The 72,089-nt window shown below is 44.4% G+C and overlaps 3 protein-coding genes across 3 annotated transcripts in view; 2 read left to right on the forward strand and 1 right to left on the reverse strand.

Annotated features, from left to right (window-relative positions):
• Positions 1-4,186: 4,186 nt before the first annotated feature.
• LOC109895456 (cadherin-15-like) lies at positions 4,187-29,124 on the forward strand. The gene is made up of 14 exons (XM_020489151.2): positions 4,187-4,420; positions 22,919-23,083; positions 23,520-23,675; positions 24,061-24,205; positions 24,315-24,496; positions 24,669-24,797; positions 24,974-25,159; positions 25,582-25,826; positions 25,932-26,074; positions 26,172-26,405; positions 26,517-26,756; positions 26,840-26,985; positions 27,092-27,286; positions 27,399-29,124. The coding sequence occupies exons 1-14, from the start codon at positions 4,352-4,354 to the stop codon at positions 27,597-27,599; spliced, it is 2,436 nt and encodes an 811-aa protein (XP_020344740.2). The 5' UTR covers positions 4,187-4,351; the 3' UTR covers positions 27,600-29,124.
• LOC109895455 (paraplegin) lies at positions 28,856-35,123 on the reverse strand. Its single transcript, XM_020489150.2, has 17 exons — positions 34,398-35,123; positions 34,143-34,245; positions 33,965-34,057; positions 33,638-33,879; positions 33,081-33,220; positions 32,804-32,906; positions 32,590-32,715; positions 32,328-32,490; positions 32,042-32,215; positions 31,707-31,831; positions 31,510-31,612; positions 30,833-30,943; positions 30,600-30,715; positions 30,291-30,447; positions 30,054-30,217; positions 29,838-29,915; positions 28,856-29,679 (listed from the first exon to the last, which is right to left on the reverse strand). The coding sequence occupies exons 1-17, from the start codon at positions 34,611-34,613 to the stop codon at positions 29,455-29,457; spliced, it is 2,439 nt and encodes an 812-aa protein (XP_020344739.2). The 5' UTR covers positions 34,614-35,123; the 3' UTR covers positions 28,856-29,454.
• A 2,216-nt stretch (positions 35,124-37,339) lies between these two features.
• LOC109895279 (ankyrin repeat domain-containing protein 11-like) overlaps positions 37,340-72,089 on the forward strand; it is a 139,551-nt gene continuing 104,801 nt past the window's right edge. Inside the window, 2 exon segments of the mRNA XM_031830784.1 lie at positions 37,340-37,791; positions 67,852-67,931. The gene's annotated coding sequence lies outside the window, so the exon portion shown is untranslated.

Consider the following 72,089-nt stretch of genomic DNA (forward strand, 5'->3'; position numbering starts at 1 on the left):
GGTCTCCAGCGACGGTCCCTGTTACGGGGTCTCCAGAGGCGGTCCTCAGTCCGGGGTCTCCAGCGACGGTCCCCTATCCGGGGTCTCCAGCGACGGTCCCCAGTCCGGGGCTGACGGCGAGGATCCGCAGTCCAGAGCCTCCGCCGATGATTCACGGGTCAGTGATACAAGAGCGGACTTAGTGTAAAGAAGGGGGGCGGCGTCCAGAACCAGAGCCGCTACCGAGGTTAGATGCCCACCCAGACCCTCCCATATAGGTTTAGGTTTTCGGCCAGGAGTCCGCACCTTTGGGGGGGGGGGGGTATTGTCGCACCCAGACCTTAGTTATCTTTGTTTCATTTATTATTTTGGTTAGGTCAGGGTGTGACAAGGGTGGTTGGTTTAGTTTTTGTATTGTCAAGGTGTTTTTCCCCTGTCTAGGGTTTATGTATATCTATGGGGTTTTAGTATGTCTAGGTATATGTAGGTCTATGGTGGCCTGAATTGGTTCCCAATCAGAGACAGCTGTTTATCGTTGTCTCTGATTGAGGATCCTATTAGGTTGCCATTTTGTTTTTTGGGGTTATTGTCTATGTGTAGTTGCATGTCAGCACTCGTGTTATATACAGTGGGGTATAAAAGTATTTAGTCAGCAACCAATTGTGCAAGTTCTCCCACTTAAAAAGATGAGAGAGGCCTTTTCATCATAGGTACACTTCAACTATGACAGACAAAATAAGCAAAAAAAATCCAGAAAATCACATTGTAGGATTTTTTATGAATTTATTTGCAAATTATGGTGGAAAATAAGTATTTGGTCACCTACAAACAAGCAAGATTTCTGGCTCTCACAGACCTGTATCTTCTTCTTTAAGAGGCTCCTCTGTCCTCCACTCGTTACCTGTATTAATTAATGGCACCTGTTTGAACTTGTTATCAGTATAAAAGACACCTGTCCACATCCTCAAACAGTCACACTCCAAACTCCACTATGGCCAAGACCAAATAGCTGTCAAAGGACACCAGAAACAAAATTGTAGACCTGCACCAGGCTGGGAAGACGGAATCTGCAATAGGTAAGCAGCTTGGTTTGAAGAAATCAACTGTGGGAGCAATTATTAGGAAATGGAAGACATACAAGACCACTAATAATCTCCCTCGATCTGGGGCTCCACGCAAGATCTCACCCTGTGGGGTCAAAATGATCACAAGAACGGTGAGCAAAAATCCCAGAACCACACGGGGGGACCTAGTGAATGACCTGCAGAGAGCTGGGACCAAAGTAACAAAGCCTACCATCAGTAACACACTACGCCGCCAGACGTGTCCCACTGCTTAAGCCAGTACATGTCCAGGCCCGTCTGAAGTTAGCTAGAGAGCATTTGGATGATCCAGAAGAAGATTGGGAGAATGTCATATGGTCAGATGAAACCAAAATAAAACTTTTTGGTAAAAATGTTGTGTTTGGAGGACAAAGAATGCTGAGTTGCATACCAAAGAACACCATACCTACTGTGAAGCATGGGGGTGGAAACATCATGCTTTGGGGCTGTTTTTCTGCAAAGGGACCAGGACGACTGATCCGTGTAAAGGAAAGAATGAATGGGGCCATGTATCGTGAGATGTTGAGTGAAAACCTCCTTCCATCAGCAAGGGCATTGAAGATGAAACGTGGCTGGGTCTTTCAGCATGACAATGATCCCAAACACACCACCCGGGCAACGAAGGAGTGGCTTTGTAGTATTTCAAGGTCCTGGAGTGGCCGAGCCAGTCTCCAGATCTCAACCCCATAGAAAATCTTTGGAGGGAGTTGAAAGTCCGTGTTGCCCAGCAACAGCCCCAAAACATCACTGCTCTAGAGGAGATCTGCATGGAGGAATGGGCCAAAATACCAGCAGCAGTGTGTGAAAACCTTGTGAAGATTTACAGAAAACATTTGACCTCTGTCATTGCCAACAAAGGGTTTATAACAAAGTATTGAGATAAACTTTTGTTGTTGACCAAAAACTTATTTTCCACCATAATTTGCAAATAAATACATAAAAAATCTTACAATGTGTTTTTCTGGATTTTTTTCTCATTTTGTCTGTCATAGTTGAAGTGTACCTATGATGAAAATTACAGGCCTCTCTCATCTTTTTAAGTGGGAGAACTTGCACAATTGGTGGCTGACTAAATACTTTTTTGCCCCACTGTAGCGTCACGTTCGTTTTGTTATTTTGTTTAGTGTTCTTTGTTTATTAAAGAAGAATGTATTCATATCACGCTGTGCCTTGGTCTCATTAATACGACGAACGTGACAATTGGAACATTTTGAACGAACGACTGTCCATAGATACAGAACAAAAAGACTGAACGACCAGGTCGTGTCTCTAGCAACCAAACCGATAGAACGAATGACCAGCCGGCTTGGGTAGCAACCCTAGATTTGTGTCGGGACTTGAATAAATTCATCAAAATAACGTTTTGAACGTTATTTGAATATGTTGGTAACCCAAAGCTATAAATGTGATAATGCCCTCGAAGTTGGTGTTTGGAGGCCCTTGACAAACAATATATACTCCAAACACTGGCTTCTCGGGCATTATCACTTAATTATTCTGCTGTGACAGTTCTGTTGATATGGAAACTAGGTAGCTAGCGACACACACTCGACCAGTGACAGCATCTCAAGCCATGCATGTTTCAGTACAGTGTAGATTAGGCGCAGCCAACGGATGGGGTGGGGGTGGGGGTGGGGGGTTGCGAATTTGACAACGCCACAATGACTTGTGGGCAATGGGTTCAGAACAACAACGATAAAACTTTATACAAAATGACATCATCACCCAAAAGGACACTTGGCGAGTGGGAGGACAAGGGGGAATGTTCTGGGCACAGGTTGACTACTATCTGTGCAAGTGCCTGGTGTAAAGTCATAATGGTGTTTACTCGAAGCTACCCATTTTAACCTCAGACCCTAGAGAACACGCAGAGACAGGGGTGATGAACACTGAGAGTAGCGTGGAGAACCGTCTGGTTTTCAGATCCCACGCTGCTTCCTTGTTTTTCCCTCAGTCTCCACTCTCCTCACCTCTGGCCGCCTCATATCAATCAGCAGTCAGCGCAGAGGGTGAAAAACAGAGATCAGTAAGTGAGCAGCAATCTCTGAGGAGAAAAACAACAGTCTGGACTGGCTGAGAGGCCTAGCTCCACATCTCTACAAACTTAACAACAGTACCTCCTCCTCTCTGCTCTTTAAAGACTCCTCACAACAGCAGAGTCAGGCACCATTCAAGGATGCTTTTTGAGAGAATCAGCACATTGAAAGATTCCCCACTGCCTTAAAAGAAGTGCCATACTATAATGCACAGAGAGCAGTAGATCTTCTTCACCCGCTGTTTTGACATGGTGTTCCAAACAGCTGAAGATGAAAGGGTGTTGGGAAAATGGTCTGTATTTCTGAGGACCCAACATACACATAACAGAACTGCATGGGCAGTAAAGGTTCCATATGCACCCTTAGGACATTTAATTACCTCCAGCTGGGCAACAGGCTTGTGTCTGTGCCAGAGTTAGTGAAAAGCAGGTGACCTGTTCAGAAGAGTAAAGAGAGGAGCTTCACTAACTGAATTTAGGGAGTTCAGTCAGATGACGTAGTTTTGGACATGTGTTCTCTTTGCGACAGTGAATATTTCATTAGTACGTTGAGGGTGAGTGCAGTGTTGTGTGCGAGTGTGTACATACAGCAGAGGCTCCTCCTGGGCTGTGTGGTCCAGGATCAGGGACAGCAGGCAGGCAGGCCAGAGCAGTGACAGACTAAACACTGCTGCTGAGGACTGACCTTCACCAGGGCTCTCTCAACACAGTACAGCCACCAGATGCTCTTCCGTTCTCCTCTCCACACTCCTTTATTTCCCTATTTCTCTCCTTCCCTCACTATATCGTTCTATCTTTCTGTCTCTCTCCATCTCTCCTTTCCCCTCTGTCACACTCTTTACAATTTTCTTTCTCTCTGTCTCTCGCTCTCTCCCCTTCTATCTCAATATATCCATCTTTCTCTCTCGCTATCTCTCTCTCTCTCTCTGCATCCAGTGACCCCCTACTTCCCTGCCCATAGCTGGGGTGTGTCCCAGTTGGAGACTGAGGGCTAAGGGGTTAGAATTTCAGACTTCAGCCCTCCCATGCACCCCAGTGCACATGTGCTGTCACTCAATCGCCTCTGCACTCACTGCCCAGTGAGAGGGACACACAGGGGGTTTGGATTTTAGACATTTGGTTCCATTTTCCAGTACCGTGAGAAACACTGAGCTTCTCTTAAAACTAGTTTGAGAAAGAGGTGCCACCGTGGTCATTGGGTACAGTACGTGTTGGGGTTCATTGAGAAGATCGCATGCTGGCACAGGAGATGACATCAAGGGGGTTGGCAGTGCTGTGTGTGCTGGTGGCTGGCCTTGGTCAGGTAGGAAATATCATACTGTTCTAGTGTTACTCTATGGCATACACTTTTGTAAATCACATAGAATTGGAGCCATTTCAACTTCAGGATATAATATATATGCCATTTAGCAGAGACTTTCATCCAAAGCAGCTTGTATCCATGCATACATTTTACATATGGCTGGTCCTGGGAATTGAACCCACTACCCTGGCGTTACAAGCACCATGCTCTACCAACTGAGTTACAAATGTATACATTTGACATTTTCTCACAGTCTGCTTGTCAGACTTGAACTTGGATGTATATGTGTTATTTAAAGCAGTTTAAGCATGATTTAAGTGGAAATAGTTTTAGCTGTGTTTGTCCTGTATTTCCACAGTGTAGGAGTTAGGGCTGTGTTGGGACACATTTTGAACAGTTTATTTAGTAAATCTATACTTTATGGTTTAATTTGAATGAAATCCTTTGCTTAACATAACATAAACAGATGTTCATCAATAGAAGTGTGAAACATCATGTGAAGAGGTGAACGTGGATATTGGCTAATCTACACATTTCAGAACCATTGCAGATCAGATGATGACTCTTGTAAATGACTAATCTACACATTTCAGAACCGTTGCAGATCAGATGAATACTCTTGTAAATGACCAATCTAAACATTTCAGAACCGTTGCAGATCAGATGATGAATACTCTTGTAAATGACCAATCTAAACATTTCAGAACCGTTGCAGATCAGATGATGACTCTTGTAAATGACTAATCTAAACATTTCAGAACCGCTGCAGATCAGATGATGAATACTCTTGTAAAGGACCAACGAATACTGATGTTTTATACGCCAGGCAGAAATCGGGGATCGACTGTTAGCAGGCTTGTCATCAACACCATTTTAAGACGCATAATGGATGACACTGTAAACAGACATTTTACTAACATAACTTCAAAACTCATTCAGTCACTAGGGCTGTTTATACATGTCATGGAACCCAGGTTGGAGACTTAGACAATTGTCCCTCAGTAACCTCTTCTGTTGAATGGCCTGAAATCATTATGGATGTTGCAGGTTTGCAGCTAAATGAATTTCCAAAAGTATGGATAGAAAGACTTCAAACTATTTTTTAAGCAATGACTTTGAATTTATGATGGCAAAGTGTGTAGCCTACTATACAATACGTTTTTATGCTGACAACGTTCTGAAATGGGCAACTATCTGAGTCACATTCTCTTAATTAGTGTGTCTAATTTGAGAACCACATGGTAAACGACATCAGCTGTAGAAGATGGTTGTAATAGATCATTGAAACAGCCATGGGGAATGCCAGTTAGTCACAGTTTGCCACCGGCCCCGCGGCCATGTGTCTTACTGTGAGTTAGAGGAACCGGTACAGCTGAAGTCAGAAGTTTACATACACTTTGGTTGGAGTCATTAAAACACGTTTTTCAACCACTCCACAAATTTCTTGTTAACAAACTATAGTTTTGGCAAGTTGGTTAGGACATCTACTTTGTGCATGACACAAGTAATTTTTCCAACAATTGTTTACAGACAGTTTAATTCACTTATTATTATTATTATTCACTGCATCACAATTCCAGTGGGTCAGAAGTTCACATGCACTAAGTTGACTGTGCCTTTAAACAGCTAGGAAAATTATGTCATGGCTTTAGAAGCTTCTGATAGGCTAATTGACATCATTTGAGTCAATTGGAGGTGTACCTCTGGATGTGTTTCAAGGCCTACCTTCAAACTCAGTGTCTCTTTGCTTGACATTAGGAGAATCAAAAGAAAACAGCCAAGACTACTTATGTTACGAATCCCATTTGGCCCGACAGTCTAGGGGGGGATGGTAATGAGACCCGTAACATAACTCATGCAAATTATAATTGTGACAGTAAAAAGTAAAAGTGTGAACGAAATAACCAGGACAACTGAAATCTACCGTCAAACTCAAAGTTTATTTATAAACACACGGTAATGGGGGGGAGCAGGAAAAGGGGCGGAGCTGGACCCAAGGAAAGAAACAATAAATATACAAAAACACCCCTAAGCTAGACTAGCCTACTTTAACAACAGCTAACTAACTAACCAAAAATACAGTGGGTGGTCCGCCCAGTTCTAACTAGTGTATTTAACAAAGTTCACCTACGGGTAGTGTATGCCCATGGGCGACTTGTCTTGGTTTCCCCCTTTTCCCACCAGCAACAAACAAACACCATAACCAAAAACAATACTCACAGGTGATGACAAAGTGCTATGAGGTGCTCAAACAAAAGAGAGGTTAAGACATAAAGCGAGAGTGAAACACAGAGACCTACAGACATGGCATTTACAGAGAGATATTGAGCTAGCTCTAGAGAAAACAAATGATGGGGTTTTTAAACCATGGGGAAGGAACTGTGATAGGGTAGGAAATAGGAGGAGGTGTGTCTTCTGATTGATGCTTGATTGTTGACTGATTGGGGAGTGATGATTTTCACCTGTGAGGGGAGAAGGAGAGAAAAGAAACACACACACAGGATACACACACACACAGGATAACTGTATCCGTAACACTCCCACCCTTAAAAGAGCAACCCTAAGGGGGGGATTGCGACCACAGTATTAATGAATACTCACAACAACAACAAAGCAACAACCTTGCAAAACATACAACAATTATTACACACGAGACAAAGCATCCGCAAACACATTATCAGCGGTGTAGGTGCTCACAAAAGCGACTAACGTGGTCCAAAACATTCTCGTCTCCTGTACAGAACTCTTGGGACAAGAACTGTTCTTTAAGGACTTTCATTGGTCCTCTCACTGTATGACCAAACACTAGTTCAGCCGGGCTGAAACCTAGGGACTCATGCACAGTTTCACGAGCAGCAAACAAAACTAGAGGAACTCCCTCATGCCAATCTTTCTCAGATTCCAAACAATATTTACGTAGCATAGACTTCAGTGTCTGATGCCATCTTTCAAGCGCACCCTGAGACTCTGGGTGATAGGCGCTTGACACACGGTGTGTAATTGACAAGGATTTTAACATCTGCTTGAAGAGCTTGGATAGGAAATTGGTACCTTGATCGCTTTGTACCACCTTAGGTAACCCGAATGTCGTGAAGAATTTTATTAAGGCTTTACTCACTACCGGGGCTGTAATCCTTCTCAGAGGAATGGCCTCGGGGTATCTTGTAGCCATACACATTATCGTTAACAAAAACTGGTTACCCGATTTTGTCTTCGGTAACGGTCCGACACAATCAACCACCACATGCTCGAATGGTTCACCTATGACAGGTATGGGACAAAGAGGAGCGGGAGGAATAACCTGATTTGGTTTTCCTGTTATCTGACATGTGTGGCATGTCCGACAGAACTGAGCCACATCTTGTTTTAAACCCGGCCAAAAGAAATGTCGAAGGATCCGATCATAAGTTTTTGTGATTCCTAAATGACCAGACCACTGGTGATCATGAGCAAGGGATAACACATTTTGTCGAAAGGCTGTAGGAATCACTATTTGGTAAACAGCATTCCAATCTCCACCCGCGTCAACATGGGATTTCCATTTACGCATGAGGAGATTACCATCAATGAAGTAAGCCACGTTCTTCATCTTCACATCTTCCAATGAGGCAACACTAGAAAAACATTTAGCAAGCTTGTCGTCAACCTTTTGGTTAGCAATCAGCTGCTCACGAGTGACTGGTAACTGTATGGCATCAGCAATAAGTTCAACGTTCTTTGATTCTTTCCTGGGCTGTTTGTCAGAGGTGATCAGCTTCTCAGAGGTATCACACAATCCATCTTCTTGATCAACCTCTTTGAACAGAACAGTGTTCGATAAATCTATCACGTCACCCTCTTGTAGTGCCTGAGCACGCGTGACAGCACAAGCGGGGAACACATGTGGATAACTTTGTGCCAGCTCATTCGAGAGAGAGTGGTCACTTTTATCCAATACTTCCAATACGGGTACTACCTTTCCTCCGGCAATATCGTTACCCATTATAAAGGTCACACCTTTCACTGGCAACATAGGACGTACCCCCACTCTGAATATTCCACTGATTAACTCAGAGTGTACTTTCACAAAGTGCAATGGCACTGGGACAAAACCCATTTCAATACCCTGCACTAACACACTGGAACCACAGTATGTATCGTCAGATAAGGGCAACACATCAGACAATATAAACGACTGCGCCGCACCAGTATCTCGAAGGATTTTAACCGGTCGCTGAGACGCTTCGTCATTCGTTAGGGACACAAACCCCCCGAAAATTAATGGTTCATAACTGCGGTCGGGGACTGAGACTTTCAAACTACAGTTACCCTGAGGCACCTGTTTTGTTGCAGACCTCTTAACCGTACGAATTAGAGCAACACCTGTTGGTGGCTTGGCACGAAGAGGCATCCCTTGTTTGCATTTAAGCAGGAAGCAATCATTAATCATATGTCCTACTTTATGACAATAGAAACAGGGACGCTCTTTCTTCTGGCGTGCGTGATATACTACAGAATTTTTGGGGGTAAACCTCCACAAGTCTGGTTCATCCTTGGGAGCAATTTCCAAATGCCTGAAGATACCACGTTCATCTGTACAAACAATAGTATGCAAGTATAAACACTATGGGACCAGGCAGCCGTCATACCGCTCAGGAAGGAGACGCCTTCTGTCTCCTAGAGCTGAACGTACATTTGTGCGAAAAGTGCAAATCAATCCCAGAACAACAGCAAAGGACCTTGTGAAGATGCTGGAGTAAACAGGTACAAAAGTATCTATATCCACAGTAAAACGAGTCCTATATCGACATAACCTGAAAGACCGCTCAGCAAGGAAGAAGCCACTGCTCCAAAACCGCCATAAAAAGCCAGACCACGGTTTGCAACTGCACAAGGGGACAAAGATCGTACTTTTTGGAGAAATGTCCTCTGGTCTGATGAAACAAAAATAGAACTGTTTGTCCATAATGACCATCGTTATGTTTAGAGGAAAAAGGGGGAGGGTTGCAAGCCGAAGAACACCATTCCAACCATGAAGCACGGGGGTGGCAGCATCATGTTGTGAGGGTGCTTTGCTGCAGGAGAGACTGGTGCACTTCACAAATTAGATGGCATCGTGAGGCAGGAAAACGATGTGGATATATTGAAGCAACATCTGAAGACATCAGTCAGGAAGTTAAAGCTTGGTCGCAAATGGGTCTTCCAAATGGACAATGACCCCAAGCACACTTCCAAAGTTCTGGTAAAATGGCTTAAGGACAACAAAGTCAAGGTATTGGAGTGGCCATCATGCAGCCCTGACCTCAAGCCCATAGAACATATGTTGGCAGAACTGAAAAAGCATGAGCGAGCAAGGAGGCCTACAAACCTGACTCAGTTACACCAGCCCTGTCAGGAGGAATGGACCAAAATTCACCCAACTTATTGTGGGAAGCTTGTGGAAGGCTACTCGAAACATTTGACCCAAGTTAAACAGTTTAAAGGCAATGCTACCAAATACTAATTGAGTGTATGTGAACTTCTGACCCACTGGGAAGTGGTGAAAGAATGTGATGAAAGAAATAAAAGCTGAAATAAATCATTCTCTCTACTATTATTCTGATATTTACCATTCATCAAATAAAGTGGTGATCCTAACTGACCTAAGACAGGGCATTGTTACAAGGATTAAATGTCAGGAATTGTGAAAAACTGAGTTTAAATGTAGTTGGCTAAGGTGTATGTAAACATCCGACTTCAAATGTATGTGATGACGCAACCCATGGGGCTTAGCTTGCATCACAAAATGTGTAATCTGAAAGTAATACACTTTAAGTACAAACACATACCAAAGAACACGAATACCAGGACCACCAACAATAGACTATAGACCAATGCCCACTCTACACTTCAAGGCCCGTACATTCACATGCATGATTTGGATTATCCATAGACTTCCAGTAATCTATTTGTGAACGGACCGATATGAAAGACCTAAAACCACAGAACAAGATCCTTCAAACCTGTGATCCTAGTTACTCTGGTAACATACAGTATATCAGATAACTATTTTAGCTCTGTGTGTAAGTTTAACCTATGTGAGTTTGATGTGTTACAACTCAGTGAGTGGAAAGTGGCTGGTGAGGTTTCACGAACACCTACTACATAAGGTATACCCCTATGGGTGGAAGGTATACCCCTATGGGTGTGTTGCTTTTGAGAATATCCCTGGGAAAGAAAGAGGGTTGTAATGAACTGGCCTACCTACAGAGTGTGGGCTCTGTACATAGAGGTGGTCATGTTGGCCAGCAGCTGTTCCCAGATGCATACTTGATGCCATTTGTCCCGCTCAGTAATCCCCGTGCGGAAAGAGGAGTCGGCCACTCCCTAAACCATGAAATCAGGGACAAATCCGTCCATAAAGCAGCAGCCGGTGCTGAGTTCATGCTCATTGGAAGAAATCACTCAGTACAGATGCTCAGTGTCTGAATCACAGGCCTGTTCTGTCTGTGTGGATGCTTTCTGTTTTACACAGACTTGGGTTTCAGGAACAGGAAGGGCCCCAACTACAGGGGCAGACACAACATTAAAACCTCTCTGCCTGTGCACTGTTACCAGAGATTATCTTTCCAAATGACTCTTTCCCAATTATATTTCCTTGATTGCTGGCATCCACTCTCCTCACCTTTTTCTGAAAGATCTGAGTGGAGGGGCCTTGGATCTTCTCCTCCAATGTGAAGTGAGGAGAAAGGACACGAAAATGAAGGAAAGACGAATTGGGAAAGAGCCACTGTTGTAACGGGCTTTGGTTGTTACCTCCATTTTCACCAGCTGAGTTATTGACCAATTAGTGACCCTTCAAAGGATAGGGTCTCTCCATGTTGTTAGAAAACAGGTTCCATTTAGTCTTTGTGTTCATGTTCCATTCACAACACATGTGACAAACATTACATGGAAAGGAACAGGAAAATACCTTTTTGAAATGGGACACTTGTTATCCCATCTCATTCAGAGCACCTTATGCTTTGCATCAAAGGATGTTTTCTCTCTGACACAAAAGGTAATGTATTTTCTTTTGAATGAGATAAGGGAATAGCAGTGGCAGACAAGGCTGACGGAACAAAAACAGTAGTGTTAATGGGCACAGTAATGGTCTCTCCTTGGACTTCTATCATGACGCTCTGAAAGAGGACTGACCCTGGAGTGAATAAGGGGTAGAGGTGGGGGTGGTGGTGCTAGGGGTGGTGGGGGTGGTAGGGGTTGTGGTGGTGTTGGTGGTAGGGGGTGGTGATGGTGGTAGGGGTGGTGGTGGTGGTGGTCTTGGTGGTAGGGGTGGTGTTGGTGGTAGGGGTAGTGGTGTTGGTGGTAGTGGTGGTGGTAGTGGTGGTGGTAGGGGTGGTGGTAGTGTTGGTTGCAGTGATGGTGGTGGTGGTAGGGGAGGTGGTGGTAGTGGTAGTGGTATTGGTGGTAGGGGTGGTATTGGTGGTAGGGGTGGTGATAGTGTTGGTGGTAGTGATGGTGGTGGTGGTAGGGGTGGTGGTGTTGGTAGGGGTGGTGGGAGGGGTGGTGGTGGTGGTAGGGGGGTGGTAGGGGTGGTGTTGGTGGTAGGGGTGGTGGTAGTGTTGGTTGTAGTGATGGTGGTGGTAGGGGTGGTGGTGGTGGTAGGGGGGTGGTAGTAAGGGTTGTGGTGGTAGGTGTGGTGGTGGTAGGGGTGGTGGTATGGGTGGTGGTAGTGATGGTGGTAAGGGGTGGTGGGGGTGGTAGGGGGGGGGGGTGTTAATGATGGTGTTAGGGGTGGTAGGGGGGGTGGTGGTGGTGGTAAGGGTTGTGATAAGAGTGTTGGGGGTGGACCCTTCAAAGGATAGGGTCTCTTCATGTTGTTAGAAAACAGGTTCCATTTAGTCTTTGTGTTCATGTTCCATTCACAACACATGTGACAAACATTACATGGAAAGGAACAGGAAAATACCTTTTTGAAATGGGACACTTGTTATCCCATCTCATTCAGAGCACCTTATGCTTTGCATCAAAGGATGTTTTCTCTCTGACACAAAAGGTAATGTATTTTCTTTTGAATGAGATAAGGGAATAGCAGTGGCAGACAAGGCTGACGGAACAAAAACAGTAGTGTTAATGGGCACAGTAATGGTCTCTCCTTGGACTTCTATCATGACGCTCTGAAAGAGGACTGACCCTGGAGTGAATAAGGGGTAGAGGTGGGGGTGGTGCTGTTGGTGGTAGGGGTGGGTGGTGGTGGTGGTGGTGGTAGGGTTGGCGTTGGTATTAGGGGTGGTGGTGGTATTGGTGGTAGGTGTGGTGGTGGTGGTAAGGGTGGTGGTAGTGATGGTGGTGGTAGGGGTGGTGGTGGTATTCGTGGTAGGGGTGGTGGTGGTAAGGGTGGTAGTAGTGGTGGTGGTAGGGGTGGTGGTGGTAACGATGGTGGTGGTGGTGGTGGTGATGGTAGTAAGGGTGGCGGTGGTGGTGGTAAGCGTGGTAGTAGTAAGGGTGGTGGTATGGGTGGTGGTGGTGGGAAGGGTGGTAGTAGAGGTGGTGGTGGGTGGTGGTGGTAAGGGTGGTAGTAGGGGTGGTGTGGTGGTGGTAGGGGTGGTGGTAAGTGTGGTGGTAGGGGTGGGGAGACTCCTGAGCCTGAGCTGGGAGAGAGAAAGAAAGGTGACATGATGAGATGAGGAAGTGGTTTCGGTCCTGGTACAACCTCCCTCAGGCTTTAATACAATTCCATGCCAAATTAGCAAGCGCTGTTTTCACTCCCACACTCTGGGAGTGGAGTCCTAAGTAACTCTCATTGTCCCCATTAGGTCAGGTCTCTTGTGAAACTCTGGCTAGCACCCCCAAATACTAGAAGGCCCAAGCAGCCATAGCTGGGGGGAAGTGAGGTAGATAGCTGTTCATTGATGGAGGGGGACCATGGGGGGAACAGGGCCACCTGTCTGACCCTCCACCCCATGGCCAGAGGGATTGTCAGGCATGCTGCCTGCATTCATTCCCTCTCCCCTCCTGCTCATGCTGTGGCACTCTGGCTGGCTCACATAGATAGACTGTACCTCCACTCAGCTTGCACATGGCGGACTCAGGGGTATATTTTATATTCTATTTTAGAGAGGCACATCTCTAAAGCTATGACTTATTATTAATTGTAAAAGCCCTTATGTTTCTGTCTAGATATGTAACAGTGAATATGTGTATATTGCACTGACTATGACCTGCTGCGGTAAATGGAGTGAATTAAGCAAGTGTTTTATCACATAACAGCTACCACTGTAAAACTAAAATACACATTTCAAACAGAGTTACTACTCTCATGACATACATCATACAGTTGGTGCAAGCTTGTAATAGCTCTGAAGATATAAACTCTCACTCTATGGAAGGGCATCAGTCATGCTCCCCCTCCATGTCCCACCCATGGTGGGTGGATGGGTGGGTGTGAGAGAGAGACTGAGCACCCTTGACTCAACAGCATGAATTTGAATAATTTAATCCTTGGATACTATAGTAGACAACAGCATAATGTTCTATTTGCCAAGCTTCAGTAAATAACTGTCCACTCCATGGGACAGATGTTGGTCTCTTAGCAGCTAAGCTTCATTCACAAAATGATTGGCACACTTTCAAAGCTATTTTTATACACAACTGTTTGAGAGAGTTGCCAGGGGTCCTTGCTGCTGGCACTATCCATGAAAGTGTGACAGTCTTGCTTCAGCTCCTCAGTGTGGGGTCAGTCTGAGCAGTATTTTCGTCACAGCAGCCGACTTTTACGTTGAAATGTTGCCCCAAACCTTTTGACTGTAAACGTTATCTAAACACTGCGAACAAGATCCTGGATGCTTTGATTGTGAAATACACACTGATTTTGAAATACAATTTATTTAGGTACTCCGCATAGTTAGTATATCAAGCTTTGTGTTGAATGTTTATGTGTATAATATATATATATATATATATATATATATATATATATATATATATTTATTTATATATATGGGTATGTGTATGTATGTACTGTATATACACAACCATTCAAAAGTTTAGGGTCACTTAGATATTTCCTTGTTGTTGAAAGAAAAACACATTTTTTGTCCATTAAAATAACATCAAATTTATCAGAAATACAGTGTAGACATTGTTCATGTTGTAAATTACTGTTGTAGCTGGAAACGGCTGATTTTTTATGGAATATTTACATAGGTGTACAGATGCCCATTATCAGCAACCATCACTAGAAGGCCAGCACCACGGAGCCTCTTCAATGTTGATGTTGAGACTGGTGTTTTGTGGGTACTATTTAATGAAGCTGCCAGTTTAGGACTTGTGAGGCGTCTGTTTCTCAAACTAAACACTCTAATGTACTTGTCCTCTTGCTCAGTTGTGCACCGGGGCCTCCTACTTCTCTTTCTATTCTGGTTAGAGCCAGTTTGCACAGTTCTGTGAAAGGATTAGTACACAGCGTTACATGAGATCTTCGGTTTCTTGGCAATGTCTCGCATGGAATAGACTTCGTTTCTGAGAACAAGAATAGACTGACGAGTTTCAGAAGAAAGTTATTTGTTTCTAGCCATTTTGAGCCTGTAATCGAACCCACAATTGCTGATGCTCCAGATACTCAACTAGACTAAAGAAGGCCAGTTTTATTGCTTCTTTAATCAGAACACCAGTTTTTAGCTGTGCTAACATAAAAGGGTTTTCGAATTATCAATAAGCATTTTAAAATGATAAACTTGGATTAGCTAACACAACGTGCCATTGGAACACAGGAGTGATGGTTGCTGATAATGGGCCTCTGTACGCCGTTATTTCGTATTATATTTCGTAGAAAACCAGCCGTTTAAAGCTACAATACTCATTTACAACATCGACACTGTATTTTGGATCAATTCTATGTTATTTTAATGGACAAAAAATCTGCTTGTCTTTCAAAAACAAGGACATTTCTAAGTGACCGCAAACTTTTGAACGGTAGTGTATATCGATATATAAAGTTGAAGTAAGAAGTTTACATACACTTAGGTTGGAGTCATTAAAACTTGTTTTTCAACCCTCCACAAATTTCTTGTTAACAAACTATAGTTTTGGCCAGTCGGTTGGGACATCTACTTTGTGCACGACACAAGTAATTTTTTCCAACAATTGTTTAGACAGATTATTTCACGTATAACTCACTGTATCACAATTCCAGTGGGTCAGAAGTTGACATACACTAAGTTGACTGTGCTTTTAACAGCTTGTAAAATTCCAGAAAACGATGTCATGGCTTTAGAAGCTTCTGATAGTCTAATTGACATCATTTGAGTCAATTGGAGGTGGTCCTGTGGATGTATTTCAAGGCCTACCTTCAAACTCAGTGCCTCTTTGCTTGACATCATGGAAAAATCAAAAGAAATCAGCCAAGACCTCCACAAGTCTGGTTCATCCTTGGGAGCAATTTCCAAATGCCTGAAGGAACCACGTTCATCTGTACAGACAATAGCATGCAAGTATAAACACCATGGGACCACGTAGCCGTCATACCGCTCAGGAAGGAGACGCGCTCTGTCTCCTAGAGATGAACATACTTTTGTGTGAAAAGTGCAAATCAATACCAGAACAACAGCAAAGGACCTTGTGAAGATGGTGGAGGAAACCGGTATAAAAGTATCTATATCCACAGTAAAACAAGTCCTATATCGTCATAACCTGAAAGACCGCTCAGCAAGGAAGAAGCCACTGCTCCAAAACTGCCATAAAAAGACAGACTACGGTTTGCTACTGCACAAGGGGACAGATATCGTACTTTTTTGGAGAAATGTCCTCTGGTCTGATGAAACAAAAATAGAACTGTTTGTCCATAATGACCATCGTTATGTTTAGAGGAAAAAGGGGGAGGATTGCAAGCCAAAGAACACCATCCCAACCATGAAGCACGAGGGTAGCAGCATCATGTTGTGGGAGTGCTTTGCTGCAGGAGGGACTGGTGCACTTCACAAAATAGATGCATCATGAGGGAGGAAAATTACGTGGATATATTGAAGCAACATCTCAAGACATCAGTCAGGAAGTTAAAGCTTGGTCGCAAATGGGTCTTCCAAATGGACAATGACCCCAAGCATTCTTCCAAAGTTGTGGCAAAATGGCTTAGTAAGGACATCAAAGTCAAGGTATTGGAGTGGCCATCACAAAGCCCTGACCTCAATCCTATAGAAGATATGTGGGCAGAACTGAAAAAGCGTGTGCGAGCAAGGAGGCCTACAAATCTGACTCAGTTACACCAGCTCTGTCAGGAGGAATGGGCCAAAATTCATCCAAATTATTGTGGGAAGGTTGTGGAAGGCTACCTGCAATGTTTGACCCAAGTTAAACAATTTAAAGGCAATCCTACCAAATACTAATTGAGTGTATGTAAACTTCTGACCCACTCGGAATGTGATGAAAGAAATAAAAGTTGAAATAAATCATTCTCTCTTCTATTATTCTGACATTTCCCATTCTTAAAATAAAGTGGTGATCCTAACTGACCCAAGACAGGGCTTTATTACTAGGATTAAATGTCAGGAATCTGAGTTTAAATGTATTTAGGTGTATGTAAACTTCCAACTTAAACTGTATATCTACCTGAAAAATATATGGGGGATTGGAAATGATGTAGACAATTACATTGTTTCTATCTGCAATCTTAAAGCTGATCCTTCCCTTAAAAAAAGATAACAAATATAATTAAAAAATATAAAATGTTGGTGGTGACCTTAATATCAGCAACACATCTGTTCTGATACTTTTAACTTCCCCAATACGTTTTCCAGCTTATTCCCTCCTCTTGGCTGTATCAGTAACCAGGCTGCAAATAAACACAAATAAACAAATGAAAGGTTGTGTATGATGTGGTCTGGTTTGGTACCGTGAGACACTTTATGTCAACAGCAGACTCATAGAAAAAGATTCCTACCCTACATACTTACTTCAGAGCGCAGTCCTACCTACATACTTCAGAGCATAGTTCTACCTACCTACCTTAGTCCTACTTACCTACTTCAGAGTGCAGTCCTACCTACTTCAGAGCGCAGTCAACCTACCTACTTCAGAGCGCAGTCCTACCTTCTTCAGAGCGCAGTCAGTCCTACCTACCTACTTCAGATCGCAGTCCTACCTACCTACCTCAGAGCGCAGTCCTACCTACCTCAGAGCACAGTCCTACCTACCTACTTCAGAGCACAGTCCTACCTACCTACCTACCTCAGAGAGCAGTCCTACCTACCTACTTCAGAGCGCAGTCCTACTTGCCTACTTCAGAGAGCAGTCCTACCTACCTACCTCAGAGAGCAGTCCTACCTACTTCACAGCGCAGTCCTACCTACTTCAGAGCGCAGTCCTACTTACCTACCTCAGAGAGCAGTTTTACCTACCTACTTCAGAATGCAGTCCTACCTACCTCAGAGAGCAGTCCTACCTACCTACCTCAGAGAGCAGTCCTACCTACCTACCTCAGAGCGCAGTCCTACCTACTTCAGAGCGCAGTCCTACCTACCTACCTCAGACAGCAGTCCTACTTACCTACTTCAGAGAGCAGTCCTACCTACTTCAGAGCGCAGTCCTACTTACCTACTTCAGAGCGCAATTCTACTTACCTACTTCAGAGAGCAGTCCTACCTACCTACCTCAGAGAGCCGTCCTACCTACTTCAGAGAGCAGTCCTACCTACTTCAGAGAGCATTCCTACCTACTTCAGAGAGCAGTCCTACCTACTTCAGAGAGCAGACCAACCTACCTACCTCAGAGAGCAGTCCTACCTACTTCAGAGAGCAGTCCTACCTACTTCAGAGAGCAGTCCTACCTATTTCAGAGAGCAGTCCTACCTACCTCAGAGCGCAGTACTTCTCACTGTGTTAACCTGGGTGTTGACCCCCAAGAGGCACCAGGCAACTGCTGGCCTGGTGAGAGGCCAAGGTGTAAAAGTATCTGGGAAAAAGTCCCCAAAACAGTTAATATCAGTGAGAAGAAAGAGGAGGCCTTATGTCCTTCACCATAGCTGTCAGAGGTGACTGGTGCTAATTGGTAAGATGACTCCTAGGTGTAGCCCAGTCACTGCTGAACTGGAAAAGAGATTAAGACATTACAGAGCCTCCCTGGGTTTATTTGCCACCCAGATGGAGTTGAGACCACAGGAGATCAACACAATGATGTTAACTGGGTCTGTCTTCCGATCCTCTTCAGAATGTAGCAGGCTCTTTCCAAAATAGACCTCGAGCCCCATTCAACAACCTGATCTCACAAACCTAAACAGGAGCACAGTGGTCAGTTCTGGTTCACAAGGCTAGACAGCAACATCTATTTCTCTCATTCTGATAGCATATTCTTTTTTGTTGTTGAGTAGAGATGTTGAATCAGGAATTCAACAGGAATGTTGTTTCAGTGTTAACCGCGTCATCCAGTTACAGATTTTGATTGAACAGGGCCTTTGGCCTCTGACTGGCAGTAGCTTGATCTCTGATCTGTGATCAGAGCGGTAGTGGAAGGTGAGAAGGCTTTGCTGTCTAGCTTGGTATGTGACTGTAAACATCTCTGTATGGGTCAGGAATATAGAGCACTCTAAGATTAGTCTGCTCCTAACTCAGCCTGCACATGGCACTCATAGTTGACATTCTCCTCAGACTGTACGTTACAGCAGCGTGACAAAGTGCCAGTGTGCCAGGCCTAAGGGACAGGGAAGGGCCACCATGTCCGAAATACATAATAGGGATTCAATCTAATCTAATCTAAGCTGAATGTGTTGTCTTTTCTTTATCTTTTAGGCATGCAAATTTGTATATAGACAAGACTTATCTGCCTAAATCTGTGATCATCTTGTTGCCACTAAATGCTGAGATTTTTGTATGTGGAATGTGTGTTTGCGTGTGTGTGAGGAATTCTGTCATCAGAGTGGATTTGTAAAGTGACCCCCAACCCCTAGTCAGGTGCAAAGTTGAACATAAAGGGGAGTCTGTAAGAGTGCGTAAGAGAGAGGGTGGGAAAGCACAGGATCTAAATCCATAGGTGACAGCTGGTGTGCGTGTCTGAGTGTTTTCTGAGTGTGTGTTTAAGATAAACACAGAGCGTGCGTGATAGAGAATGAGAATGAACATGAGAGTAATTGTTTTCACCAGACATTATGGAACTGGTGTCATCCAAAAAGTTAGACTTTTGACTCTTCGGACCATAGAACATCTGAGTCATACAGCAAGACGATGATCCAAAACACAAAAATAAAGTCGACATGAAAATGGCTAAAAAGCAACACATTTTAGGTTTTGGAATGGCCTAGTCGAAGTCCAGACCTAATCCCAATAGAGGTGTTGTGGCAGGACTTGAAACGAGCAGTTCATGCTTGAAAACCCTGTCGCTGAGTTAAAGCAGTTCTGCATGGAAAAGTGGGCCAAAATTCATCCACAGCGGCGTGAGAGACTGATCATCAACTACAGGAAGCTTTTTGTTGGAGTCATTGTAGCTAAAGGTGGCACAACCAGTTATTGAGTGTAAGGGGGCAATTACTTTTTCACACAGAGGAATTGGGTGTTGCAAAGCTGTTAATTAAATACATCAAATAAGTATCATATAATAGAGGTTATTTGTAAACTCAGGTTCCTTTTATCTAATATTACATTTTGTTTGAAGATCTGATAACATTCAGTATCAAAAATATGCAAAAGTACAGAAAAGGGGGAAAATAATTGTTCACGGCACTGTATGCATACTGTATTCCCAGTCATGTGAAATCCATAGATTAGAGCTTAATGAATTTATTTCAATTGACTGATTTCCTTATATGAACTGTAACTCAGTAACATCTTTGAAATTGTTGCATGTTGCGTTTATATTTTTGTTCAGTGTACAATAGATACTGAGTATACAAAATATTAAGCACACCTGCTCTAGTCATAGACTGACCAGGTGAATCCAGGTGAAAGCCATGATCCCATAGTGATGTCCCTGAATAACTTCAGTCCGTGTGGATAAAGGGGAGGAGACAGGTTCTCATTTACAACGGTGACCTGGCCAAGATAAAGCAAAGCAGTGCGACACAAACAACAACACAGAGTTACACATGGAATAAACATACAGTCAATAACACAATAGAGAAAAAGTATATATACAGTGTGTGCAAATGAGGTAAGATAAGGGAGGTAAGGCAATAAATGGGCCATAGTGTTGAAATTATTACAATTTAGCAGTTAAACACTGGAGTTATAGATGTGCAGAAGATGAATGTGCAAGTAGAGATACTGGGGTGCAAAGGAGCAAAAATAAATAACAGTATGGGGATGAGGTAGTTGGATGGGCTATTTACAGATGGGCTATGTAAAGGTGCAGTGATCTGTGAGCTGCTGACAGCTGGTGCTTAAAGTTAGTGAGGGAGATATGAGTCTCCAGCTTCAGTGATTTTTGCAATTCGTTCCAGTCATTGGCAGCAGAGAACTGGAAGGAAAGGCGGCCAAAGGGGGAATTGGTTTTGGGGGTGACCAGTGAAATATACCTGCTGGAGCGCGTTCTACGGGTGGGTGCTGCTATTGTGACCAGTGAGCTGAGATAAGGCGGGGCTTTACCTAGCAAAGACTTATAGATGAACTGGAGCCAGTGGGTTTGGCGACGGGTATGAAGCAAGGGCCAGCCAACGAGAGCATACAGGTCGCAGTGGTGTGTAGTATATGGGGCTTTGGTGACAAAACAGATGGCACTGTGATAGACTGCATCCAATTTGCTGAGTAGAGTGTTGGAGGCTGTTTTGTAAATGACATCGCCAAAGTCAAGGATCGGCAGGGTAGTCAGTTTTACGAGGGTATGTTTGGCAGCATTAGTAAAGGATGCTTTGTTGCGAAATAGGAAGCCGATTCGAGAATTGAACCCTGTGGCACTCCCATAGAGACTGCCAGAGGTCCGGACAACAGGCCCTCCGATTTGACACACTGAACTCTGTCTGAGAAGTAGTTGGGGAACCAAGCGAGGCAGTCATTTGAGAAACCAAGGCTATTGAGTCTGCCGATAAGAATGTGGTGATTGACAGAGTTGAAAGCCTTGGCTAGGTCGATGAATACAGCTGCACAGTACTGTCTTTTATCGATGGCGGTTATGATATCGTTTAGGACCTTGAGCGTGGCTGAGGTGCACCCATGACCAGCTCTGAAACCAGATTGCATAGCGGAGATGGTACGGTGGGATTCGAAATGGTCGGTGATCTGTTTGTTGACTTGGCTTTCGAAGACCTTAGAAAGGCAGGGTAGGATAGATATAGGTCTGTAGCAGTTTGGGTTTAGAGTGTCTCCCCCTTTGAAGAGGGGGATGACCGCGGCAGCTTTCCAATCTTTGGGGATCTCAGACGACACAAAGGGGTTGCAACAATTTAAGCTGATAATTTTTGAAAGAGTGGGTCCAGATTGTCTAGCCCTGCTGATTTGTAGGGGTCCAGATTTTGCAGCTCTTTCAGAACATCAGCTATCTGGATTTGGGGAGGCTTGGGCAGGTTGCTGTGGGGGGTGCAGGGCTGTTGACCAGGGTAGGGGTGGCCAGGTGAAATGCACTGCCAGCCGTAGAAAAATGCTTATTGAAATGATCAATTACTGTGGATTTATTGGTGGTGACAGTGTTTCATAGCCTCAGTGCAGTGGGCAGCTGGGAGGAGGTGTTTGGTATACTCAGTGTATATGTCTCCACACACCTAGGCTATTGAAGGATTCAATACAATGTCGTCATGTCGGCTACTCTGGGGCGGCAGGGTAGCCTAGTGGTTAGAGCGTTGGACTAGTAACCGGAAGGTTGCAAGTTCAAACCCCCGAGCTGACAAGGTACAAATATGTCGTTCTGCCCCTGAACAGGCAGTTAACCCACTGTTCGTATTTGTTCTTAACTGACTTGCCTAGTAAAATAAAATACAAATAAATGTATTGATCTCAGATTCTGTCTCACTGTAAAAGCAGCCTATCATTTGTGAGGTAAAGTCTCCAGTCATCTAAAATGATGTAGAAATGCTCTTATAAAAGGCCAACATTTTACTGGGCCCGAGGCTACAAAAAAAAAATCCCCACCTGTGCACCTCAAAGGTGATTTACATGTGTTCCAGTACCTCAGAGCCCCCCCTCCCAGGCCACCCCCCCTGTCGGGCTCACTTTTTGTTCCGGCACCCCCCAATTTACAAATTAAGCACTGGAGATGGTGTGTGAAACTTGAACTCATGCCTCTCCACCCCATCACCCGCCCCAGCCCAGTGGATTCCACATTAGGGACGTGGCAGCAGGGGGGGGGGGGGGGGGGGGTCACCATTCAACCACCACCAGGCCACAGAGAGAGGCCAACTGCTGCAACCCTCACCAACTGATAATAGTAGCCACAGCACGACTACCAAAAATATACAAATGTATTTGGGTTCTGTACTCCTTGACATGAAGAATATGAATCATGATTTAAACGACTTCATTCATCCAGAAATGTATGGCCCTCACTCAGACCATCTAAATGGAAATTGCCTTTGAATGAATCGTGAAAAAGTTCGCTCTTAAATGAATCCCATTCTGTTGCCCCCAGGTCGGGAGCAGCAGCCAAGCGGGCAGGGAGGACCTTAACCCAGTGGTCCTGTATCCATGGAGACAGAGGAGCAGTGGAGGTCTGAGCAGGGTGAAGAGGGACTGGATCATCCCTCCAATCAGGGTGCTGGAGAACAGCAAGCAAGTCCCTGAAAACCTGGTCCAGGTACTGAATGAATCATGTCATCTCATATCTATACTGATGCTAGGGCCTCTATACATACATTAACTGATGAGAGTGTTGGCTAGGTGACTAAGACGTAAATGTTAGAGTAACGCTGACACTTTTTGGTCCAGTGAAATTGATCTTACAAAACATGGTATGTAAGATCAGTCACATGTGATCAAGACAACCCACTGCTCTCAGTGAACATGGTTATTGTTCAGACAGACAGCCTTTTAAACTGAACATGAAAGAGCCACGCTGGCCTCTCTGACCTCCAGAACCACTGACCAGTCATGTGCTGTTGCTCTCCCTCTCTGTTCCCATCAGTGACCACATTCACATCTGGTACTCTATGTGCTGTTCTGTTCAGCTCACTCTCCTCTCACCCTTCCATTGAGATTCTCACCCAGCCATCCTGTGTTGTTTGTTCTTCCAGATCAAATCAGACAAGATTTTCACCGGAGAAGTGATCTACAAGCTGGAAGGACCAGGGGTTGACCAGGACCCTAAGGACCTGTTTGAGATAGACGATAAAACGGGCTGGATCAGGAGCATGATTCCCCTGGACAGAGAGAAAAACAGAAGCTTCACGGTACAACTCACAGGAGAGACATTAGCACCATTGCCTTTGACATGTAAATTACACTATGTCAGCCAGACCCCTTCTTTGGTTTGGGTAACAAGGAATGTCACATGACATAATATCAACGTTAGTATGTCATTCAATGTTTTTCAACTAAACATCTACCACTGCGATTTTATTACATTGACTGTCATGGTTGAGTGAGAAGGGAAGTTGCGCACAAGTCTGTTACTATAGTGGGGTGCTTTCTTCGTAGGCCTACATGAGCAGCTGCATATAGACCCAAATCAATCACAGTCAATAAGCTGAGAATCGTGTAAGAACAGCAAACACTATGAATGAAAAGAGGATGTGGAGAAACATACGAGTAATGTCCTGTTTCTGTTCTCTACAGCTGAAAGCCTTTGCCCTGTCGCCCAGTGGAGAGAGACTGGAGAATCCCTCCACCATTGAGATCGTAGTGCTGGATCAAAATGATAACCGGCCCAACTTCTCCCAGAAAGAGTTTTCTGGATCCGTTTCTGAATTCTCCGTACCAGGTAAACACATGCATCACCTACACACGCTGTGGATGTACATGCAGTCGATACACAAAATGCCAACTGATTGGGTAGTGAACTGAGAGAGTGGTTGATGTTGTTTCAACAGGCACATCTGTGATGTCTGTGACTGCGACTGATGCTGACGACCCAACCACAGATAACGCTATCCTGAGCTACTCCATCATTGGCCAGGAGAGCATCCCGCCTCTCCGCATCAATAAGACCATGTTTGGCATCAACAACGAGACAGGGGCCATTTACACACGAGACGTGGGCCTAGACTGGGAGGTATAAGGGCTCTTCCTTTGTCTTTTCATTGACCCATTATTTAGGTCATGCCCTTTCTGGTTCAACAGAAGCACAATATTTTGAAAGGTGTTTGAAAGGAAAAACAAATTAATGTCATATAATATACCGTATGTGCCATAAATGACTGTGAACATCCGTGCATTCCTTACAGGTGGTTAAAGGTTTTAGGTTGACACTGCAGGTTGCTGACATGTCAGGCATGGGGTTAATCAGTCTTGCCAATGCAGTCATACATGTGACTGACATCAACAACAATCCCCCACAATTCGCCCCAGACCTGGTGAGTTTCACTGTTTAATCTCTCAGAAGCTGTTAGCTCCCTTCCATTAATTTACTTTAATGAGATGATATAAACGATATGGACACATCATTCAGGCCAGCTTCAAAATATAGACATTCACATGTGTTTATATAAACTAAGCACAACTACTTTGTGTCTCTGTTTCCTGAATACAGTACACTATGTCAGCTGTGGAGAACAAAGTAGACTTCGTGATTGGCTGGGTCAACGCCACAGACAATGATGAGCCAGGGACAGGAAACTGGGAGACCAAATACACTATCGCCAAGGGCAACCCCTCCAGGAACTTTGCCATTCGCACAGACCCTGTGACCAACGAGGGTATTCTGTCAGTGGTGAAGGTAAGCTATTCTCCATCCGGTAGGAGGACGGGAGGGAATGTGTGGGGGACATTCTGGCTCCATGATAGAATGACAAACATGACAATCAGTTCATCCAATTTATTTTGAGCCTATATAGAGTATCAAGCATGTGATCACACACAGTGGTCAGAGCCAGGCCTTGAAACACGACACTGTTACCCCATCTAGTGGTGACTAACTGAACTGCAAGTCACCAGGCCACAATACATTCCGTTAAGAGTCCTGTGCTGTGACTAATCACTGGCTGTAGCTGGAATTTTCAAGGATGTGACTGACGCATAAAACGGATACAACAAATATATGGAACGGTATGTAGTTGAGTTATTTCTCAACATGTATGTCAAACCCACACTATCCAAGTTGTTTTTCAAAACCTCTGCCTTTTTTTGTTGTTGTTGCAGGCTCTGGACTACGAGACCCAGGAGGTGTATACTTTGACTCTGACAGTGGAGAATGTGAACCCTCTCAGCATCAAGGCCCCCAAGGACCCCGTAAGCAGTGCCACAGTGGTGGTGACCGTGGTGAATGAGAACGAGGCCCCACGCTTCAATAAAGACCCCATAGAGATCGTGGTTCTTGAGTCTGTGGACCCTGGCACCTTGCTGGCCAGTAACATCGCCTACGATCCTGATAATGCAAAACTCAAGTAAGATTGGTGCACTGGAGAACTCTGAAAACATAACAATATATATGTTTATGTACTGTATGTGTATGAAAAAGGAAACTAAAACATTACTGTCATTTCCATCAGGTATGACATACTCAGAGATCCTGAGGGATGGCTTATAATCAATCACGAGACTGGAGAAATCGCAGCCAGGAAACCGTTCGATGTCCGCTCCCCTCACGTCAAGAACAACATTTACAATGCAGTCATCAGAGTCACAGACACAGGTGAGTTTCCTGAGTTAGCCACTGCTTCACCTCACATAACTGGAGACATGAGGTCAAGCAGGAAGTGACAGTGAATAATGATGTCCTTTCCTCCTAGATGCTGGTGGAATCTCGACCACAGCGTCTCTGGTGATCACGTTGCGGGAGACCAATGACTTCTTCCCTCAGCTGTTCCCCCAGATGGGGACGGTGTGCAGCGAGTCAGGCCGGGAGACATCTGGTCTGTTCCTGAGTGCTGTGGATGAGGACCTGCCCCCTCATGCTGAACCCTTCACCTTCCAACTGCAAGACATCAATGTGTCTGCCAACTGGACCATCATACAGGTCAACGGTAAGGACTATATATAGCAAGGACAGGACTAGATACTCTTAAAGTCCATGCAGAATGGGTTATGGAATAGTATGCTATGCCTTCTCATTGCAACTCCCTCTCTCTCTCCAGAGACTCATGCAGTGCTGCGACCCCTGGTAGAGCTGGAGATAGGGGAATATGCTGTCACTGTGTTGGTGACTGACTCTGGTACCCCTAGTCTCGGTGCATATGCTCAGGTCAATGTGACTGTGTGTCTGTGTGGGAAAGACGGTGAATGTAAGACCGAAGCTGCTGCCATATTCGGAACACGAGTTGGTGTCAGCTTCATCGCCTTACTGGTCATCATGGCCAGCATCGCACTCCTGCTATGTAAGCTCAAAGCACATCGCTACATGAACACACACATTTTCCCAAATGTTTCTGTGCAGTGAGATGGGTCTCTGTGTTCTCAGTGCTGCTGCTCCTGGCTGTAGCCGTGGGTAACTGCAGACGGCATCATATGAAGAAAGGAGAGGGGCTGCTGGTGGGGGAGTCAGACGAAGACATCCGTGACAACGTCCTGAACTATGACGAGCAGGGTGGTGGAGAGGAGGATGAGGTCAGACAACATAACATGTTACAGCTGGCAGAAAACAGTTATCTGGTGACATCGTCGCCTCTCGTCCTATAGACACTTCATATTCCTCCTCCTTTTCTCTCACTAGAATGCCTTCAACATTGACCTACTGAGGAACCCAGTGGATGTGGGACCACTCCCAATATCCTTCTACCCTCCCATCACTGGCATCCCCAGGGGAAAGCAGCCACTCAGGAAAGACTACCCAGACAACCTGCCCTCCCCCTCGTATCCACGGAAACCCCCAGCGGACCCCACTGACATTGAGGACTTCATCAATGATGTGAGAGAGAGGATTCCATCATGGACCTGGCCTATTGTTAGTCAGTTGAAATAAGAACGGTCCAAATCCCCAAAGAGAAACTAATGTATTTCTTGCCTGTGTGTCTCCACAGGGCCTGGAGGCAGCAGACCATGACCCCAACGTCCCTCCCTACGACACAGCTCTGATCTATGACTACGAGAGTGATGGCTCCCTGGCAGGCAGCCTGAGCTCCATCGCCTCAGCCAGCTCAGACGGCGACCAGGACTATGACTACCTCAATGACTGGGGACCACGCTTTAAGAAACTGGCCAACATGTACGACCCACGCTAAGGAGACTGCCCTACTGAGCTTTTATCCTCAGATGCCATCCATATCCTCCTAAACTCTACCTAACTCCCTATTCTGCTTGAAGCTGAAACCCGATATCATCCTCTCCGTGTAGAACAGGGTAGGATTTTGACTGATTGGCAGAAGTTTAGAGCAGATTAGAGCAGATCTGTGTTCCTATTCCTTCTCATGTTTCCAATTGTCTCCAGCAGTGCATTAGCTCAATTCTATTGGCTCTTTTGACACGACATATTGTCCTCCTCCAATCCCTCTCTTTGCTACTGTAAAAGGTCACCGTTGTCATTTGGGGGACTTTCCTGGGTACTGTTGATATTCTCCTCACAAGTTCAGTGAGTTTGACAGGTTTGATGAGACATTCAGGCAGCATTCTGCAGCATATGAATGGTTCACCTTTTGCTGAGTGGGATGCGTGTGTGTCTGCAGAAGGGAGAAGGAAGGGAACACATGGTAGAGCATACCAATGAGAGAAGAGAAATATGCACTGTGGTCCTCCAGTCAGTCAGTCCATAGAGCCACTTTAACCACAGTGGCCTTACCAAGTCAGGTGTGTCGTCTTGGAGGTTTCTCTAATCGTTTTTAGTTTATAGAAAGTTTTTTATAAATGTGGGAGGAATGTAGAGAAAGGTTGACCATGTATTGAACAGTGATAGCAAACAAGGGCTAAGCAAGGGAAACAGAACATCTGTGGGATTCTACCCATGTCTGGTTTTAAGTTTAATACTGTAACTGACCACTACCATTTGAAAACATTTATATTTTCTAAGTGATGTTAATGTGTAATGTTTTCCTTTTTTATAAATATTTTGTACATACATTTTCCATTTCTTTAATTTTCCCCTAACAATATTACATGAATCCTCAACTCCTACATCAAAATTCACTTGGGAGGTCTATACACACACATTTGATAGTTTGTTAATTAACTCTCCTGCCATTTCAGTCTGACACCAACAATTATAACATTTGAAGCCAATAAGCAATGCCATTACATTTGAGGAGATATATGGCTTGGTGGACAGTTTTACTTCCAACATATGCAATACTCAAACTCCTGTGAGAAGCAATGGTTTGGGTGTGACATTTTTGTTTTCTTGATTGACAATTTAGATTTTACTGACATCTTTACATAAATGTTTCAAAGCAGTTCTCATATTACTATTCCTTTACAATACTCAAAACAATAAAGGACAATTTCATATTGAAGTTTGGTAAACAGAACCCAAGACGGTGCTGGCAACTCAAGGACAGTTCAAACAAAGCTTTATTTAAACACCCCTGAGCATTACAGGGATTTTGGAGAAAATCACCATTTTACAACTCAAGGTAGGATTCTGCCCATAATACAATGAACTGCATATCCACTGCAGCAATGAACAACCTTTATTGGTACACCATTTATGCCATGCTAAGGCTGACCCAGACCAAGTTAAATCAAACAGAAGCATCCTTGTAAGTGCCACTTTGACTATGGTTGAAATACTCTTCAAACCAAAAAAAAAAAAAAGGCTAATCAAATGTTCCCTCTAAGGAACTGAAAGAAGACCCGTGGTCCTAAAAAGGTCTACAAGTTCACTGTTCCTCATCAAGAACAGTCCTAATACTGAACAGATACACCTCGTCTAGTTACACCTTACTCTGTAGTGAATGGACATTGGTCAACAAACTGAACTGATATCCACCAGGAAAAGCAGGCGAGGTGGCACTTAACTGTTTATGGTGATTTGTATACTGGAAACTTGCAGCCCCACAGAGAGGCGCTCTGGTCCTCCTACATTATATTGCTGGATGGAGGAGTGTGTGTACAGATTCCTGCACAGGAGTGTTGAGACTGACCGGGTCATACAGGCCTCAGGTTCAGATGTTCATCATTATCCTCATCATCATCCTTCCTACGAGGAGGTGGGCGTGGCTCATCATCCTCCCCTGTGTCCTGCTTGTCCTTCTCCGCTTCGATCCAGCTCTGAGGGGCGATCATCTTCTTGGGCCCGTGGGGAGGGGGTCCCAGCAGAGCCTCGATGTCCTCATAGTTCACCACTTCCCGCTCCAGGAGAGCATTGGCCAACTGAAAATACACACAGAGAAAGACAGTTAACTTTGCATTCACAATTGGCTATGTTTGACAATGGAACACAATGCATGATGAATGTTTAAAGATGGTAGCTATGTAGACACCACATCACACAAAAAATATGACTAACAAATGTGGAATGAGGATCTCACCATTATCAGCTTGTCTCTGTTATCCAGAAGCAGTTTCTCGGTCTGTCTGTAGGCGCGTGCTATCAACAGCTTCGCTTCCTGCAAGAACCAAAATAAAAAAGGCATACTTCAGAAGGTTCTCTCCAATGAACAGAAATATAGGTAAACTTACAACAGGGAAATCTACTACTAGTACCGTTTCGTCTCTAAAATGTATTTGGGCAGGTGCAGACTTACGTGGTCCATCTGCTGCTGGAGGCCCTGGCTGAAGGGCCTGCGTCCGACAGCCCCCTGCTCCACCGTCTCGGGGAAGGACACCTGACCCACACTGGAGGACATGCCATACTGCTTCACCATGGAGTAGGCCACACGAGTCACCTTCCGCAGGTCATCCTGGGCACCTAGCGCACAGACCAACACGTCTCACACTGAATGCTATAGGTGTATGTTGTGATGAATGGTCAGACGCCCTACCTGTGGTGACCTTGTTGAAGGTGATGGCCTCCGAGGCTCTTCCTCCTAGAGCCATACACATCCTCTCAAACAGCTGTTCTTTGGAGAACAGGTACTGGTCTCTGGGCAGGATTTGGGCAAAGCCGAGGGCAGCGTTGGTCCTGGGGGCAATGGACACCTGGCAAACAAGACAACCAGTGAATATATCACCTTTGTCCAATATATGGCTATGTTTTTGGTCCTGTTCATTTCTCCATAGTATTCAACAATATCGCACTGAGCAAAGACACTGACATTAGTGGATAGACAGCTATGGAGGTGGTGTGTCACCTTCATGAGTGCCTCTGTGTGCTCTAACAGCCATCCAACCAGGGCATGGCCAGACTCATGGAACGCTACAATCCTCTGCTCCTCTTTGGACAGGATCTTACTTTTCTTCACACTTCCTGGACACACAAATGGAGAAAGTCAATAAGGGACCCGAAATCAATCTCTACCACAACAACGTTGGCGGGCGAGTTCCATGGTGGCAGACATTCATAGACATGGTCATGACCTCGTACCGGCTAGGACTCTCTCCACAGCGTACTCAAAGTTGAAGGTGTCGATGGACTTGTAGCCTTCCCTGGCAGCGTGCAGGGCTGCTTCGTTACAGATATTAGCAATGTCTGCCCCTGAGAGAGTAATACACAATCCCGTTAGTAAATAAGAGTATTCTGAAAACTGTGAGCCTATGTTGAACGACAGTGTACAAGAAGGTGAATATAGTCATTTTAGCGGGGTGCTATTTAAGCAAAAAGGCCTGCGGAGGTGTGGTATATGGCCAATATACCACGGCTAAGGGCTGTTCTTATGCACAATGCATCGCGGAGTGCCTGGACACAGCCCTTAGCCGTGGTATATTGGCCATATATCACAAACCCCAGAGGTGCCTTACTGCTATTATAAACTGTTTACCAACGTAATTAGAGCAGTAAAAAAAACATGTTTTGTCATACCTGTGGTATACGGTCTGATATACCATGGCTGTCAGCAAATCAGCATTCAGGGCTAGAACCACCCAGTTTATAATAGTCTATTTGTGTGTGTATTATTTCACCAGGTAGGCCAGTTGAGAACAAGTTCTCATTTGCAACTGCAACCTGGCCAAGACAAAGCAAAGCAGTGCGACAAAAAACAACGACACATAGTTACACGTGGGAGAGACCCACTGAGTAACTTCAGCCATGTGTGTACATACCACTGAACCCTGGGGTGAGCTCTGCCAGACGCAGGGAATAGCTGCTGGCTGGGTGGGTGAGCTTGAGTATCTTCAGGTGCTGCTCGTAGATCTCCTTCCTCTCCTGAAATGCACAAGGAGAGAGAAACAGCTCATGCACACTTAATACGTTGGAGATCTTCTGGACATAGATACTTTCAGAGGACAGGGCACTGTACCTGCAGAGTGGGGAGGTCAATAAATATGTGCCTGTCCAGTCTCCCTGGTCTCATGAGAGCATTGTCCAAAATGTCCGCCCGGTTTGTGGAGGCCAGGACTATCACATGGTCAGTTGTGCCCATTCCTATTGGAGAATGATAATAAACAGTATAAGTGCAAGCAATGTTGATGAATAGCCAAAAAAGACATGAGATATGTATATTACGCTCCCCCCCAAAAAAATACTTAAAGCTTCACATGTCAGTTATGATAAAGAAATTAATAACTGTGACGAAGTAGCGGGAAACTATGTGTAACCCTAATCTTGGTTAACTCAAACAAACCCCCTCCTCACCATCCATCTCCACCAGCAGCTGATTGAGGGTCTGCTCTTCCTCTGTGTTCGAGAAGCCAGACATGTTATTGGAGCGCTTCTTTCCCACAGCATCAATCTCATCTATGTAGACGATGCAGGGGGCTCGAGCACGCGCCTCTTTGAACAGACTCCTCACCCTGGCAGCACCAAGACCTGCACTTACAGGCAAAAGAGACTTTATTGCTTTGACTTGTTGTCCACCTTCCAGTCTTCTTTGGACAACTTAACTGATAGGACTTCTGATTGGAAGCAGTGCAAATCTTACCCCCAATGACTTCCACAAACTCAGAGCCTGCCATCGCCAGGAAGGGCACCTGTGCCTCTGTGGCCACAGCCTTAGCCAGCAGAGTCTTTCCACAGCCTGGGGGCCCCAGCAGCAGGGAGCCCTTAGGGACTTTGGCCCCCAGGTTGAGGTACCTGTCTGGGCACTGCCAAGAGAGATCAGGGGTCAGTAACACACTGCCAGTACCTGTTGACATTGCTAATAATCATCACACATATCACCTCTTTACAATTTGCCCTCTTACCTTCAAATAGTCAACAAACTCCTTCACCTCCATCTTTGCCTCGTGCATGCCGGCCACATCTTTGAAACTCACACCCTTCCCAGACTTGCCATCCACGATAGTGAACTTGGCCATTTTTAGCTGGTTCTGCCGAGCACGTCACATATGAGCATGAGAAACGCAACAAAATGGCTAAGACCACTAGCAAAGGAACAGTTCAACAGCCCCTACTTACAAATGCACTGAAGCCGCCCTCTTTTCCACCCATGCCAGCCAGGCGGAAAATATACCACAGGATTGCCACCCCAATGGCAGCCATTCCAAGGGCATAAAGTGCACTGTGACAGAAACAGAGACAAAAGCAGTATTGTCCCAATGCGATGGAAACACACATTACATGTGATTGAGGTATAAACATATTACATGTTACCTAACCATGGCATGCATGTGATATTCAGTTTTGCATGATCACATCACAGATGCAAGTGTTGGTTGAGAGTCAGGGAACTCACTTTCCAAAGAAGCCAGTGCGCTTGTAGGAGACTGGTATCCTGTCCTTGGCGTCAATGTTCAGCTCCTCTTCTGCAGCTCTAAGCTTCTCCTCAAATTTGTCAATGTTGGCCACCTGCATACGGTACATCAGAGCCAGCCTCTGCACACAGACGGAGGGAGGAAGCTTGTGAAGGGGGGCATATTTCACTGAACATCATCTAGATACCTGTGGTTATAAATAGGTGACATGGGCATCACAACATTAAAGTGGCGATGGAATGTATCAACACACTAAAAACTGAGGGGTATAGTACAAAGTAGGATCAATGAGTTTGCCAGCTAACATTGATAAGCAACCAGAAATAGCTATTGATTTTCTGGTTAATTAAAAAGCTAAATTTAGATATGCGTTTTCATTTGTTTAATCAATTAGACCATGCCCATTTCAAGCTCATCTTTAAAAAAAAATAAAATCAATCTGAATACTTAGGCAAGTTAACTGGCTAACCCCTTGATTCTGCTTTGTAGTATACTGTACATCAGTGTCCAGATTCTAGAATGAGGAAATGGAACGTACAGGCCTTCCGAAGATGACTGCTCCTGGGTGGAGGTAGATTTCCACGATGTCGCTCTCAGGGACCACCTGCACACGAGACACCTCACCCTTAGCCAGCATCTCATTGACAAAGTCATTCCAGGAGATGTTTCCCCCGCTGGTATTGATGGAGTTGAGGAGGCTCATGATGAGGGCGATGATGAAGAGAGTGCGCAGACGTTCCTTATACATCTGATCCTCTTGCTCCCGCCGCTTCCTCTCCTCTGAAAGACAAGATGGGCAGCTAACATGGGCAGCTAACATCTCCATCTCCTGTGTTTCTTACTGACCTTGAGGTTTCTTACTGACCTTCATCTTCCTCTGGATTTTTTCCCTTAGGTCCATCACTCTTCTTTTTATCTTGTTGGTTAGACTGAGATGTACTGAAATTATTTGTGGAATCTGGAATGATAGATTACGAGCCAGTGCCATCAGACTGGGAATTATTAGACCATCTTCGAAATTAGTGGGTGGGGTGGCTGCTTACCTAAAACATTCCACAGGCCAACAGGGTTTTTGAACAAGTTGTTCTTGATCAGAAGTTTACGTATTGCTGTCAATCTGGTACTCATGGGTCTGTGTAGCAGTTGCTGGAGAAAGAAGTGGTAACATAATATTAAACTAGGACATTTTCCTGTTGCTCACAGTTACAGTAGTTACATACACAGAGGAGTGGCATGACCATTGTGATATGAATGACAGTCAGCTATTGTCATGGTGGAAACAAAGACATGCAACTAACCTGAATGAGTCCAGGGTTGAGGCCATTATGTGGTTGAGTCACAAATGGACGAATTGAGCCTGATAATCTTTTACAGTTCATACATGTCGATTGCTGCAGTTTGACGCCATCGTTGTTTTGACGCTTGTTGACAAATTGACAATTGGTGCGTCGCGACACGGTCCATATTATGGTCTTGTAATTTCTACAAGAACTGGCACGTCGCAGAGCTGCCATTACACTGAAAGCTAGGCTACCTAACGTTCGCACAGGTTAGATACAACCACAGTACAGCTGGCTAGCTAGCTAATAAAACTGACACGGTCGCCATTAACAGTGCATTCACGACCTGGCTAGCAAACGTCAGTAATGACAATGGGCTTTCGATCTTGAGATTGCAGTAGTCGTCAGCGCGGCATTTTATTATCAAAAAACATCTAACTAAATAGTTAGCTAACTGTTGTTATTCAACATGGCAAGTATAATAAAGATGGTTTGCTACATTAAAGACATATCACTCCTCACACTGATCCGTCCTCAGTATATGTACAACTGTCTCTGTATTTTATACGACAAGATTTCGTTCACAAATCCTTTGATATGCTCTGAAATGTAGATGTACCCATCATTCTGTTTTGGAAACGAATTTGTATCATTACAGCAAGGTCCGTGAATTAACCCCTTAAATGGGTCAAATTCCTTGCTCAGCTGACCACGAGAATAAATAAGCACATACATATCCTGACGCAATTAAAAAGTATTTGCTGAACCCCGCACTTTAACCCCAAGAGCAACAGTTCGTCAGACCAAAGAGCATTTATATATCTGGTTTTATTATATATTCACGTCGAGATAGGCATAACTTTCAATTTTCGGAAAATCTATCATAAATTGTCATTAAATATATATATGGAAAAGTTATTAGTGAACCCTTGTCTGATTACGTCACGACGTTGCTTCATGAGCATTCTACCTGCGCAGGATTTTCACTTCCAGCAAACACGTTCATTGAAATAAAAATGGCACATAGAATAGATGCTAACTGTCCGGAAATACAAAAAGAAACTTATTATTGACATTGTGCGCTGATAAATCATTGTATTTTACTGTATCTGCCTCTCGTGTGTTAAATAAAGTCTACTGTAGTTACAAAAGTAGCCACCAGAGGATTCATTGTGTTTATATTGTACTTTTAGCAGTAAAATCATGGTGAAACAGCTTGGAAAGTTTTGTTGTTCATAAAGGTTTGTGCATGACATTGTAAAAGCTGCCCCGCCTAAGAAATACCAGATACAATCTGATAGCCTGGTAGACTAAGGTAATACCAAAAATGATATACTCAGTGGTAGCTGAGTATAATATACTTGTATTAACAAGGCTGAAGTGGAGCGGTTTGAGAGCTTCCTCTGTGTCCACAGCACTAAGGATCTTTCATGGTCTGAACACACCAACACAGTCATGAAGAGGTCACACAACAAAGCCTGAAAAGACTGCATGGGCCCTCAGATCCTCAAAAAGTTCAACAGCTGCACCATTGAGAGCACCTTGACTGGCTGCATCACTGCATAGTATAGCAACTGCTTGGCATCCGACCTCAAGGTGTTACAGAGGGTAGTGCGTGAAGCCCAGTACATCACTGGAGTCGAGCTCCCTGTCACCCAGGACCTCTATACTATACAGTGTCAGAGGAAGGCCCTAAAAATGTTCAAAGACTCCAGCCACCAAAGTCATAGACTGTTCTCTCTGCTACCACACGGCAAGCGGTAACAATTAGTTAAATTGGTAACCAAATAGCGGTACCAATTAGTTAAATAGTTAACCAATTAACTACCCAGACGATCTACATTTACCCTTTTTGCACAAACGTTTTTATGACTCATCACATACAATGCCGCTATTGTTTATTATCTGTCACTTTATTTCTAGTTATACGTACATAATAATACAATTAATAATAATAGATGTGCGGGGTACGAGTTAATTGAGATATGTGTTTTACATTACTATTTACTATTCTTTTTCTATTTTCTTTCTCTTTGCATTTCGCTTTTAGTCCACACCTGTTGTTTACAAAGCATGTCACAAAAACAAAACAAAAATAACTCCTAAAAGCATGCAGTACAACGTGTATGTCCATTTAATATTGTAGAGGACCTAAAAACAATTATTCTCTGAAAGAGTCAAAATAAAGGCTCACCCCATCACCGTGACGAACATTAAAATAAGCCAATGAGAAAACAGATTTAAAATATATATATTTTTCTCTTAACCAATGATAGCTCTTCTTACATCTCCGTGCATGTCATGTTGCAGCCCAGCAGAGGCCGCTATTCAATCGGTGCAATCGATATGTATTACCAAACAACCCAAACCTGTCTGACTTTCAAAATTTGCAGAGATCATCAACAACAACAACAATGTTATGACATTGAGACATTGAAATCATGTATTGATTGCACTGAGAAAAAGTGTTTTGGAAGTGAAATAGGATATTCAGACCTGTCCTACCTGTGATCTGGACATGTATTTATTTATTTTACCGTAATTGACATGTGGGTCATACTAGGCTGCTAGTTATCTGTAAAGGAGCTATGGTTCAACTGACATAATGAGTACGATCAGATTTAAGTATGCAATAATATGTTTGTTCACGTGAATAATAACACGAGATGTCTTACTCCATCACGCTGGGCGAGATCAATCAAGTGCACCCAGCCTTCGTACTCCATTTCCTTTGCTTTTCTCCCAACTGTATAATGGAGATGGGTCCCCAAACATGGAAACTGAAGTACTCGGTCAACCATGTTCGCGCCTTCAGATTATTGTGTCAATGTAGATTTGGTACATTGATTTGATCCATAATGGCGCCAGTTTCATCGGTGCACAAATAGTACCCGCCCACATTCAAGAGCCAATCACAATCAGTGTTTCATTTGGCGTCTTTCTCTTTCCTTCAGCCCCATATCGAAGCCAAAGCCCGTCTGGAAACAGTTTGCAAGGGGTAGTTTAAAGAAGATTAAGCCGAAACAAAATATCGTTTTTAGCTACTTTAAGTTGACCTCACAAGGCTCCAGTTTTGATTCCTGGGCATACAAATCTTCATTTCAGACCATGGTCACAAAATAAAAATTTTACAAGGACGTTTTCGAGAAGATTTTAAGCTGTATGTGTCGATTGTTGGTGTTCAGGAATTAGCAAGCTAGTTAGCACTAGCCTAGAAATATTAGCTAGCTAACTAGCCTAGCTTGCTAACGTTAGCTTCAAGTAGTCTGATTTTCAACTGAGATGTTTGCAGTATTTCTTGGATGTCTACGGACGGCAGATTGCTGAACCAGAGGGCCTCAAATGGGAAAAACAAGCATCGGACAGGAATATCGGGGATAAACTTCTCGACGTAACTCAGATTCCGTTGAAGGTAAGACGCAATAACATTAGTTGGCTAGCTAGCTGTGTTTGTTAGTGAACTAGATATACTAGCTAGTTATACCGTTAGCCGTAGCTGTCTAGCTAACTAGATAACATGGCTTCATGCTCGAGTCGAAGAAATGTGTTATGAAGCTAGCTGACCCCCCACCCCTCCCCCAGTCCAGCATTCTAACTGCGTAACAGTACGCGTTTAACTAGCAAGATGACAAGTACGGGCTTAATCTAGGCGAAACCCGTGGCATACTAGCCTGCGAGTAGTTTGTTGACCTACAGATCCTCTTGATGTTACAGCAAGATATTTCGTTGCATAGGTAGTTGGGATATACTCTCAAATGTATTTGAAAATCTGCAGGGCCATCCATGTAATAGCCTACACTTCTCTTCAGGCGATTGATATATTTTGTTGTTTATAAAAAAAGAATAACACCATGTGTTCAAGGGACGTTGTATCACTGCCAGTGACGTTATTTCAAACAACTCATCTGCTGATTTCTTTTTGGAAAAATACACCGAGATGGGATGAAATAATTAGTTATGTTGATGTGTAATGCAGTGGTGAGATCAGCTAGGACTTAATAATAATAATACGTTAGTGTTCTCCAAAGTTGCTGGACTTCTCCTCGATTTGTTGTTTTCTTAGTCGACTCATGGTCCATGGATCCAGGATTTGTAATTTGATTAGAATGTTTTACTGTAATGTATTAACACCGTTACTGGGAAATGTGTCATTTACTCTTTCCTAACAAGAACATCATTATGCTTGTCATCAAAGTAATGCACGTGTGCAGTGTTTTCGAATTAATTCCTATAGTAGACCCAATACCATTGCTTGACAGGCTCTACCATTTGAGTGGCTGTGGAATGGTATGCAAATTAAGTCAACAAGAAGTCACAACAGTAAGGCTTTGACTTCTGGTTGTGGGAGAGCATGAAAAGAAGGGCAAGATTCCCAACAGACGACTACTGTACTTGGAGTAGACTGTGGTTGATAACGTTTTGGTGCAGTATCAGTTCTGTTGAAAACACTGCAGTGGAGCTGCTGGCTGTATTTTCTTACAGAGATACTCTGAGCTCTTCAGCTTGTTGGGCGTTCACGTTGAAATTCATTGCAGACGCAGCAATGCATGTAATCCCCCACCGCCTTAGTCAAGACGCTGGAAGCACCAATTTCATGTCTCTTAGTTTCTGTAGTTATTTAGCAACTTCTTCTCTCTTCATTTTTTATGTAAATACAACTTGGCTCTGTTGGATGTATTAAATCAATAAGTAACCCTGGTACAACACACATTACGGGATGTATACGCTTGGTACACTCCCAATGTTAGTTTCAGCATTAGGGTGAGGTTTCAGAGAACTTTATAGCCTAGATGGAGATTTTCACCACAGTGTCCTGTTGTAGTGTGTAAGCCTGAGACAGGAAATTGTGTCCTGCCTGGGTCAGTGAGGTCAGGAGCTGGGATTTCCTGTTCAAGGCAGCCAATCTGTGCCATCCGGTGTGCCTTGTCTTCAGCTGCCTAAGTGAGCCTCTTTTACTCAGGTCTGTGGTTCCTGTTGTGTCCTGGCCCAAGTCTCCTGAGTTTTAGCCTATTTGTGGTCATGGCAGTGCCACTATTTGACATGGTCCCTCTGTGCCCTCTACTGCCTACACAGTGTGTAATGTGACACCTTCAGCACTGTCAGGCAGGCTAATAACAGGGCAGAAATATAAATCCCAGTAGGGAACGTTGAGTGTCCCTTCACAATACCTATCTGGCAGTCTGGATTGGTCGGCCTTGCTCAGTTTGACATGTTATGTCTTGTGTAGAGGAGAGTGGCAGGGCTTCCGCAAGTCTGTACATCCTCCATCTTGCAGCCCTAAACTGTGTTTACGCTGCTCTGTGCGACTATCTAAACCTGCAGTGCAGGAAAGACACAGCATAACATCAGTACTGTGACTGTCTGTCGTTCGTCCCACCACATCCTCTCTCTACGCTTTTGCCCTGAGGTCAGTGTGCAGTAGCTGCATTGCCCCCACACTTGTTATGTCACGCAAGGCTTACACTGCTCACCTAAAGATGAACAATGTTTATACCCAGGCAGCTGTTTCCATTGGATTGAGTCATAGCTCTGGCAAGGTGTTGGAACTTGAATCATAATGTTTTTTTATTTTTGTTTACTATGGTTCCAGGCCACATGTTTGAATGTGGGAAGGAACATTTTGTGTTATGAGCTGATGAGAATCCCAGTCGTTTAGTTGGCCCCACCAGTACTGTGGACAGCATTAGGGTATAGCCAGTGTTCCACATTGGCCAGCAATGTTCCAGAAGCTTCTCTGTGTCCATAGAATGTGGCTAGCATTCGCTTTTGCATTTTGTTGATGCAACATTCTGGGTCCACTGTAATCACAGTGCCTGACATAAGCAGCAGTATGGTGCGTGTTGTTGAGGTAACCTACTTTTTCTAGTTGAACTGGGGAAAGAAAAATCCATCGTGTGTAGGCACAGGGAGAATACAGCTTAAAGTCCTCACACGGTCTGGTTCCTTCCTACCAAACTCTCCCCCAGTGCTGAGTGTTGGTCTTTCAGTAAACAAGGATGTCTACTCCTGCTTCTCTTGTGTTCACTTTTTTTCTTTGCAGTGTAAATCTTTTCCAGCCTTCGCCCAACTAGCGCAATCTCTCTGGACTGTCAAATGCCATTTAACCCCCTTTTGAAATTGCTTCCCCTCCCCACACACACACACACACACACACACACACGTGCAAAAGATAACAACATGGCTGTGTCCCATTCTCCCTGCTCTGCTCCACAGACAGGGAAGCCTCATTTGGAGTTTGGATAGTCCTGTGTCTGATGCATCCTCTCCTGGTCACAGGTTTTACTCACATCTTCCACTGCAGCACTTTTGATAATATTTCTTCCCTGACTCTTATAGATCAAAGGGAACGGGTCTCGCATCCTCTTGTTTGCTACATTTTTAAAACAACTGAACAGTTTTGTTTTTGATCTTTTGATAAGGGCACACTTGAAGTGGAACATGTTGTTATTGAGAGTAGAGGTCGACCGATTAATCGCAGTGGCCGATTTTAATTAGGGTCGATTTCAAGTTTTCATAACAACTGGAAATCGGTATTTTTGGACGCCGATTTCCGATAGAATTTTTTTTTTAATGTTATTTTTTTACCTTTTTATTTATTTAACTCTGCAAGTCAGTTAAGAACACATTCTTATTTTCAAAGACGGCCTAGGAATGGTGGGTTAACTGCCTTGTTCAGGGGCAGAGCGACATATTTTCACCTTGTCAGCTCATGGGATCCAATCTTGCAATTGTACAGTTAACTAGTCCAACGCTCTAACCATTGCACTCCACGAGGAGCCTGCCTGTTACGCGAATGCAGTAGAAGCCAAGGTAAATTGCTAGCTAGCATTGAACTTATCTTATAAAAACAATCAATCATAATCACAAGTTATAACTACTAATCCAGTTTAGCAGGCAATATTAAGCAGGTGAAATTGTGTCATTTCTTGAGTCATGGGAATATGCAACAGTTTGGGCTGCCTAGCTCATTGCGAACTAATTTGCCAGAATTTTACGTAATTATGACATAACATTGAAGCTTGTGCAATGTAACAAGATTATTTAGACTTAGGGATGCCACCCGTTAAATAAAATACCGAACGGTTCCGTATTTCACTGAAATAATAAACGTTTTGTTTTCGAAATGATAGTTTCCGGATTCGACCATATTAATGACCAAAGGCTCGTATTTCTGTCTGTTATTATGTTATAATTAAGTCTGATTTGATAGAGCCGTCTGACTGAGCAGCAACAGGCCTGTAATCATTCATTCAAACAGCACTTTTGTGCGTTTTGCCAGCAGCTCTTTGCAAGCACAGTGCTGTTTATGACTTCAAGCCTATCAGCCTAATGGCTGGTGTAACCAATGTGAAATGGCTAGCTAGTTAGCTGGGTGTGCGCTAATACCGTTTCAAATGTCACTCGCTTTTAGATTTGGAGTTATTCCCCTTGCGCTGCAAGGCTTTTGTGGAGCGATGGGTAACACTGCTTCGGGTGTGGCTGTTGTCGATGTGTTCCTGGTTCGAGCCCAGGTAGGGGCGAGGAGAGGGACGGAAGCTATACTGTTACACTGGCAATACTAAAGTGCCTATAAGAACATCCAATAGTCAAAGGTATATGAAATACAAATGGTATAGAGAGAAATAGTCCTATAAATACTATATTAACTACAACCTAAAACCTCTTACCATGGAATATTGAAGTCTCATGTTAAAAGGAACCACCAACTTTCACATGTTCTCATGTTCTGAGCAAGGAACTTAAACGGTAGCTTTTTTTTTTACATGGCACACATTTTTACATGGCACATACGTGGCACATATTGCACATTGGCACATATTACTTTCTTCTCCAACACTTTGTTTTTGCATTATTTAAACCAAATTGAACATGTTTCATTATTTATTTGAGGCTAAATTGATTTTATTGATGTATTATATTAAGTTAAAATAAGTGTTCATTCAGTATTGTTGTAATTGTTACAAATGAAGAAGAAAAATCGTACGATTTAATCGCTATCGGATTTTTTGGTCCTGTTTCCCAAACATTGTCATGAAGCAAACACTTCAATGATGGGCTTTTGCTTCCTTGTTTACAGATGGATACTGTTGTACTTTTGTGTATTTCCTCCCAAAAGGTCCAGCACTTTATGTTCAATAAGTCGTTTGCGTGTGAGAGAGCTGTTACTGTGTCGAGTGTGGGGGAGGCTTCAGCTTTGCTAACGTGGGCAGATGTGAGCTGGGAAAGATCACGGGGGGGGGGGGGGGTAAAGCTGAAGACAACAGTTGGTGTTTTGATCAGATGTGCTGAGCACTGCGTGATGTATTATCCATACGTGGCACTGAGAATGTCCTTTGGTAGTTGGCCTGGCCGGCCAGTTCTTCAGACACTGCCTGTGAGCCCCTGAAAGAGGAGTGCTCTGACGTGTCCTCTGCTGCTCTGTCCTGTCTGGGTGGAGAGAGACCAAGCTCGGCTCACATGGAAACGCTTGCCTTGCCTCAATCACTCCTCCTCACTCCTAAATGTTTCATACTCTCTTTTTTTCCCTCTCAGCTGCTCAAGTTCTAAGTGAGCAGGGTTTTATCCAGCGTTTGAAATGCCTCTCGATCACAAAAAAACATGCTTGGGAGGAGGACTGCCATTTTAGAAATGGGTTTAAGCTACTGGCTAGAGTTGTGCCAGAGAATTAGAGCAGTAGCCAGTTGAGTTTCCTGTGGGTTGTGGGCTCGTATCTCCCCTGTCCTTGTGGTGATGGGGTGAGTGGGGGAGTGTGGCCTGGCTGAATCTCAATCACTGGGGCCTTCAGCTCTGCTGTCCTTTTGATGGGGCAGCTGCAGCCATTCAATCGGTCCATTTACATTGAAATGCAGCGACAGGAAGGGGGAGGGTGACGTGGGGCAGTGCGTGACAGAAAAGCATACCTAACCAAAGAGGTCTATGACACTTTGTTTTCACCAGCCGTGGTGCCATATACATCACACAAAGGCCATAAGCACCCTTCTTTGACCACCAAGGACATTTTCACCACTCCGCCATAACAAACAAAAAAATATACAACCAAGCTTTGATTTGTGGAGTTTGTTTGTTGGTCAATCTCTTTATAACAATTAGCAGCTGAAGTTTTTGTTTGCTTTTGTGCTTTGCACATTGCCAATGTATTTTAACCACACATTTGTCATGATTCTTTCATCACATTGTTTCCACCATATCTTCTGGCTTATTTCCACGAGCCTATATTCTGGTTGTTATTATGCATTTCATTCAGTCCTTCCCGTTGCCAGTTCTAATGGGTGTCACACTGTGATCTTGGATGTTAAACCTAAGCCTGCACACAGGAACTTTCTGTTACTCGTTTAGGGTTTGATAGACAACTGTGTTTCAGACAAACGAGGCCAGTGTGTCATATGACTAGATTGATATAGCTAGCTTTTCAGGATTGCTTTGAGTTCCTTTTGTGAAGTGTAACAGTGATTTTAGAGGCTCTGTCTGGTGGGGGGGGGGGGGGGTTGCCTGTGACTTGTGTTGGGTTGGTGTTTTTCGACATGTGCGGAGCTGTTTGTTTGGACAGGTTTATGTTTGTCCTACTTGCCCTGTGAGCACCTTCACCTGACTGTTGAGATTGCCTTGCATATTTCCAACTAAGGTTAAAGCATGCTTCAGTTTGTTTTGCACCCAAATACTGTTTCCTCTTGCAGCCAAGCCAACTGCCCTTCAAACCTGTTAGTGGTGTTTGAGTCTATAGATAGTCAACACCTGCTGACTGAGGTGCTGGTTGATACACCTGTTTTTCCTAAAGTTTCTCATACAGTGCCTTCGGAAAGTATTCAGACCCCTTGACCTTTTCCACATTTTCTTACTTTACAGCCTTATTCTAAAATGTATTTCAAAAAACGTTTCCTCATCAATCTACACCAACAATACCCCATAATGACAAAGCAAAAACAGGTTTGTAGAAATTTTTGCAAATATATATTCAAATTAAAAGCATATCACACTTGCCTTGACGACAGCTTTCTGACCCTTTACTCAGTACTTTGTTGAAGCACCCTTGGCAGTGATTACAGCCTCGAGTATTTTTAGGTGTGACACTACAAGCTTGGCACACCTGTATTTGGTGAGTTTCTCCCATTTCTTCTCTGCAGATCCTCTCAAGCTCTGTCATGTTGGATGGAGAGCGTCGCTGCAAAGCTATTAAAAGGTCACTCCAGAGATGTCCGGGCTTTGGCACGCTTTGGTGATGTGTCCCGAAGCCACTCCTGCATTGTCTTGTGCGTGCTTAGGGTCGTGGTCCTGGAAGTTGAACATTCGCCCCAGTCTGATGTCCTGAGCGCTCTGGAGGAGGTTTTCGTCAAGGATCGCTGTACTTTGCTCCGTTCATCTTTGCCTCAATCCTGACTCGTCTTCCAGTCCCTGCCACTGAAAAACGTCCCCTCAGCCTGAAGCTGCCACCACCATGCTTCCCTGTAATCAATTTTTATTTATTTATTTGTCACATACACATGGTTAGCAGATGTTAATGCGAGCGTAGCGAAATGCCTGTGCTTCTAGTTCCGACAATGCAGTAATAACCAACGAGTAACCTAACAATTCCAAAACTACTACCTTATACACACAAGTGTAAAGGGATAAAGAATATGTACATAAAGATATATGAATGAGTGATGGTACAGAACGGCATAGGCAAGATGCAGTAGATGGTATCGAGTTCAGTATATACATATGAGATGAGTAATGTAGGGTATGTAAACATTATATTAAGTAGCATTGTTTCAAGTGGCTAGTGGTATATTTTACATCAATTTCCATCAATTCCCATTATTAAAGTGGCTGGAGTTGAGTCAGTGTGTTGGCAGCAGCCACTCAATGTTAGTGGTGGCTGTTTAACAGTCTGATGGCCTTGAGATAGAAGCTGTTTTTCAGTCTCTCGGTCCCTGCTTTGATGCCCCTGTACTGACCTCGCCTTCTGGATGATAGCGGGGTGAACAGGCAGTGGCTCGGGTGGCTGTTGTCCTTGATCTTTATGGCCTTCCTGTGACATCGGGTGGTGTAGGTGTCCTGGAGGGAAGGTAGTTTGCCCCCGGTGATGCGTTGTGCAGACCTCACTACCCTCTGGAGTGCCTTACGTTTGTGGGAGGAGCAGTTGCTGTACCAGGCTGTGATACAGCCCGACAGGAAGCTCTCGATTGTGCATCTGTAGAAAGTTGAGTGCTTTTGGTGACAAGCCGAATTTCTTCAGCCTCCTTAGGTTGAAGAGGCGCTGCTGCGCCTTCTTCACAATGCTGTCTGTGTGGGTGGACCAATTCAGTTTGTCTGTGATGTGTACGCCGAGGAACTTAACTTACTACCCTCTCCACTACTGTCCCATCGATGTGGATAGGGGGGTGCTCCCTCTGCTGTTTCCTGAAGTCCACAGTCATTTCCTTAGTTTTGTTGAGTGTGAGGTTATTTTCCCGACACCACACTCCGAGGGCCCTCACCTCCTCCCTGTAGGCCGACTCGTCGTTGTTGGTAATCAAGCCTACCACTGTAGTGTCGTCCGCAAACTTGATGATTGAGTTGGAGGCGTGCATGGCCATGCAGTCGTGGGAGTACAGGAGAGGGCTCAGAACGTACCCTTGTGGGGCCCCAGTGTTGAGGATCAGTGGGGTGGAGATGTTTTTACCTACCCTCACCACCCGGGGGCGGCCCGTCGGGAAGTCCAGTACCCAGTTGCACAGGGTGGGGTCGTGACCCAGGGTCTCAAGCTTGATAACGAGTTTGGAGGGTACTATAGCGTTATGCTGAGCTGTAGTCGATGAACAGCATTCTCACATAGGTATTACTCTTGTCCAGATGGGTTAAGGCAGTGTGCAGTGTGGTTGAGATTGCATCGTCTGTGGACCTATTTGGGTGGTAAGCAAATTGGAGTGGGTCTAGGGTGTCAGGTAGGGTGGAGGTGATATGGTCCTTGACTAGTCTCTCAAAGCACTTCATGATAACGGAAGTGAGTGCTATGGGGCGGTAGTCCTTTAGCTCAGTTACCTTAGCTTTCTTGGGAACAGGAACAATGGTGGCCCTCTTGAAGCATGTGGGAACAAGGATGATATTGGCCAGATGATGAGCGTGCCTGATTTCCTCCAGATTTAACGCTTGGCATTTAGGTTAAAGAGGTAATCTTGGTTTCATCAGACCAGAGAACCTTTTTTCTCATGGTCTGAGAATCCTTTAGGTCCCTCTTGGCAAACTCCTAGCGGGCTGTCGTGCCTATTTACTTCCGTTTGGCCACTCTACCATAAAGGCCTGATTGGTGGAGTGCTGCAGAGATGGTTGTTCTTCAGCGAGCTTCTCCCATCGCCATAGAGTGACCATTGGGTTCTTTGCCACCTCCCTGACCAAGACCCTTCTCCTCCGATTGGTCCGTTTGGTCAGCCGGTCAGCTCTTGGAGGCATCTTGGTGGTTCCGAATTTAAACTTAAGAATGTTAGTCATGCATGTGTTTGGACACTAATGCTCCTACTGCCAAATGTAGGCCTACTTTCATTATTTGTCCTACATGTGTCAGACTTCACTCGGTGGTGTTGCTTTTTTATAGAAACACGCCAGCCTTATCTTGCTGGAGTATGTAGGACAGAACAATTTATTACTTGCTAATTATGTATGCAAGGGATTGTTTCCAATGCTATTTTTCACGTACAATTATGTCACAGGTGTTATTTTCCATTTAGAATGCCTAACATGCATGTACTCTGCCTTAGCTTTGAAATTCCATGCTAATTTCTTGGAATGATGTCTTGTTTTGAACGTACCACAGGAGATTTTGAAAATCTTGGATACTCCGATGGTGTGAAATTGAAAACCGGAAATTTCCGGTGGCACTTTCGGTACACTTTTAGAGAACCATCCCAGTTGCAGGGCCCACATTGAAATCTTTTTATTGCTGTCTATTTAAGGCTATTCTATTATGAATGTTTCACATAATTAATTATTCAATTGTGCGTAACAGGGTTATTTTTTGGAGCACTTGAAAGTGCAGTGCAGTAAGAGCGCAGACCAGCCACCCACTGAGAAACTTCACAGGGTCGAGGCCTGCTGCTCCCCCTCTCTCTACTGTCAGTCAGTCATGCTTATCTGCATTCCTGGCTAGGCCCAGGACAGCCAGGTGTGGCCATGTCATGCACAGTCATGCTAGCTAAACATACACCCTCCCGAACCACACATACAGACAACGAGGGCCGGGAATTGCCACAATAAGATAAGATATTGCAATTCTCATGATTCTATATGTATTTTGATTTTGGGATTTTTATTGCGATTTGAACACCTCATTCAAGGGTTTTTCTTTTTACTGTTTTCTACATTGTGGACTAATAGTGAAGACATCAAAACTATGGAATCATGGAGTAACCCAAAAAGTGTTAAACGAATCAACATATATTTTATATTAGAGATTCTTCATATAGCCACCCTTTGCCTTGATGACAGATTTGCACACTCTTGGCATTCTCTCAACCAACTTAACCTGGAATGCTTTTCTAACAGTCTTGAAGGAGTTCCCACATATGCTGAGCACTTGAATACTGCTTTTCCTTCACTCTGTTGTCCGATTCAGCCCAAACCATCTCAAATTGGTTGGAGGGTTGTGGAGGCCAGGTCATCTGATGCAGCACTCATCACTCTCCTTCTTGGTCAAATAGCCCTTACACAGCCTGGAGGTGTGTTGGGTCATTGTCCTGTTGAAAACAAATGATAGTCCCACAAAGCCAAAACCAGATGGGGTGGCTTATTGCAGCAGAATGCTGTGGTAGCCATGCTGGTTAAGTGTGCCTTGAATTCTAAATAAATTGCAAACAGGGTCACCAGCAAAGCACCCCCACACAATAACACCTCCTCCTCCATGATTTGCGGTGGGAAATACACGTGCGGAGATCGTCCGTTCGCCAACACCGTGTCTCACAAAGACACGGCGGCCGAGAAACCAAAAATCGCCTATTTGGACTCCAGACCAAAGGACACATTTCCACTGGTCTAATGTCCATTTTTCATGTTTCTTGTCCCAAGAAAGTCTCTTCTTATTGGTGTCCTTTAGTAGTGGTTTCTTTGTAGCAATTTGACCACGAAGGCCTGATTTTTACGCAGTCTCCTCTGAACAGTTGATGATGTTGTCTGTACCTGAACTCTGAAGCATTTATTTGGGCTGCAATTTCTGAGGCTGGTAACTCAAATGAACTACCAAATAGGGCTATCTTCTGTACACCCCCCCCCCCCCCCCCCCTACCTTCTCACAACACAACTGATTGTCTCAAACACATTAAGAAGGAAAGATATTCCACAAATGAATTTTTAAGAAGGTGCACCTGTTAATTGAAATGCATTTCAGGTGACTACCTCACGAAGATGGTTGAGAGAATGCCAAAAGTGTGCAAAGCTGCCATCAAGGCAAAGTGTGGCTATGTGAATCATCTCAAATATAACATATATTTTGATTTGTTTCACACTTTTTTGGTTACTACATGATTCCATATATGTTGTTTCATAGTTTTGATGTCTTCATTATTATTTTACAATGTAAAACATTTTAAAATAAAGACAAACCCTTGAATGAGTAGGTGTTCTAAAACATTTGACCGGTAGTGTATGTCTGCTGCATAGACATGAGAGAGAGAGAATGAGAAAATGAATTTTGATCAGGCATGGAAATAAGTGCTGAAGACATGTTGGCTATTTTTTTTTAAAGATTGAGAATAAGCTATAGGGTGAAATACTGCACTTTTAATGCAGGTACAGCCGACTAAAGCTACCTAGCGCAAAAACCACCCCGCCTTTTCAACTTCACAAATCGATACTTTGAGTCACATCACTACAAACATATTTTCTGCTCAGGATGGTCTAGCTAGTTAGTGTCTCTGCTTAAGGTGCTGCTATACTCACTCACACAATTGGCCGGGCACTCTACCTTTGCATAGCTCAAGTTCTTCAGGAAGCGCTGTTCACCGGAAGTGAAGGGCGTTGGAGCTAACTGTTTGCCTCGTTTCCTTCATTGAGTAAATCACTGTGACACACACACACACACTAGTGTGTCTGTGTTTGGGGGAGGGGCTATGCGGTACTAGCATTTTCCCTCCCCACTGTTTCTGCAATGCTTGGTTTGCCAAGTCATAGGTTTCCTACAGTGCCTCTGCACCATATAAATGCTCCATAATGAGTGAAAGGCTGTGAAAGTTCACTTCTCCTTCAGTGAGAGAATGCCAGGTATGCGTCACCTCGAATGTGAGTTGGAGAGACATCCGTCTCTTCATCTGGGTGATCAAAGCCTCTGTAGGGTGCGCTTTGAAGCATTTCTTTAGCAACCTCAGATTCATCTGTGCTCGTTGGGATGCTGCAGCCATGTAGTGTGTGTGTGTGTGTGTGTGTGTGTGTGTGTGTTTCCTGGCAGTGGAAGGTTTAGAAGAAGGGGCCATGGTGCTGCTGATGACATATGGACTTAGATTGTGAAGAAATTGCCTATTACTCTTCAGGCCTCAACCTGCTACCTGCTGTGAGCTCTTCGCTTTTCATTTGACACTGCCGTGTAATACTGATTCTTACCACTTAAAAAGACCACTGCAACATAGAATATTTTTATTTTGGCTAAAGTGTTTTTTTTCTTCTTTTCGGCAGTTGACATGTTGTTCTCCTGTCTTTTCGGGATGTCACAATTGATTTCCCTCTAATAAAAAAGGAACAGTATGTTGACATACGATTCAAGCGTGAACGTGTATTAATCTGAATGTGTGTGTGCACTTAAGAGAGTGAGGCGGTATGAGCACAGGATGATATTGGAGAGGGTTGTTAAGAAGGGTTATTGCGTTCTCTACTGACAGCCTATCAAGCCTAGCTGTGGTGTTTGGACAGTGCTGCATGACAGCCCTGCCTGTGAGAACAGGAAGTTGATGCATCTGTCCCACAACCAGGCCCCATGCCCAGCACCACCAATGCTCAAGTGGGGAAGTGAGACTGACCACCACGGCCTTAAGCGTGGCCTCTGCCTGTTAGAAGCCTGTTAAGGCTGGTTGCATACAGGAACACAGCCCAGCTGTGTGGTTGGCTGTAGCTGCATCTTCCAGGTGGTACTTGGGAAGCAGAACTGAATAGACCCTTCAGTAGTGACCACACACACAGACTTGCAGGCAGACACACACAAGCATGTACATGCATACTGCCACACATGTTCCCCATCCCCTCTGGATTTGGCAGTAATTTCTGCCCAGCCTTTATTCATGCATATCCACTTCTCCTGGGCAGACAGGTTTCCGATGAGGAGAAATCACAGGGACCGTGTCTGTTAGAGGGGAGGGTGGGGGGGTTGGTGGCTGGTAGTTTGGCTCCTGGCTGATGGGAGAGGATTGGAAGTGACACAGAGGCCCAACAGAGGACTGAGATCCTCTGAAATGCCTCCTCCGCCCCCCACACAAACACCTGACACCCACAGCTAGCCAATAGCCATGGTGGTCAGCTCCCATTACAGTGAGACCCCGGCCAGAGACGGCGTGCCTCTCAAAGCTATGGGAATGGAAATCCCCTTCAGAGCACATTAGCACACGACCCATACTGCCTTGATGAGGGAGAAGTGTTGACTGTGCTTAAACAACCATAATACCTGTGGTGCAGAAACCAATGACTTATGTCCATGTCCTGTAAGTAGGCTGGTGTAGCAGCAAATTAGATGAATTGGTTGTGTCTGGCTGCCTGGCTGAGAGAGAGCTGGTGAGTGGGTGGATGACTATGGGCAGTCGTCATGCAGGATTTATTTAGGGTGGCTGTATGGGGATGATGTGCCATGTGCTGCTGCCTGCACCTCCCTCCCATCTTCAGATTCACTCGACCATCATCGAAACCCCTCTGCCTTTGCTGCCATGGGAACAGGAAATGGCAAACAAAATGGTCCTTGAAGCGGTCAGGTCGGCTCTCTAGCAGCAGATCTTACATCAGTGAGAAAATGAAATCTTCGAATTGGAGGAATAATCTTTTTTTACTTTTTAAAAAAATACTTTGGTGTCTGTTTAGGGTAATTGGCCACCTCAGTTCCTGTATACTTGGGTGAGGGGAGTCTTTGATTGCTGCTATTATAACCTATCATACTGAGGCCATCTTATGAGTTTCTGAGAAGCTTGTCACTGTTTCCCTCACATCACTTTCCTTTCTCATCTTAATGTCACGCTTAAGGCGCCCGCATGCTTCCCAGCCGATACAGTTCAGAAGAGTTTGCATACAGTTGAAGTCGGAAGTTTACATACACCCTAGCCAAATACATTTTAAACTCAGTTTTTCACAATTCATGACATTTTAATCTTAGTAAAAATTCCCTGTTTCAGTTCAGTTAGGATCACCACTTTATTTTAAGAATGTGAAATGTCAGAATAATAGTTGAGAGAATGATTTGCTTCTTTCATCACATTCCCAGTGGGTCAGAAGTTTACATACACTCAATTAGTATTTGGTAGCATTGCCTTTAAATGAATTAACTTGGGTCAAAAGCTTTGGGTAGCCTTTTTGGCCCATTCCTCCTGACAGAGCTGGTGTAACTGAGTCAGGTTTGTAGGCCTCCTTGCTCGCACACGCTTTTTCAGTTCTGCCCACACATTTTCTATAGGATAGATGTCAGGGCTTTATTATGGCCACTCCGATACCTTGACTTTGTTGTCCTTAAGCCACTTTGCCACAACTTTGGAAGTATGCTTGGGGTCATTGTCCATTTGGAAGACCCATTTGCGACCAAGCTTTAACTTCCTGACTGTTTTGAGATGTTGCTTCAATATATCCACAAATTGTTCCACCCTCATGATGCATCTATTTTGTGAATTGCACCAGTCCTTCCTGCGGCAAAACACCCCCACAACATGATGCTGCCATCCCCATACTTCACGGTTGGGATGGTGTTCTTCGGCTTGCAAGCCTCCCCCTTTTTCCTCCAAACATAACGGTGGTCATTATGGCCAAACAGTTCTATTTTTGTTTCATCAGACCAGAGGACATTTCTCCAGAAAGTACAATCTTTGTCCCCATGTGCAGTTGCAAACCGTAGTCTGGCTTTTTTTATGGCGGTTTTGGAGCAGTGGCTTCTTCCTTGCTGAGCGGCCTTTCAGGTTATGTCGATATAGGACTCGTTTTTAATGTGGATATAGATACTTTTTGTACCTGTTTCCTCCAGCATCTTCACAAGGTCCTTTGCTGTTGTTCTGGGATTGATTTGCACTTTTCGCACCAAGGTATGTTAATCTCTAGGAGACAGAGCGCATCTCCTTTCTGAGCGGTATGATGGCTGCCTGGTCCCATGGTGTTTATACTTGCATACTATTGTTTGTACAGATGAACGTGGTACCTTCAGGCATTTGGAAATTGCTCCCAAGGATGAACCAGACTTGCCAAAACTATAGTTTGTTAACAAGACATTTGTGGAGTGGTTGAAACACTTAGGTTGGAGTCATTAAAACTAGTTTATGTAAACTTCTGACTCAACTGTATATTACGATGACATTCTTATGTTTTTGTTTGTTTTGGACTTCGATAAGGTTTTCGGATGTTTGTGCGCACATTCTTCTCTCAAGGGAAACCGAAGTCTGTAGGGAGTCTTTAACGAAGTGCGTGTTGTCATTCAACGAGAGTCAACTCGTCCTCATGCAAATGTTGAGAAATACTGCACCAAACATCCTAGTCAGATGAAAAATTGTGCGACTAAGATCTCCTTGGCAAAAACTTCAATTAATGACCGAATTTCTTGAGTAATTTTAGATTAATTCCTCAAAATAGGCAGAATTATACTGGCTACAGCGTCTCAATCTGGACAAACGGGACTATTGACGCTTTTTTCTTGTTTTTCAATTGAAGGTCTTTTTAAGGGAGAATGCAAGCACAGTTCTGCTATGCTCCAGCCGACTTGAAGCATGCTGACGTCTTTATCCTTCAGGGCTCGTCCTCTCGTAAATCTCCTCCGTGTTCTATTCCATTTTTACTCGCCACTCTTTCTCTATCTCTCTCTCTGCATTGAAAGACTGTGTCAGTGCACCAGCCAAGGCTCCTGCAGCCCTGTTCGTCTCAGAATCTTAAGTGTGTGAGGCTGCTTATGCAGTGATGCTCCACAGAAACACACCGCTGTTCCCTTCCCACCTCCATTTCTGCTGTGTGACTCAGTCCGATGTTTACTTCACTATTTCAGTGCAACCATCACAGCTCCAACATGAGGGCTGGAGATGGGTGGAGGACAATGCACATTGTAAAATGCTTTCTCACGCACGTAGCCTCTCTCGCCAGGTGTGTTCTACCTATTGGTTTCCTCTGGGCATATCAATGTCAAATGATGAAATATTGGTAATAATAGTAGTGTTAATTGTTCTGATAGACCTCTCACTGTCTTCCCTGGGGTTCAAATGGATTAAAACCCCTTAATTGTTAATGTAAAGAGCTACCCACACATCCTGTCAAGACATGGAATATTATTTTATGGGAGAAGTACACTTTGTAGTTTAACTTCCTTTCCACTGCTTCGTTCCAATGAATAATACAGCAAAATCTGAAAATAATTTGTCTTAAATGTCATGGCTAAATCTGCACAGGCATTCTAACAACCTGGCATTCAGCCTCTGATTTGCTTCTGCAGAGGAGGGTAGATGTAATATCAATGTACACATCACCATGGTGATGGCGATGATGGGCTGTAGAATGAGATGGGGTTGGATTTGGTACTGTGAAATGCGCTGCTGTGTTTTAGATTAGGAAATACTATGGTTGGTTTAGATTTTTTGTGTGAAATTTCTGAAGCCTCGCTTTTAGTTTTTTCAAAAATGTGATGGTTAGTGAGCTGAAGATGGGGAGGGATAATGTGTGTTCTCTGACTGACCCCCAATCCACCTCTGCTGTTGCACTAGGGCATGTGTATGTGGTAGACAGCCGGGGAGGGGGGGGGGGGTGCATCAACCCCTCCCATTGTGTCTGTGAGCTAGTCAGTCACAAACAAGCACTCAGCCATGGTAGTGAAGATGTGTGTGCATGTCTGCTGCCTGCCTGACATTTAGAAAGTCTTTATGGTTTAAATAGGGGCCATTTTGAAATGGCAGTGTTATTGTCTGTTATTTCAGAACACAGTATCAACAGGAGACCAGGGATGTGTCTGCCCCCCCGGGGTGAGGTTTGATTTCCTATCGACCTCCTCGTCCACAAAACTCACTCCATTTATCATACTCACGTTTCCTCTTGAATTCTGAAAAGGGTTTTCTTATTTCTTTAAAGAGGAAGCAGAAACTCTCCAGGAGAAAGCACATACGTTTAAGCACACGTTTTAGATTCGGGCCAGTGAGTGTTTGAATTCCTTGGAATGTGGGTTTCGCCTTACGGAGAAACGGTTACCTTGACAACAGCAGAATGTTGGGTGTTTTGCCATGGAGTGTGTGAGGCCAGTGTGGATGGTGGCTGTGCTGAACAAACACGCACTGGTAACTGTGTCAGGAGTGGTGCTGATTCTCAATTCAATCCTCTCTCCTCCCTCGCTTTCTTCCTTCATTTGATGAAATTGCTTAATTTCATCCTTTTTTTAAATGTTCTACCATTATCTTCCCCTCACTCTGGTTGCATCACTCTGCATCACTCTGTCTATCTTCCTTTCATAATTGTTCCTCATCCTGTTTACGTTTATATTCTAATCATTTAGCAGACGCTCTTGGGCTGGCAGGGAGCCTAGTGGTTAGAGCGTTGGGCCAGTAACTGAAAGGTTGTTGGATTGAATCTCCGAGTTGACAAAGTAAAAAATCTGCCGTTCTGCCCCTGAACAAGGCAGTTTAACCCACTGTTCCCCGGTAGGCCGTCATTATAAATAAGAATTTGTTCTTAACTGACTTGCCTCGTTAAATAAAGGCAAATAATAAATAAATAAATCCAGTGCGACTTAGTTACAATGCAGAGGGTATGTGGTTGTCCCACCTAGCTATCTTCCTTACCATGAGTCTTAAGACGACAATTCTTTCTATAGTACTAAACAGATGGACCCTCTATCCTTAACCTACCCTGGCCATGTTAGAGGCCTTCTCTATGTGGACCTGGGGTAAAAATGCACATCCCTTCAGATGGATATTTGCATTTGAATGGAATCGCTTGTTTTGGGGAGGCTCAAAATCGTGTTGAATTGGATTCCAGTTTAGAAATCAATGAGGTCCATATGCTTGAACTGTGGTCGAAGTGCAATGGTTATTTGGCGGGAATGCCTGTTATGGGGGCCTAGTTGAAGGCTCAAGCTTATCTTTTCCATACGCTAATAGCTTTTTTGTTGTTGTTGCAGTAGTCAAGCTCTTATCATGTTCAGGACTAAAACCTAGCCCTATTTCATTGTGTAGCCTAAGTACCTTGTTGAACATTTTCTATTCTGCTAAGAATATCAAAGGCTGATAGGCCATATGTTATTCTTCAAGAATAATCAGTAAATTTGAGGTAATTTCCCATTTCACTGCAATCTTTAGAATACAAAACATGTACATGGATGTGCACATCAGTGCAAACAGCAAGATGGGTTTGTGCCTGTGGTGTTGTGTTCTCGCAGTGTGAAAGGGCCTGTGGTGCTGCCTGCCTGGCTCTGTTCTCAGTCCCCCTGACTGCTTGCCTGGCTGACTGCTTCTCTGCAGCCTCGCCTGCCTGCGCTGGAGCTGAGGAGGTTTAGCATGGTCCCTGCAGAAGCCAGCCTGATCAATAATGTAGATGTTTTTGAAGAAGGGCAGTGTGCAGGTCTCTCTCACATGCAGCACACATCCCCCCCCCCCCCCCCCTCAGGTGGCAGTGTCATGTTCCTCTCTAATGTAGAGGACTGATAGGATGGCTGAATCTAATTTGCAGTAAGATATTAAATATATATTAAAATAAGCGTGCTGCTTGAAATATATCAGGCTGCCGCTGGACTCTGGTGTCTGTCATATTGAGCTGCTGCTGTTGTTCAGAGCCTTAAGTTATTGTGGGGACTTTGAGAGGCGGACAGGGTGAGATATTGGATAAGGTGGAAAATAACATGTTTTGTAAATGCAGATCTAAAATGCTTCTTATGGTAATATCCGCTCGGTATCAGACAAGTTTTGTGCTTCAGTTGCACTTCTCCACTCTGAGAATTCACGAAGGGGCATTCTATCAGCAGACAGCACTCTGACTGATGTGTAGCTACTTTTTCTCCTGTACTTTTCTCAGTGAAACCTACTTTTCTCTGGTAAAATGCAAGATTAACTTCAAACGAAACATTAACAAATATAGCTGGCTGCATTTTTTTCTATGATAAACATTTACAAATATGATGACCATGTGTAGTTTTTGCAGAAAAGACCTTGATTTTTCATTGTATGCTCATTAACTTGTGTGGCTGCTGGCCAAATACCGTTGCACTTCTGTTGGCATCTGATGAAAATGAAGCTGTTTTCTGAATGTGCTGCACTAATGTATTTTCTGTAGAAAACTATAGTTGCACGCCCCTGGTCAGCAAAAAAAACACTGACTTTCAATATAAAACGCAAGTGGAAATGGTTTAAAACACTTTTTTGACGGTCTGCTTTTTGAAAATGCTGATTTCTGAACTCTAACGTGACCCCTGTCTCAATAGTAAGTGCCTGTGTCTCGTCAAAGACGGTAGATGGAGGCTATGCGTTTGCAAATGCGTTCACGTAATTTTTTTACAGTATTTAGCCATATTAGTTTAGGCTACATGTTTTACCGGTTATTTTGGTGAAGATGCTTTGTTACTACATTAGGCACATTAGACATTTTGTGTGTATTTTGAGTTTATAAGAAGGTTTGCACCCTGCGTTCTGTAAGGGCTCAGACGCACCAATAGCATGCTGGCCGAGAGTACTTAGCACCTCTAAGTGTAATTTGCGAGCCAAGTGGGCACCAATTTTTGCATGTATAGCACCTGAAGAAACTATTCATACCCCTTGACTTATTCCACATTTTTTTACAGCCTGAATTCAGAATGGATCAAAAAAGATGACACACTATTCCATAATGGGCTTCTGTGTGGCGCAGCGGTCTAAGGTACTGCATCTCAGTGCAAGAGGCGTCACTATAGACCCTGGTTCGAATCCAGGCTGAATCACATCCTGCCATGATTGGGAGTCCCATAGGGTGGCGTACAATTGGCCCAGCGTTGTCTGGGTTTGTCCGGGGCAGGCCGTCATTGTAAATAAGAATTTGTTCTTATCCTCACTAGGGTATGTGGGACGTGGCCAACATCCGGTGAGGTTGCAGAGCGCCAAATTCAATTACAGAAATGCTCATTATAAAATTTCAGAAAACAAAACATATTTTACATATGTTTAAAGATTAACTTCTTGTTAAACCAACCACAGTGTCATATTTATAAAATGCTTTTCGGCGAAAGCATACCTAGCCCAGAACATATCTAGCCCAGAACATAGCCCAGTTGACAAATTATTACAAACAGTAACCAGCCAAGCAGAAGCGTTACAAAACTCAGAAATAGAGATAAAATTAATCCCTTACCTTTTGATGATCTTCATATGGTGGCAATCAGAAGACATTCATTTACTCAATAAATGTTCCTTTTGTTTGATGAAGTCTCTTTATATCCAAAAACCTCTGTTTTGTTAGCGTGTTTTCTTCAGTAATCCATACGCTTAAACTTAAAAAATCCAAATTGTATCCGTAAAGTTCATAGAATCATGTCAAACGATGTTTATATTCAATCCTCAGGTTGTTTTTTTAGCCTAAATGATCTATAATATTTCAACCGGACAATAACGTCGTCAATATAAAAGGTAAACAAGAAATGCACAAACTCTGCGTCACGTTAGGGTCCACTCGTTCAGACTGGTCTTACTCCCTCATTAATAAGAATACAAGCCTGAAATGATTTCTAAAGACTGTTGACATCTAGTGGAAGGCATAGGAACTGCAAATGGAGTCCTAAGTCAATGGATACTGTAATGGCATTGGATAAAAAACTACAAAACCAATAAAAACTACTTCCTGAATGGATTTTTCTCAGGTTTTTGCCTGCTAAATCAGTTCTGTTATACTCACAGACACTATTTTAACAGTTTTGGAAACGTTAGTGTTTTCTATCCGCATCTACCAGTTACATGCATATCATATCTTCTGGGCCCGAGTAGCAGGCCATTTAATTTGGGCATGCTTTTCATCCAAAATTCTGAATGCTGCCCCCTACGCTACAGAGGGTAACTGACTTGCCTAGTTAAATATTTTTGTTTATTCAAATAATGACAAAGTGAAAACAACATGCTTTTAGATTTGTTTTTTTGCTCAATTTATTTTTAAATTGAATACAGAAATATCACATTTACCTAAGTATTCACACCTTTAGTCAATACCTATTATCACCTCTAGCAGGGACTTACAGCTGTGAGTTTTTCTAAGTCTCTAAGAGCTTTGCACACCTGGACTGTAGAATATTTCCACATTATTATAATTAACATTCATGTTGGTTGTTGTTCATTGCTAGACAGCCATTTTCAATTCTTGCAATAAATATTAGTCAAAACTGTAGTTAGGCCACACAGGAACATTCAATGTTGTCTTGGTAAGCAACTCCAGTGTATATTTGGCCTTGTTTTAGGTTATTGTCCTGCCTGAAAGGGTCATTTTTGTGTCCCCGTGTCTGTTGGAAACCAGACTGAACTAGGTTTTCTCCGATTTTGTCTGTGCATAGCTCTATTCCATAATTTATTATTTTATATCATAAACTCCCTTGCCGATGACCAGCATACTCATGACATGATGCAGTCGCCACCATGCTTGAAAATATGAAGAGTGGTACTAAGTGGTGTGCTGGATTTGCCCCAAACAATTCTTTGTATTCAGGGCATAACGTTAATTTCTTTGCCACATTTTTTGCAGTTCTACCTTAGTGTCTTATTGCAAACTCTGTCATTTAGGTTAATATTGTGGAGTAACTACAATGTTCATGGTCCATCCTCAGTTTTCTCCTATCACAGCCATTAAAATCTAACTGTTTTCGAGTCACCATTGACCTCATGGTGAAATCCCTGAGTGGTTTCCTTCCTTTACGGCAACTGATTTAGGAAGGACGCCTGTATCTTTGTAGTGACTGAGTGTATTGATACACCATTCAAAGTGTAATTAATAACTTCACCATGCTCAAAGGGATATTCAATGTCTGCTTTTATTATTTTTACCCATCTACCAATAGGTGCCCTTCTTTGCAATGCATTGAAAAACTTCCCCTGGTCTTTATGCTTCAAAGCTGGGACCGAGAGACTGAAGCTGTTTTTCAATCTCAAGGCCATCAGACTGTGTAATAGCCATCACTAGCACATTAGAGGCTGCTGCCCTATATACATAGACTTGAAATCACTAGCTATTTTAATAATTGGAACACTAGTCACTTTAATGTTTACATATTTTGCATTATATCCTATTTTAATACTGTATTCTGTCCTATTCTACTGTATTTTAGTCTAAGCCCCTCTGACATTGCTCGGCCAAATATTTATATATTCTTAAATCCTTTACTTTAGATTGTGTGTTGATAAATATTACTTGTTAGATATTACTACACTGTAGGAGCTAGTAACACAAGCATTTCGCTACACCCGCAACAACATCTGCTAAACATATGTATGTGTCAAATAAAATGTGGATTTTTGATTTGGTTGAATTTGTGTTTCACATTCACTTCTCGACCTGAGGGACCTTACAATTATCTGTATGTGTGGGGTACAGAGATGAGGTAGTCATTCAAGAATCATGTTAAACACTATTATTTCACGCAACTTATGTGATATGTTAAGATGTGTTTTACTCCTGAACTTTAGACTTGCCACAACAAAGGGGTTGAATACATATTAAGACATTTCAGCTTTTCATTTTAAATGAATTTGTAACATTTTTTGCAAACAATTCCACTTTGACGTTATGGGGTATTGTGTGTAGGACAGTGCCAAACAATATACATTTTAAATTCCGGCTGTAACACAACAAAATGTGGAAAAAGGCGAGGTGTGAAATACTTTCTGAATAAGAAAAAAGTTGTCCGTCAAACGTGGGCCCAAATGCTAGATTCACATTCGGTGCGAGCTTAGTCAAGTGGTTCCATGCCACGGTCCCACCGCATAAAAAAATAAATAGAAGCCAAATAACGGCGCTGTGTGCAAAATATATATTTTAAAATTAAGAATAGCAGTCTGCCAACACACAATTGACTCCTCTCACAACACACTACTGCTATACTTCTTATTTATCATGTTTTGAATTGCTTTGAACTCCTACTTGTTTTTGCAGCCAGGTCACGTGATACGAGTCAGTATTTGACGTCCATCCATGTCTGAGGACGTCGGGAGGTTACAAACCGGCCACCGTGAGCGCTGTTACCTTCAAGTAGGTTTTGCTAGGTCGTTGTGGACTGGGATGGCGGATGGATTTAAGCATCTGCCTCTGAATCCAAAGTTAGCGAATTCGAATCCAGCAATAGAAAGTTATTGAGATTTTTGTTTAAAGTCTATTCCAACCTTAACCCGTAACCATTCGGAGTTAATGCCTAACCTTAAATCTAATTTAATGCCTAACCTTAACCTTACACTTTGAAATTTGACGTTTGCATCAACTTCTACATTTGACGTTTGAGAAACAGAGCTAGTTGTGTTTTTGGTCTAGTGAATCGTTGACGGAATAAACACAACTGATCTAAATAACTGAAACCTGAATTGCCATTTAGTCTCATTGTTTTCAGCTTATGTTTGGGTTTACAGCTCTCCTGCTGTTTAGAGACTACTGGAAATATGTAATATTCTTCCCTGGTACCCAACACTCCAGCTATTTGGGTAACTTGGTTAACATATTGCTTTCAAGAGTAATTCACAACAGTAGGTCTATTATTCCTGTATTCTATTTAGTAATATTTGTATTTTGGGACAGATTAGAAAAAATGCACTCTACAAACAAGTGCTGAATAACAATGCTACCCCGAGTAGCTTGGTGCCCTGCCTACAAAAAAATGGAGCTGAGGGAAATGCTGTCTGTGTGCATGCTGCTCTGTAGGTGAACAGTGCAGACTCTCCCTGTCCCCCTGTGTCCGTGTCTGCTCTGTGATGCATGTTCAGTATTCAGACATAAAGGTCGGAGCTAGTGTCCCAGTCCCAGGCTGCTGTCAGCTCCGTCAGATGTGTTCTCTGATAGGGCAGCCAGAGAGGACTGGAGAGGTGCTCTGTATCCCAGGGACACATTGAGAGAAGGGGGGGGGGTAGTCTGCCTCATTGTCCAGATTTCCCAGATAAATGGAGCTGACCAGATTGTGAAAATGGTGGTGCTTCCTGTAATCCGATGCTCTGGGGAGCAGAATAGGGGGGGGGGGCAGAAAAGAGGCACGATAAAGGATGGCTGTGCATGCCCCCGGGCGACCATTAGACCACCCGTCTCCTCTGTAATCCCACAATGCACTGGTGCCCCACATAGGCCTGCATGTTCACACAAGCCACGGGCCATGCTGTAGACACGCAGTGGCAGCCCGGGCTGAAGCAACACCATCCAGCCAGTTGTTTAGAGCTCCACTCACTTTACCCTCCCCCCAGCCATATTACTAAAGCTCAAATGGGGCTGACCTCTCACTCTCCTCCCTTCGCTCTGTGTCTCTCAGTAGCTCGGCTTTCTCTTCCACATTTTCCAGTCTTTGCTTTGGGCTTCAGAATTAGCATGTGTATACAATATTGCGTCCAGTACCCCCCCCCCCCCCCCCCCCCTCCTGCAGACACAGTCGGTGTTTTCAGCCCTATCACCATTGCAACATGTCGTGGACTAATCTCCGGAAATATACTCATTAAATAGCTACGGCTCTATGGCATGTGGAATTGTTTTGTGTGTGAGATCGTGGGTCTGAGTGTTAGCAGTTGTTGTTGTGTGTGTTCCTTCAGGCAGTTATCTGGACAGTGTGGTATGTTTGTAGCAGAGCAGCTCTGGCAGCCATTGTCTGTTGTTGAGGCTAGGCCCTAGGATTGGCCGTGACTGCTCTCCCAACTCCAAGGAGATTCTTGGATCTCAAACCCTGGGCGTTGGGCTTCAAAGCTGGACTCGAGTCTACAGAGACTGTAGTTGAAATCAACACGGGCCAAGTTCTCAAACTTGTCAGAAGTATGACTTGCCTTCTCATGCACATGTGTGCACACCACTCCTCATGAACAAAGTCCAGTGTTTGGCTTTCCCCTGGTGATGTTGAAATACCACACATCTAGTAGGGATTTGTTTTAAAAGACGGTGTTAGTATATTCACTTCAAATAGCCAAACATGTGAAAAGAACACTTCCTTTGTCCTGAGCTGCCCCTGCTTACTGTCAGGATGGGGAGGCTTGAACTCTCACCTCTGACCTTTTGCATGTTTAGGTCAACTCCTATATCCTGTTTTACTTGTATTTCTTCTCATCAACTTGGCCATATCATAAAACACAACCCCTGTATGAGCACAACAGGGATGTTAGCCAGAAGGAGAGATAGCTAGCTAGTACTTGTAGGCCTGTGTCCTGCAGTGTGTTTGGATGTGAAGCTACAGGCTAGTTGGCCCATGTCGGTCTGTGTGCTGACTGTGCTCTTTAAGCCTGGTCTTTCTGGTACGGCTCACCTAAAAGCCGTGCTGATTAGGATCTCTGGATTTTTGTGAAGCTTTTGTGCCAGATTTTGTGCCTCAATCAGCAGTTTTTACTCATGTGTCGCCTGCCTTCTCAATCTCCCATCGTGCTGAGTCAAACCTAATTAGCCAGGATAGATGCAGCCGTTACAAATGAGCAGTGTGGCCCCCCAGTGTGGCTCAACACAAGTCGTGTAAACACGGCTGGTTTTGGGGAACCGGTCTCATTCACCAGAGAAACCCTGCTAAACATGTCTATTAACACACAGACAAACATTGGAGTAGTAACTGGAGACATTGCGCCTGGGGGGGCCACTGTAGGACAAACACACACACTCTTTGGTGTGAGACCCTGGAGGGGCCCAGAGCTGCACCACCCTCTTTGGTGGGAGACCCTGGAGGGGCCCAGAGCTGCAGCACCCTCTTTGGTGGGAGACCCTAGAGGGGCCCAGAGCTGCTGCACCCTCTTTGGTGGGAGACCCTGGAGGGGCCCAGAGCTGCAGCACCCTCTTTGGTGGGAGACCCTGGAGGGGCCCAGAGCTGCAGCACCCTCTTTGGTGGGAGACCCTGGAGGGGCCCAGAGCTGCAGCACCCTCTTTGGTGGGAGACCCTGGAGGGGCCCACAGCTGCTGCACAGAACCAAAAGGGAAAGAAAATGAGGAGCAGACACAAACTTAAGCGTTTCCCTTCCTCTCTCTGCAGACAGGCCTCACTCAAGCCTCACTACCTCCTGCAAAGAGGCTCTTCAAATGGATCAGAAATAGCCCAGGCTCCCCACATGCCTAGCAAACCTTCATTTAAGTCTAAGTAACTAAGATTTCTGGGTTTGACTGTGAATGGCCAAACCTTTGGTGGCGTGTTGGTGCTCCCAGCAGTCTGTCCCCCCATGTGGCAGGGATTAAAGGTCCAGTTTGGTCCTGTTAGACTTTACTACTTCCCCAGTCATAAATGTACAATTCCTGGACACATTGGACTGACTGGCAGCTCCCTGTCCTGCCTATGTGTGTGAACGGGTGACTTCTATTCCAGCTCAATGTCAGCAGGTAGTAAATTACCTCATTGGTGTACATTTAAAAAAAAATTAAAAACCAGTTGGCTGTCTCTGCCGTGTCCGAGGCTCTAAACTTATGTCACATCCTGCCCAGCTGACCCTGGCAGGCGGGACTATGGATATTTGCACAAGAGCATTTGTGTGCTTCTGCCTCGCTATGGCCAGGGCAAACACACTTACAGGAAGCCTCATACTGACATACTGACACAGGATGAACTTGTTATGGCGTTCTTAAAATAACTGGTCTTCTCTCCCCCTGCCTACAGACATAGCTGTCTCTTCTCGTTGAGTCTTGTGCATGCCCTGAGGGCATGAGGGGGCCACCACATTACCACAAGGTAGGAGCCATGTGTTTTTGGCCGAGTCATCCTGCTTGAGATGTTTGAGAAGTGTGGGCTTGGGTGCCTTTCAATGACTGGTAGCTTTAACAGTCTCACCTTTGTTGGCATGAGGTCAGCAGAGCCTGGCCCATGGCCTGTGGTGAAACTGAAGTCCTGTCTTTGGTAATCCCTCCCAATGTATGAATAATTGTGGAAGCATCCTCTTTCAAGAGGAATATAACCAGCTCCCTAAGAGCTGCGGCAAAGCGCTAGAGCTTGGCTTCTCAGGCTCAAAGTTTCCCTTTTAAGGTCAACATAGTATGGACCCTACTAATGGTGGAAAACCTCCGGCCAACCCTAGAGGGAGAGAGATCCTCCACAGACAGATTAGTGGCGTTTTTAATGTGCAGTGTGTTTGCTGGTAGTAGGGTCTCTTAACAGTGACTGAAAGGAAACGTCTCACTCATTTGATCGTAGGTGCACAAAGGGAGATCAGTGAGTTTGGCGTTATCACTTTTAGGTTTTTATTTTATTTATTTCAATCAGAATTTAAAGCTCCGTAAGGATTCTAAATACGACAGTTCACATTCAAGTTGAATTGAACCCTGGCATGATATCCTCAGATGTTCATAGTCTACCCAACCAAGAGCTTACCCTGCCAGAGACTGATCTGTGTTACCCATGAGTGATGTCTTGTGTGTTTTAGCATGGCCCGGCTTAAAGGGAGTGTACTTTGTCACCGTGCGGTCGGGGGATTTTCTTAGTAAGATTACAAGCCTGTATTCAAGCCCCATTTAAGAGGGAGTGCTCTGCTCTCCATTCTGGATTAGTCCAATCCCTGGATTCCTGCTGTGAGAACCAACAGAGTTCTGATTTTAACAGACACGTCACCACCCCCCCGTCCATCCCAGTGAGGCCTGGCCCCTTAATCTGGCCTCACATCCTGTGTTGTCCTGGCACCTCCAGCCCTTGGCCTGGCCTGGGCTCTAGTGTCATCCACTTCAGTCGGTATGTTAACTTGAGATTCTTGCTGTCCCATTTCTAGCTGCTTAGATTGACAGACATAAAATGGTTTGCAAATGTAACATATATTTTCTTAACCTATGACTATTGCTATCTCTATTGGCAAGTGATGCACAGTTCGGTGAATGTTGCTGCCGACTAACCAACCCTAATTAAGCAGTCAACAAACAGTTACATTTTTCCCAAACAGTAAAATGACGTGACCTACAGACATTGTTATGCTTGCATACAAGGAACTGACATTTTTCGTTAAGAGTTTAATGAAAACATGCAACAGTAGTAGCCTATCATCTTAGTCAAAAGGCTATATTATTGAACATGCAACTCCTGTAATGAAGCCGCTAATAAAACATCATTTTCAAACATTTGCGAAAATGCCATTCTTGGGGAAACACTGTTCTAAACAGAGCACCCAATGCCAGCCGAGCTGAAAACACTGTTCTAAACGGAGCACCCAATGCCAGCCGAGCTGAAAACACTGTTCTAAACAGAGCACCCAATGCCAGCCGAGCTGAAAACACTGTTCTAAACGGAGCACCCAATGCCAGCCGAGCTGAAAACACTGTTCTAAACGGAGCACCCAATGCCAGCCGAGCTGAAAACACTGTTCTAAACGGAGCACCCAATGCCAGCCGAGCTGAAAACACTGTTCTAAACGGAGCACCCAATGCCAGCCGAGCTGAAAACACTGTTCTAAACGGAGCACCCAATGCCAGCCGAGCCGAAAACACTGTTCTAAACGGAGCACCCAATGCCAGCCGAGCCGAAAACACTGTTCTAAACGGAGCACCCAATGCCAGCCGAGCCGAAAACACTGTTCTAAACGGAGCACCCAATGCCAGCCGAGCCGAAAACACTGTTCTAAACGGAGCACCCAATGCCAGCCGAGCTGAAAATGTGAGATAATGACAGTGACAGATGAAAATCTCAGTTTGAAACAGAGGTGGAATCTAATAACAACATCTAGGATGGGTTGTTAATATGACTAGGATTGGTGCTTTGGTTTCTCATCAATGAAAGAAAGTTGATATGAAAACCAATAGAACAGCAGATAAATGCTGGTTAATGACAGCAGGAAGTCTCTAGAAAATAATTGCCTCCACGTTTCGATGGTTGGATTTTGCCTCGGCTACATTGAAGCAAGGTAAGACATTTCTCATTTGAAGTAAACCGTTCAGGCTTCAAACTATTATGCAGCCTCAAGCTCACATTGCAAATTGGTGGTTGATACGCTGATAGCCTACCTACCGTTGACTATAGCCTGCCTACCGTTGACTATAGCCTGCCTACCGTTGACTATAGCCTGCCTACCGTTGACTATAGCCTATGCACTCAAATGGCGATTCGGAGGCGCGCTTTAATTCCGAGTTGAGATTGAGAAATACAATTACGAGCTGTTTTTAATCGCGGCCATCAAAACATTTATAGTTATTTAGTTTTTTGCCATGTGATTGCACTTAGAACTGTTATTTGTTGTGCAATAACTATAAGAGCACTCCAGTACCAGCTGCTCTTGCGCTGTCTGACAGTTGATAGGCTATTCTGCTCCTCAAACGAGGCTCTGTATGCTTTGTGCGTGTGAAAAATAAGATGCATGACGACTAGCGAAAATACACGCTGCAATTGAATTCCACTAAATTATGCAAATGTACCTGTAGACTGATAAGGATGACCGGTCGAATATATTTTCGGTGGCTAACCGATTTAACCGTTAACATCTCTACTAGTGGAATGCGATTTTGCTTTCATGGCCTCGCACTCAAGAAAAATGGCAGCCTGACCGATTCGGTAAGCTTTGCACCTGTTCTCTTCAGAAGGAAAGAGGGTAAGATACAAGCAGAAGCCCTTTTTATATTTAATTAATTTCAGAAAATAACAAACTCTTGGTTAATAACGCCCTCTAGGACTGAAATCGTGTTATTCTCTATCCTTTATACACATATACTTTTCCACAATACCACTGAGCCTAACTACTGGGGTGTGTGGTCCTCTTGAGTCAACTTGTTATCACCATTTGTGCTAGTGGACTCTCAATGTTATTTGAACAACTGCCATGGAACAAATGTGAGCGAGGGGCTAGGTGACAGCGACACAGGAATGTAACCGATGTGGCACAACTGAAGGCCTTTGAAAAGCCCCTCTATCTTTCAAATCCTGATAAACCCCTGCCCTCAGTTGAGACAAAGCTTGGGTTGTGGTTGGCTGTGGCTGTGGGGGGTTGGTTGTGAGGGGCTGTGGCTGGGGGGGGTGGTTGTGAGGGGCTGTGGCTGGGGGGGTGGTTGTGAGGGGCTGTGGCTGTGGGGGGGTGGTTGTGAGGGGCTGTCTACAGGGGTAGGAGAGACTGGTATGGTGTGGGGCTTTGACCTTTGAAAGGTTGCATTAAGATACTGTGTTGGGGCAATAGGACAACCTGAGTGGGGAAGATGACTCCCTACACCAGATCTCATTAGGAATGTTAAACGCCAACTAACAGCTCCGTAACTAATCCTTTGGTTTTCTTTTGTTTTGTAGGATTCTTTGGACTTCCCTACTGCAGCCCTTTTTTAAAGCAGGATTTTAACGTCACCCATCCGCAGACAGCCATGGAATCGGTATGTATTTTACATTCTCTCCACTTTGTCTCTGGAGCCTCTCTGTTTCTTGGTCCCTGTGTTTGTCACAACGTACTATAGGTTTGAACACGCTGTATAATGTTTTGAAACATTGTTTACAGAAAGGGGGTTGTTTTCCAAGGCCCGTATTCCTGTACTCCAGTAGTCTTGTTGTTTTGACTCCTCAGATTTCTCCAAACCGTCTCGGATGCTAAATAAACGACACTCATATGGCACCATAGAGAGGGTTTGCTGTGGAACTGCCTACCGGTCTGTGTGTGTGGCTATAGACTTATAATTTCAAGCCATGGGTTGAGCCAGTCTCTCTAGCTATGAGTGGGAGAGGGCCAGACAGGAGCAGTGCTAGTACCAGCTGGCAGCTTTAAAGCCCTGCACTTTCAACTGGAATGTGTGTATTAAGAGCAGGGCTTAGTGCATGCCCAGGCCCTGCCTTCCTGTCCCTTTGTTAAAGGGGTTCTGTGTTTTAGCTGGTGTGGGCTTGTGTGTGTGTGATTTTGGGGTGTGTGTGCATGGTTGTTTGTGTGGCGGGCAACTTGGTTTGGAAAGTAGGTCACCGCTCCCGTAGAGCTCAGTGTCACTAATGAAGTGTCCCTCTCCCGCATGCGACTCATGTGACCGTGCTGCTCGATCAGTAAGTAGTGGCAGCCCACGCCTCTGAAGAGACGGCCACCTTTTCCCCACGGCACACAGAGAGACTTTCAGCATGGGCGCTGAACAATCGATCTCCCCTCTCGTTCCCTCCCTACTCTCATTTTGCTCTACTCTTCCTTCTGTAGCCTTCTCTTTAGCCAGACGCTCTGTGCAACGGAAGCTGGTGGTGTTTACCTCCTGAAATCATACCGGATCTGCTTACTGTCAGTGGAAACTGATCAAAAAAGCCCATTATGCTTCCAGTACGCCCCCCCACCCCCACCTCTCCTCATGTGATGCCAGTCACATGGTTTCCAGGCACCAGTAGAGTAAATCAGAATCAGATTTTATTTTTAACTGCTCTACATCCTCCACTTTGCCAATGGTTAGCAGAAACAGACGTAGGTTACGGTGTACGTCTCTCTCCCTCTGTTTCATGCTCTGTTGCCTCTCTCCTCTCTTTCGCTCTTTGCCACTCCCTGTCTCATGCTCTCTCCACTCTTCCTTTCTATCTCTGTCTCTCGCTCTCTGTCTCTCGCTCTCTGTCTCTCGCTCTCTCTCTCGCTCTCTGTCTCTCGCTCTCTGTCTCTCGCTCTCTGTCTCTCGCTCTCTGTCTCTCGCTCTCTGTCTCTCGCTCTCTGTCTCTCGCTCTCTGTCTCTCGCTCTCTGTCTCTCGCTCTCTGTCTCTCGCTCTCTGTGTGTAGCCTGCTCCCAGCCCTCGGCAGTGCTGATATTATTGTCAGCGTTATCTGCTGGTTGGGAGTTGTGCTGTGTTGGACGGTAGTGCAGATGAAAGGGTGTCTCTCCTGTGAATGCTCTCCCTGCACCGTTTTGCCTCTGCTCATTACCAGCTTGTTTTTTTCTCTCTCCCCCCCCCCCCTCCCCTTTTCCAAAGTAGGCCTGTTCTTCAATAGGATTAGTCTACAGCACTCTGAACAGGAAAGTGGGCCCTGCCAGTCATATTACATAACTCTCATAGCCAGGCTTGAGACAACTATAGGGGCTTTGTTCCTCAAGACCCTGCTCCCACCCGCCTACCTCTCCCCCTGGCAGGCCACATGCTAATGCTCTATTGAAAGAGTCTGTGTGCTCCAAACAGGCATGGCTCTGTGGCCAGGGAGGAGAGAAACTCTGCATCATTACCCTGCAAATTGGCATTTCACTCATATCTTTCGCTGAGGAATGTGAACTCGAGGCAGAAGAAAACGGGAACTTTGTTGTGATTAGGTTTTCTTGTAAGCACGTTGAATGATGAGATGATATAGGAGGTTGTGGACCCTCCAATGGATTGAACCTTTGCGGTGTTGGCGTGCCAAATGTATTGGTTTTTCTCTCCTTTCTCACTAGACTAGTGTGCCCCGTTAACCACTCAGGTTGCAGACCTGTATTGTTGTGTTTACATTGTTCTGTGGCATAGGCCCATGTCTCGTGATTCTGTAGCTTATCTGAGCAGAAGTTTGAAGGTTTGTACATTAGTAGGCTTGTTGCACAATGCGAAGAGCAGGATTGGTAGGGGCTAAAATGATGCCTTTGCCCAAGGTTTTCCTTGTCATTCTGTTCCCAATCATTAGAGCGAAGCACCGAGGAGGAACCATTCTTTAAAATGATATCCAAGCGTGTGTTGTCATTGTGCCATTAATCAGCGCAGCTGCGGATCGGCTGAGGTTCATGTTCAAACACACCCTGAAAGGAAGTGTCAACGAGCTTTCTCATCCCACTGCAGAGGGAGCGATGTTGGTAGCTATTGTGGGTATCGCCAATACGTGACGACTCCAATCTGCGTTACGGTCTGGCTGATGGAAAACGCATACATGTATTTCTCAACTAACCTGCATTTGCTGACATTTTGTTTGTTCTCGAAATCAGGGAAAAGTGTATCTTATAAATGTGCAGGTGGTTACAAGAATCATAGACAATTCAGATATTAAATCCATGTTTTGTATTGAGTGAGAAATGCCTCTTGCATATGTAGATCTTTGTTTTGGTCGCACTGTGGCGTGCTGTCATCTTCTACACTTGGCCGAGCCACACGGACAATCCTAGTTCCTGCCTAGTTCCTGCTGGGAAATGCTAGATGTGCGGCAGCTAAGATGGCGAGGAACCTACTCGGCAGGACAAAACTTTCCGATGTATTTTTTGGGTAGAACCACATGGAACTGGACACAAGCGTTTATAAGATACTATATTTCCCGAATAGAGAACCAAGTATCGCCAAATGCAGGTTAGTTGAAAGATACACAGCAGCGTTTTCCATTAGCCAGACCGTAATGCCGATTTTGGAGTCATCACATATCGGCGATATCCACCGTAGCTAGGCGGTAGGTAATCATCCAGCGGTCTTTCTGTCTGTCCACTCACAGGACACAACTATAAATGCGGATTTCGGAAATGTGCAGTCACCAGCGCCAATCAAATATAACCCCTTTGTCAAACGGGCTGAGACACTGACCTTTGGGTGTGGCTTGATGGCAGAAACGTTGTATTGTGTGTTTTTCTTTGCAGATGGCACAGGTTCAGAGGCGAAGCCCCACTGCTTCGGAAGGGGTTGGAGGTAGCCGTAGTAATAAGAAGGTACATGGGGCCACGTCCAACTCTGCCACGGAAATGTTTTTTGATGGCAGGTTGGGCAATCGGCGCAATGGGCTTTGGAAATTTGAATCTAGGTGTGAGAATGAAAAGGACAAATAGCGCCAACTACAGAGAAAATAGTTTGTAAGTGCCGACTACAGGGCTCTCTCCCGTGAGGTATGAAGTGGTGGGGAGATGAGATGGGAAGGAAAAAGATTTCAATCTTCAATATGTCAAAAGAGAACATTGCTTTGAATGCAGTTTGTATGTAAGCGGAGAACAGGATGTATCCATTTTTTAATGAAGAGATGTTATGCTGCTGGCTTGAAAAGAATGTGCTGCTCAGAGGTCAGGGTTGATTCTCATGCTCTGCTCAAGGGTATGGCTCAGAGCTGCTGACAGCCAGGCAGACCAGTGTTTGTCCCACCACTCCCACACACACTGTCAGAACCAAGCTCACCCACCACAGCAACACAGTGACTGCGGAGGAGAGGGGACTGGCTGTGATGATAGATAGCCAGTGCTACTCTGAAATGGTCAGATTTGTAGTGTCTGTCTGGATGCTGAGGAGTTTGCTGGGTGTTTTGTAGATGGGACAGAATGTTTTTAATGTTCTATCTCCCCTTCTCCAGAGCCAAGTTCCCATCAGCGAGTCGTCCAAACACTAAGTCTGTGTTTAGATCTTACATCTAATTTTAGAGCTGAGCTTTGGCTTAAGCGCTGAGAATAACAGGATAACAGTAGCCTCTTTACTTTGCCTTTAACCAATAGATATGACAGTGGTGTTGCATTGGACAAGACTAGACAATGGCCTCACGTGATTCTGTTCAATCAGGGTCCAAGAGACCAGATTGACTGGTCCTAGCCTGCTCACTGTCCCTCTGCCTCTCTCCCTCCAGTACAATAACCTCTGAACAGTGCTATGTACCCGCCAGGCAC

The sequence above is a fragment of the Oncorhynchus kisutch genome, linkage group LG8, assembly GCF_002021735.2.
Source record: "Oncorhynchus kisutch isolate 150728-3 linkage group LG8, Okis_V2, whole genome shotgun sequence".
Classification (NCBI taxonomy): domain Eukaryota; kingdom Metazoa; phylum Chordata; class Actinopteri; order Salmoniformes; family Salmonidae; genus Oncorhynchus; species Oncorhynchus kisutch.

Excerpts from the sequence above, each read along its gene's own strand:
- LOC109895456 (XM_020489151.2), top strand. The coding sequence starts at position 4,352 with ATGCTGGCACAGGAGATGACATCAAGGGGGTTGGCAGTGCTGTGTGTG. Across the intron at positions 26,757-26,839 it reads CAGCATCGCACTCCTGCTAT|TGCTGCTGCTCCTGGCTGTA; the intron begins GTAAGCTCAAAG and ends CTGTGTTCTCAG. Across the intron at positions 27,287-27,398 it reads TTGAGGACTTCATCAATGAT|GGCCTGGAGGCAGCAGACCA; the intron begins GTGAGAGAGAGG and ends GTGTCTCCACAG.
- LOC109895455 (XM_020489150.2), bottom strand. The coding sequence starts at position 34,613 with ATGGCAGCTCTGCGACGTGCCAGTTCTTGTAGAAATTACAAGACCATA. Across the intron at positions 34,058-34,142 it reads TGGCCTGTGGAATGTTTTAG|ATTCCACAAATAATTTCAGT; the intron begins GTAAGCAGCCAC and ends CTATCATTCCAG. Across the intron at positions 32,907-33,080 it reads CGCACTGGCTTCTTTGGAAA|TGCACTTTATGCCCTTGGAA; the intron begins GTGAGTTCCCTG and ends TTTCTGTCACAG.